At 38.4% G+C, this 62,172-nt stretch overlaps 6 protein-coding genes across 10 annotated transcripts; 3 read left to right on the plus strand and 3 right to left on the minus strand.

Moving 5' to 3' along the window:
* Positions 1 to 307: 307 nt before the first annotated feature.
* Positions 308 to 2,773, minus strand: nxnl2 (nucleoredoxin like 2). The gene is made up of 2 exons (XM_026355675.2): positions 2,220 to 2,773; positions 308 to 1,014 (listed from the first exon to the last, which is right to left on the minus strand). Exons 1-2 carry the CDS (start codon positions 2,519 to 2,521, stop codon positions 846 to 848), a joined length of 471 nt encoding a protein of 156 aa, XP_026211460.1. The 5' UTR covers positions 2,522 to 2,773; the 3' UTR covers positions 308 to 845.
* An 817-nt stretch (positions 2,774 to 3,590) lies between these two features.
* On the plus strand, positions 3,591 to 5,883 carry gng10 (guanine nucleotide binding protein (G protein), gamma 10). The gene is made up of 3 exons (XM_026353841.1): positions 3,591 to 3,789; positions 4,622 to 4,749; positions 4,831 to 5,883. The coding sequence occupies exons 1-2, from the start codon at positions 3,709 to 3,711 to the stop codon at positions 4,745 to 4,747; spliced, it is 207 nt and encodes a 68-aa protein (XP_026209626.1). The 5' UTR covers positions 3,591 to 3,708; the 3' UTR covers positions 4,748 to 4,749; positions 4,831 to 5,883.
* A 1,255-nt stretch (positions 5,884 to 7,138) lies between these two features.
* On the plus strand, positions 7,139 to 14,047 carry btc (betacellulin, epidermal growth factor family member). Its single transcript, XM_026356500.1, has 5 exons — positions 7,139 to 7,836; positions 8,599 to 8,706; positions 10,352 to 10,469; positions 10,721 to 10,867; positions 11,161 to 14,047. The coding sequence occupies exons 1-5, from the start codon at positions 7,797 to 7,799 to the stop codon at positions 11,306 to 11,308; spliced, it is 561 nt and encodes a 186-aa protein (XP_026212285.1). The 5' UTR covers positions 7,139 to 7,796; the 3' UTR covers positions 11,309 to 14,047.
* A 6,166-nt stretch (positions 14,048 to 20,213) lies between these two features.
* rxfp3 (relaxin family peptide receptor 3) lies at positions 20,214 to 21,475 on the plus strand. The gene has a single exon (XM_026356146.1). The coding sequence runs from the start codon at positions 20,214 to 20,216 to the stop codon at positions 21,450 to 21,452; it is 1,239 nt and encodes a 412-aa protein (XP_026211931.1). The 3' UTR covers positions 21,453 to 21,475.
* Positions 21,476 to 24,765: 3,290 nt separating this feature from the next.
* Positions 24,766 to 39,271, minus strand: slc45a2 (solute carrier family 45 member 2). The gene is made up of 7 exons (XM_026356110.1): positions 38,794 to 39,271; positions 37,011 to 37,187; positions 31,355 to 31,728; positions 29,744 to 29,887; positions 28,429 to 28,552; positions 27,212 to 27,417; positions 24,766 to 24,987 (listed from the first exon to the last, which is right to left on the minus strand). Exons 1-7 carry the CDS (start codon positions 39,269 to 39,271, stop codon positions 24,766 to 24,768), a joined length of 1,725 nt encoding a protein of 574 aa, XP_026211895.1.
* Positions 39,272 to 45,629: 6,358 nt separating this feature from the next.
* On the minus strand, positions 45,630 to 58,600 carry amacr (alpha-methylacyl-CoA racemase). 5 transcript variants are annotated; one of them, XM_026355477.1, is made up of 7 exons: positions 58,223 to 58,495; positions 57,800 to 57,839; positions 56,275 to 56,531; positions 56,014 to 56,157; positions 54,028 to 54,188; positions 49,143 to 49,329; positions 45,630 to 47,437 (listed from the first exon to the last, which is right to left on the minus strand). In XM_026355477.1, exons 3-7 carry the CDS (start codon positions 56,519 to 56,521, stop codon positions 47,028 to 47,030), a joined length of 1,149 nt encoding a protein of 382 aa, XP_026211262.1. In that variant the 5' UTR covers positions 56,522 to 56,531; positions 57,800 to 57,839; positions 58,223 to 58,495; the 3' UTR covers positions 45,630 to 47,027. The 5 variants fall into 5 exon arrangements, with proteins under 5 accessions (XP_026211262.1, XP_026211263.1, XP_026211265.1 ...); XM_026355478.1 differs by having other exon boundaries at positions 57,800 to 57,911; XM_026355480.1 differs by lacking the exons at positions 57,800 to 57,839; positions 58,223 to 58,495 and adding an exon at positions 58,502 to 58,600.
* Between the last annotated feature and the right edge of the window lie 3,572 nt (positions 58,601 to 62,172).

Genomic DNA, 62,172 nt, shown 5'->3' on the forward strand with positions numbered 1-62,172 from the left:
TATTCTAACAAAGCAGACACTCCTAGACTGGCCTGTGCAGACTCATCATTATGTCATCACGCCTGTTGGATGTTTTATGTACAAAGTGATAGCAGCGATGTGAACATAAGGGAAAAGGCAATTAGAGCCAAGGATGTGAAAGTGCTAGCATGCTGGAAACAATGTCCTGTGGGCTTTCTGCTTTTTAACAAGGCTAAAGGGAGTCATTTGTTTGTTCATAAGACATGGGACATACACTTGGGATCATGAATATTATAACAGAAATGTGATGTAAATGAAAAAAACAAAACAAATCACAGAATATATATATATATATATATATTTAATAGTATGTTAACCAATATAAAACAAAATATAAAAATATACAGCAAGCTTATGCTGATCTACAGATCAAAGGCAAGCTCTCTTAAAAAACTTTAACTGAGAAACTAACGTAGCTAGCTATAATAAGACCTAAACACAACCTGTGACACACCTGAGGTTTGTCTTCAATGCATAGGATCTCTGGTAAGAGTCAGCGTTTAAAGCACTACTTCCTAATCTTCAAATCTTCAATCACATCAAAAACATGAGCAGCTCAGTGATGGGTTACATTTTCCTTTGTCAGATTGTTTCAACTGATTAAGATGTTAAAGTGTGTCGTATGAGAATAAAAAGAATATAATATGAATAAATGAAGATCCTTTAGTGTAAAAGAAAAATGTGCCATATACATATACTTACTTATTAATATTTGCGTGTTTCTTTTAAACCAAGGTGAAAGTAGAAATATTATACTTCGATTTCGTCACTGCTCTCATGAAGCTACAGAAAAAACAGGTTGACATTCTCCTTGTTGTTGTTTTCTAACCGTTAAAGTTCTGAAAGATCTCTGCAGCGTCCAACCAGGACCTGAAGCAGGCCAGGCCTCGGTCTCTGATCTGTTTCCTGCCCTTGTCTGTGATCACGTCACCGTTCTCCTTCACGATCACCAGTTTGGGGACTGCTGTGATCTTGTAGCGCTGCCTCAACTCACTGAGAAAGAAAAGAGAGGCTCGTATTAAAGACAAAAAAGAAAACTGATACTGAGCTTCTGATTAACATGTTATATTTGTACAATGAGCATTTTGCTGCCATGCAGTACATTTGAATTGTTAACATTTTAATGTATCATGAACAGTAAAAAGGCTACTTGGTCTGCACAGTGGGTACTGATACTACTACTGTACTTCCCAGGGAGAAATATTGTCCTCCTTATATCTAGCTCCACTTCTTATATCTATAGCTAAACTCTTAACAGATTAACATCTATTATGCAAAACAAATCATCATCTTAAATACCTTATTAGAACTGCAACTTGTTTTATCTAATTAACAGTCAAAAACCAAACAGATTCAGTCGGCAGTCAAATATGAAAAAGAAAAGCAGCAAATCCTGAAATCTGAGAAGCTGAAACCAGTAAATATTTGTATTTATGCATGAAAATAATTCATTTTATGTTGCTTTACATTTAGATCAATTAGGTCTAATAGTCTAGGTCTAATCTGACATATATAACACGACAGGTTAAAGTATTTTATGCACTGCTATTCACTTATCTTGTACTGCTTGCAGACACCTGAATGCATCAGTAATAATAATCTAAGAAAATCCTGTAACAGTTATTTCATCACGTTTCAACATTTAAGCATAAATACCAAACATGTACTGGTTTCAACTTGCCTCTCTGTTTGTTTTATGGGAGGCTTTTCAGGATTTCTTTTCTTTTGTGCAACTTTTACTTGGGTAAAGGATGTGAGCACTTTGCTGTGTTGACATCAAGTTGACACACTTGTCCAAACATTTACAAAACAAAACCAAAAAAAAAACATACTTCAAACCTGGGAGCCAACACAAAAATATACAATAAAATAAAGCATTGCATTTAATTTTGAATCACTTTCACAGTGAATTTGTCTGCTCCTAATCCTAATCCCTGACAGGGTGACCCTCCTAAGCATTTAATATAAGCTGGAGCACAACCGGTAAGATGCACCAGGAATAGTGTAAATCCTAAGGAGATATAAGACAAATAAAGCACTAACTATTGAAGCTAATTATGTTTTCGACATGGTATATTGAGTTTTAAACGCTGCAGTAAAACGTTTTTAAAAAGTGACTGCTCTGAAGTGATTAATCATACTCTTTGCACAACACCTATGCAAAACTCCGTTCACTTTTTGTTCAATTTAACACTTACTGTTTGTAGTCATCCGTCCAGGGCAGAGCTAGCCAGTCTCCGTGCATATCATGATAATATTCAACCATATCATCGGGGGATTTGTCAGAGGAGACAAAAACTATTTCAAACTGAGCAGGAGGATCACTCTCTTCAACCAGGTCCGTGTAGAAATCACACAGGATGGGTGTGAAGTCTCGACAAGGGGGACACCATCCTGCAGAAAAGTAGATCCCCACCACTTTGTTCCTCAACGCCTCTTCGGGGTCCACGAAGTCCCCCTCTTTATTCAGGAGTGTCCGTCCGGAAAACACCTCCACCATGTCTGCTAAACTCAAGTTAAAGAGTGGAGTTTGACCTCATATTTCCCAACACCTCGACATTGTTCTTTGGAAGTGTTGCTTCTCTGAAGGTTCTCCTACTTCCCTGTAGTGTTTTCTGCAAAACGTCCTTACAGCCAGTCCAGATAATCACCTGCGGATCAACGAGGACACATGAAGACAGTGTTGACTGTGGCACCAGGAGAAAGCTGCATTCAAATGCTACTTGTATGTCAGTAATTTACAGTTCAGCAGCAGCACGACGTTTCTCAACACTTTCCGGCTGCACAGACTGGCGCATGCGCAGAGCAGTTTGGTGGTTTGAATTTATTTATCAATTAATAAACTAATAAACTATAAAAACTTAGAGGAAATGATTTACACAAGAAAGAAAAAAGTGGCAAAAAAAATGCATAAACAAACATATAAAACATGAAATAAAAATAATTGTGAGCTATGAAAAAAAACAAGTGTAGCTTGTAGCTTATAAATTATAACTTATAAATTAAATTATTACAGCATTTACATATAAAAGGGGGGCACTAGTCAGTAGTTAGTGCCAGATAGACACATGAGACATCAAAAAACAAACACAAAGAACCATTGCAAGACAAACAAAAAACTAATAAAAGGTAAAAAATAAAATAAAAAAGTTGAAAAAGGATAAAAATAAATTGTAAGTCTAATTTCGTAAAGTGTATTTTTTTTATGGATGAAGTTTTACTTTAGGCTTTATCATGCTTTCATGATAGTAATTTGGTGATTCCACATCTTTGTCAAGTTGTGTTTATTGTATTTATTTCGTACCAATATATTAACACATACACATACAGGAACATATTCAACATGCACAGTTTTAGTGATGCACTTCTAATTAATTACAGGAAATGAATATAAAAATCAGTATGTCTAAATAGAAGGTATGGTGCAATATAAAACATGTAAACCCAGTTTCACATTTCAAAGACAAACCCCAAATGATTTTAAAGTGTGTCTGACACCCGGAGGTCAGTGCGCTTGTGTCCCGCCTTGTTCCTTCAGTGAAGTGAGCTGAGGCCATTTGGAAAGAAACCCGGCCACTCTGCTCTTTCTTGTTGAGCAGTCGCTGCCCATTAGTGGAGTCGACTGCTGTGTTGAAAGACTGAAGGAACTTTTTTTGGAGGAATTCTTACAAAACAGTTTCCATCAACATGACCTCTAATTCCAATTTATCCACTATGCGACGGACTGTAGAGCAACTGAAGCTTGAGGCCAGCGTGGAAAGAATCAAGGTAAAGAAAAGAAATAAAGCTAACATATTAGGTGTCAGTGTTTAATAATTTCCTTAGTTGATTTGTTTAATTGTGTCACATTTACGGAATATAGCAATTGGAAAAACAACAGGTAAAGTGTTTTTATATAGTGTTTTGCATTTAATTTGTACATCATTTGTATCTACAGCACTTGTCTTCAACATTATTGCACCATAATGTGTCAGAAAATATACATACTGCATGTTTTAATGTTCTGTATCTTGCTTTTATTCAAATACAGATATAGAATATAAATATAGAATCCAATTTGAATTACATTGATACAGTTTCAGTGAATGCCTATTGATCAGCTGACTCAACTTTAAATGTTTTGTTGTTTGAGCAGTAAATTTAACATCTTAACAAATATAGATTGAATAGAAAACATTCACAGTGGCTGTTATACTAACATATTTGCAGTGCTGACAAATGTGCACTGCAACAAATAATGCAAAATAGTGCAAAAACAACTGTGATAAAGTCATCGTTTATGAAGGTTCTCTAGCAGATTCTGCAGCACTAAACCTTTGGCTTTTCAGCTCTTTAATTCACTAAGGAGACGCCTCCTTATTAATGTTGCTGATAACGGGTCAAGAGATCTTCATGTTTCAAATGTCAACAGTTATATATGTTACCACAGTAAGACAAAGTTTAATGGTGCAGGAGGATTTTTTCCACAATTTGGCAACCCAAAGCTTTTCATATTAATGACTTATAAGTGATATATTCAGCACTAGCTTATTAAACGTTAATTAATCCTCATCAGAAGGTGGTACCGCACAAAGAAATGTTTTCCTATTTGTGTTGTCAGGTGTCCCAGGCGGCTGCAGAGCTCCAGCAGTACTGTCTGCAGAATGCAGGCAAAGATGCTCTTCTGGTCGGAGTCCCCACAGGCAGCAACCCCTTCAGAGAACCACGCTCCTGTGCTATAGTGTGAAGGTCAGAGTCCACAGCGTCTGTGGCAAAGTTACACTTTGTTCAATCTCACATGGGGAATTAAAAGATGTGTACTTTTTGCAGAGGAAGAAGAAGCAGACAGGAGTCTCACTCGTGGATGAAAACAGAACACAGTCATTTTTATATTATTTTTTTATTTGAATTTATGGAGTTTTTCAACACAAAAACAGATTTTGCAAATATGTTTTTTAACTAAATGTCTTTCTATATTACTGCATAGCCTTTTGAATTAGTCTTTTGTTACCATATTAAAAGGGTAAAATGCGAACCTGCTTCATCATAGTCATTATTTAAATACTTTTTAACGCCAATGCTGGACAAGTGGCAGTGGCCATGTGATTATGTATGGATTATACAAAGCGGATGTTTACTGCAGGGCTCTAAATTACCCCTTGGAGTCTCATGGCGTCTGTGCTTCCTGATGTTCAGACTAAGTCAGGAGCTGCAGCCAGAGAGAGGAAACTGGGTCTTCCTGTTCAGAACTGCAAAGACACTCAACACAGTTTCACTCAGCCTTTGAGCTCTTTAAAGCTTATTGAGCTTATTTACAAGGCTATGCTATAGATTATGAAAAGATTATTAATCACCATAATGTATAAATATTATTATAATACATGATATTTCAAAGTGTCCATTTTATTTAAAAGTCATTTAAGTCAGTGTTTATTTTCTTCATTACCGCTTAAAGCGAATCTTCTGGTTTGGATTTGTTATGTAGAGGTCTAGCCTGCCATTAGATAACTCTCCGCTTTGTCATTTCCTTTTCCTCTCTGTGCACTTTTCATGGACGAGTCTCAATAGTGTTCCAGCACTGATGCCTTATGTTTTACCAACCTTCTTCTCCTGCTCGACACTTGAGGAATATTTGACTTAAAATAGCTTTATCTTTAACAACGTGATTAACATGTGAATGTTCATGAAGTTTGGCAAAATAGAGATTGACATTTCTAATGTAGGAAATGCACCTTGAATGTAATAGTAAAATAGTTTTTACTTAGTAATATACTTGTAAGTATATGTTTTACGTACTAATCTCAAGTATATTTATACAAATACCTAAAAACATGTATATTTAAACCTTGCTCATTACCAGTTAAAAGTATTTACTTTGTCTGATGTTTTGTTTTACTTGTTTCTTTTTCCTTTCTTCTTATTTGTTGCAATCTTTTTGTCATTTTGAGAAGGAAATTGCACATATTTAGCCAAAATTCATTACAACACATTTTACAACACTTAAACATCAGCCGCAAAACGATCCTAAACACACAGCTGAAGCAACCAAGCAGCTTTTCAAGATGGTTGAACATCCTCGAATGGCCAAGTTAGTCTCCTGATCTCAGTCCTGCTGAGCTGCATGCTGCTCGCTGGAGACCAGACTAAACACGGTGGCCAGAGATAAAACAGACTTAATATTTTAAAAGAGTTCAGTTTTCTGTCTTTGAGACCGACTGTTGCTCTTGTTACCATCAGAGTAAATATATTCACTATCACCAACATCACAGTAACCCCATCCTGTCTTCATTAGCACTGTCTGCATCACATGATACACCCTTTAATTTATCTCATTTATCTCATTCACTTATCTTTACCCTGAAGTTGTTTTGTCAGGCAACACACAACAACTTTGACTTAACAGCTATTAATTCTACATTTTCACATAAAAGAAGATATTAAAAGAGTACAGATGTGCACCTTAACTCATGCAAACTGCAACACATCCCATATACTGTATGTGTAAATTTTGGCGTCATACACAGGTGTGGTAAAGACCAAAAACAGAACATCCCTCACTCACAAACCATAGATAGAGCAGAGGGTTTGAAATAATTAATAAAGTGTTACCTTCTGCCATCTACTGGTCATGTTTAGAAACAAAATACTAAATATCACCATTAATTTAAAGCAACTCAACAAAAAGTTAAAGTCACACAGCAAAATTGCTCCGTTTAGGAAAAAAGGCCAACGTGAGTAACATTAAACATTTTATTGCAAGATATTTATCACTGATTTTTTAATGTGTCATCAGCAATGTTGTAAAACTGTCAGCAATATGGGAAACAAAAATGGAGAAAATAAAATATAGTGGAGTAGAATAATAGACGTCTAGTTTAATGTGATCCTTCACATTGATCCTTCTTCCTGTTCAATTCAATTCAGTTTTATTTGTTTATAGTGTTTAAGGTTTAAGACCTTACAAAATCTTACAAAAACTTCCTTTAAAGGATGAAACCTCCAGCAGAACCAGGCTCAGGGTGAACGGCAACAACAAGCAGAGAAAACACTGGACAGGTCAGTAGGATCAGTAACTGCACTCTGGAGATGTACAGCTCCAAGACCGAGGAGCCCTGCAGAGGAGAACAGAGAGAGGGAGACAGAGAGGAGGAAGCACAAATACAGGAGAGAGAGACAAGACTAAAAGACATGTTGCGTCATATGGAGCAGAAATCAGACTGGACCAACATGAAATCCTGCCACTGCAGCAGTTTATGTGACTGTCCTACATTTATTTACACTTTATTTCACTTCAGGGAACCTGCAACATTCAGCTCATCTATTACCACCACTTATATAATCCTTTAAAAGAAAGTACAGTGGAAACATTAAAGGGATTCTGACGTGCAGTGCTGGTTTTGTTGATGTCAATGATAAAAGGAATGTAGAAGAATAAAGGTGCAGTTGTTCTCGGACGGTGTAATAACCTGAATAGCCTGAAAGAAGTCGTCTTCTTTAAAGTGGGCGGGGAGCAGAGTAGAGTTTCAGTACCAGCCCCTTTTCTATTCTGATACACCACAGTGCAGCCACGGTCCGGGGAGGCACTTTGGACTGGCTGCTTTGGATGTAGCCTCGAGCTTTCCAGGCTGACGATGAGCTTAGCTGCCATCAATGAAGCACCACAACACGACACACCGCTGGGGAACGTGCACAGCTTGTCCACACCTTTTTAAAAGGTCATTGACCCAGTGTGACCTCTGTTGGCCAATGACACTGAACTTCCAAGTGTTGGAGGAGCACTTACATCAAGTGAGGACATGGCCAAGGTGTACAGACTCTGTGTGGGAATAGTAACAGGTAAGACCTGCTGTTGTTTTGACCTTTTTAAGTGAATCAGTGTTCACCTGGTTAATATTCCAACCATATTACAGGTTTGAACTCTTAGACAGACACATTATTGTAATGTTTATATATAATCCTTTTTTAATGCATGTTTTTAATGATATACAGTTTTAAAGTACTATTTTAGTAATTCAGCATTGTTTTGATTGTTGACGCCATGTGCAAAGTATTTTAGCCAACGTAGGTTTGAGACAGCACTTTCCCTACTGAGCTATATTTGTACACTAGGCTTCACTGGTGGTTAATGATTGAATGAGGAACCCATACACCAGGAATACACCCCCTGTGACTGCTAATCATGTGTAAATGTGGAATCCAATATGACATGATAATATGCTCATATGTAATTTGTTTAGTAGGTAATTACACTGCTTAGTGAGTGACCAGTAGAGTTTATATGTGTTGTGTTTACAGTATTAAAAGTGTGTGTGTGTGTCTGCTATTAGGAGAGTGTAACTGAGACAGAAGTGGGTGTGAATGGGCAAAATCTCACTCTCTCCTGCCCTACATGGCCGGCTGTCTTTATGACTCACCAGCTATTCTCCAATAACTTGGATTGTGATCGTGTTTTTCGTCTTTCTCTTTCGGAGGTGGAATGTGCACACAGATTGGTCACAGAGTCTTCACACTGTGCACGTGCAGATATTTGTTTGTTGTGAGTGTCTGTGTGTGTGTGTGTGTGTGTGACCTGCTCTCTGACTGTGTTTCTGTCTGCAGCTCTGGCCTTATGCAAATACTGCCTGGCAGAGTGGAATGCCACCGACGAGTCTGCCAACCAAACCGTATCCCGTTGCCATCACCATGGTCACAGAAACAATTGCACAGGTAGATATAGACAGGTGTTGAGGGGTGCATGAAAAAAGAATGATTGAGGAAGTTAACTGTGGAGAAGTCACATTGCAGGATGGGCACAGTAGGACCAGGTTTTAGCAGCTATTTATAGTTTCTCATCCACTAAGTCTGAAACTACTCATTTACTACCTCAGGTTGCAAATAATTTAGTTATAAGACATTAGTGCATCTGGCTCTGGAAGAGTAGCCTATTTAGGGGCCTGAAAGGGTAGTTAGCAATACACTAAAAACTGAAAACTGATGATCCGTAATTTAACTTTGCACTTTGATAAAAGTACAATAAACAGATTTTCAGTGTTTTAATTGACCAACCTAATAGATCTGGACTGCAGGCAGGACATGTGTAGGACGTGTGTAGAGTGAGGCCTGGTGTGTTTAAATATCCACTGACTTCCTCTGACAGCAACCTTTGTCTCAGTAAACTCCCAGTGTACGCCTCTGCATCAGCGGTACCTTCAAACAAATGCAAGTCAAACATGCTGTGAGTGCTGATAATGAATTGGTGTGTGTTCATCATCGACCTTAGATGCTAGTTTGTTTGTTTGTTTAGTTGTTTCCCTCTTGTTACAGTACGTACTCCTATGTGTACTTTACAGACCCAGGACTGGTAGCAATAAATCTTCTCATCTAACTCTTAACGAGAAATTTCCCCAAATGTCAACCAATCCCTTTAGACTTAGTAAGGGGATATTTTTCTTTTCAACACTGAGGTCGTGAGGAAGAATGCACCTTCTCATGTTTCAGCTAATGTGAGGTGCACATTGATATCACCTGCACAGCGGTATTGTTTTACAAGCCTGTCAGAGATAATGTCATGAAAATGGGTTGTAAAGATAGCGGCAGCCCTTTGTATGAGGAGCACTACGTGTGGTCAGAAGGTCAGCAGCCTGCTAGCAGCTGTCTTAGGGTGTGTTTTAGAGTTTGTTTTGTGAGCGAGTGACCTAGACGTGAAAACAGGCATAGACCAGTATCTCCCCGTAACTGTATGCATTAACATTCATACTAATTGGGATACATGGTTAATGACACTTTGATGACATCAGACCTTTAATGGCACTGAATCATCAGGCTTCCTCTCTGGATCATATTGCAAACAGTCTATTTTTACATCAGGCCATGTCAGAAGATAGGGACATAATTCAAAGCAGCAAACTAATCAAACGTAACACTGTTAAAGAAACAGATCAACATTTTAGGAAGTGGAGTAATTTGCTTTATTCTGTAAAGTTCAACACTAGTTCTGTTTTTGTATATTAAATGGAAAAAGACCCAGAAAAAATAATGGTGTAATTTGTTTTGGTGAAATTGCCAAAATAATTCTTTGGAATATAGGAGGAAATAAGAAATTTAATTAAGTGTTAGGCATAATCTAATGAGTGATAAGTCTGGTTAAGCATAAGGCAGGAATCAGAGGAAACAGCAAGCTTTGCCTCGTCCAAGGCAACAAAATCCACCCACCAGCTGGGACAGTGTCTTTCTTAAAAGTCATATATTCATATCAAAGGAAACGCAAGCCTTCCACTGTTTAGCTGAATATAGATGATGCAATGCTACTGGGATGAAATGTGTTTTAACACAACCCTGTAAGGAATATAGAACTTTGCCATTTTTCAATCAGAGCCGTTGGACACCGAGTCGTGGAACAGACACTTCTCAGACTGTCCAGAGGAGCTAAAGCACTACTGCGTCCACGGGGAGTGTCGTTATGTTGAAGATCAGAGGGCACCGTCCTGCAGGTGAGAGATGTCTGCTGCGGAAAGATGGAGATAATGGTGACTGAGTGATATAAAGAGACAGAGTGGGCCTGGAAAAAGTTTGAAATTTGGCAACAAACAGGGAGACAGATGGAGCCGATACGCAAGAACTGAAAGAGAAAAACTAAGACTGGCTCATTGTTCCAGCACATTGATGGGTTGTGAATGTGTCCTATTGTATTTGGAGAAACAGAAAAGGAAATGCCTGCTTCTATTTTCTGTCTTTATCTCAGATGCCAGAATGGTTTCATTGGCCCAAGGTGTGAATATGTGGACCTGGACTGGAGGATAGGAGAGAAACGACAAATTATCATTGCCTGCATCATTGCAGGGCTAGTTTTCCTCATTCTTCTCATTGTATTCATCTGCATTTGCTCACAGTAAGTCTTTACATGCATGTGCACACGTCTTTATGTAGTTGTGTGGACAAATTGACCACTAAATCATGTAGCAGTATCTAAGGGAGAAACAAATGCAGAATCCATAGACAGTGGTGGTAAATAGCTGAGCTAATGAGGTGTTCATTGATAGATTATGATATCTTTAGACAAAGACAGGCTACCTGTTTCACTCTGCTTCCATTCTTCATTTCCTGTTGAACAAGTTTGATTGATACTTCATATAAACAGCATGCCCTTCTTACATGCATCTTGTGTATTTGTTTGTTTGTCAGTCGTAGGCACAGATTGTGTGGGAGGAGGGGAAGACGGAGGGAAGAACCGAGGAATGGAACGGAGAAGCTCAGCATGATGAACACCAATGCAACACACACAACCCTAACACCAGAATCAACAGAGCTGCTGCACACCAATGCTGTTTGAGGACCATGTAGGAGTACCTCTGTGCCGCTCGAGTCTCGGAATTGTTTAGACACAAGGGATTCATCCTTCGTGCACCAGCTGCTGTCTTTTTGCAGGAGGTGGCTCTGTGCTGAACTGAGGCCTGCGGGAAGGCATTTCTGGATAAAGTGTGCTTGCGGCTGTGTTAGATAAAGCGTGAGTGCACACGTTTGTACCCTCTGTTTTAAGGGTAGGCCTGTCTGAAACTTTCTAGGAGCTTCGGAACAAAATGATGCCTTCCTAGAGTTATGATAAACACAAGTTGGAGTGTTCACTTGATCCTGGCCAGGACGCTGTGGAGCAACGGGCACTGAGTCGCTCAGTAAGGGCTGCTGCCTGCTAATTAATTTGTTGCTGCATTGGAAAAAGCTGTGACACCACCTGGCAGCTGCAGAGAACAGTTGATCATGTTTTTTGTCTGTGTGGGAGACATACAGACAGTGAAAATAGGAGAAAGGAACTGTGTTAGGATACTTCACTCCATGTTCTCTTTAGGGAACAACTGTCACGTAAATTAATAACTGAATGTATAGAAGTACAAATACCAGCAGCTGCAGTCTGGTTTTTGCTTTGTTTACCACTAGTTTTGCTTAAGTGTCATTTCCCAAATGCACAGTATCAATACTTTAAATCATCTGCACACAATCAACAGTTAAAGTATGATCACTTATTCCACTTTGCACAGATCTGTCTCCATGTGAAATCACACAGAATATTGTTACTCATCAACGTCAGCAATGCAAGAAGAGTCTCCTACTTTACCAAAGGGTGCAGCACTGGACCCCTGACTTGGAGGAGGACAAGGAGAACTTGTGCTGGAAGCTTTTTTTTGATCTCTATATTTGGAGCTGAGGAGCCTCCGAGCTGTAGCGGCAGAACAGCCGCGACTGTGTGTGAAGGCATAGCTGAAGTGAAAGTGCTCCGTTATATGAGACGGTTTCCAAACTGCCAGCTTTCCACTGGGTTTTCATGTCTATCTATATGTGTTAACTCTGCATCTAGATCTAGAATTAGAAGAGTTAATTTCAGTGAAGTCTACTCCTGCTGTTTATATCAATAAATGTGTCTACTGTGCATGAGGTGTCTGTTTAAATTTGTTTTTGGGAAAATGTCACAGCTAAAATCAACTGCATTCGGACGCTCATGCACACACGCATTATTTATAATAACTACACAACCAAGCGGGGCAAGAAATGTTCAGGTTAAGTAATGATTATGCTCCCTATAGGGGTACGTTTGTTGGTTAGTTGTATTGTGCTGTTGTGTTGCTATTGTACTTTATCACCAGATGGATCCAGCTGTGTGAGGCAACAAATTCCAGTGTGGTAGTGTAAACATGAAAATGTCATCATCTAACATGTTGTTGCAATCCTGTTGGTACAAGGCAATTAGATTGTTTATGAGTTAGGTCATGATAAAAGGAATTATTTAAAATATGCAGGTCAGTTTGCTAAAAATAAATGATGTGTCTGTCTAAGGAGCTCAGCCTTAACTGATTAAAATGTATGACAACAACAGTACTTCAATAGAAAGTGGTTGAGCGGGTGGCAAAAGTTTAAAGCACATGTACAAACAATACATTCTGTAATCTGTTTAATTTAGTTTAACCGTTCTGTTTATCTACATAAACCATGGCTTGAATCTGCCAGTCTACACAACATCTCTAAAGCTCTCATAAAATCCACATAAATACAACATTTGTCATTTTTGTGCACAGAGTAAGGCTGACTGTTTCATTCTGTTTCCAGTCTTTTAGCTAAGCTAATCATATTCGCCTAATTATTTTAATTTCTTTTAGAAATAAGCAATAAGTTTCCTAGACAACTGACGTTTCTGCACCTTCCCATTTGTTTCTGCAGCTCTTGCTTCCTTATTTTAGGGTTTCATTGTTGATTTGTGCCACCAGCTGTATTTGTCTTCAAATTATTTTTGAAAATCTCATCAGGAATTGTTTTGGCTCCTGTCTACAGCTCAATCACAGAAAAACAGCATGGTTGCATAGTGCATTATATCAAATATACCAAACTCACCAAGCTTTACTGAGGCAGAAACCTGACAGACTAGACTTCTGTCACATTTAAGTTGTTTGCCCAAATTGGTAGGGGAATTTTAAAATCTAAACAAAGGCAACAATGACATTAAGTTCGAAGAACTAAATATCCTCACTAACACTAACCTTATATAATATTCTTCTTTTCTCAGAGCTGTTTACAATTTATGGTATTTATAGTGGCTTCAGCCTCGTTTCTGGTGCCCTGTGTTCTCGGCCGTGTGACAGCTGTGGAATGCCAGTTTCTATATGAGGGGCGTGTCTGCAGGACTTAGAAATGAGCCTGATAAGACCAACAGATACCGGCCAAATAGTTGTAGATGTTTGAATTGGAACAGAGACACAGTAAAATCTTGGAACAGAGATGTAGTGTAATTGTGAAACAGGTTGAAATGTGCTGCAGTAGAAGTGTAGTGGTACTGGTAAGCACTGCACCACACAGGGGGTCACAGACATCAGCACGGGAAGCAGACGTGGGGAGTTGTTGTTCAGCTGTGTTTTTGTGCACAGTTTTTGTAGTTTGTATGAGCACCACTGGAGGTCACCACAACACCTTCACAACATCCTTCCTTCGTGCTGAACAAACCCATTTGGAAGTAGTCAGTGGTAAAATATAAGTTCATTTGTTGAAGTTATTTATTTGTAATTAAAATTGCATGTACTTGTTTCAATGTTTTCATTTTATGCTGCGTTATACTTAAACCATACAGCTGCACTTATTGCCTGAAAGCTAAAGTGGCTATAACTAAGCTAATTAAAGTTTTATGAACCTATAATGAGCATAGAAATTATGATGCAATCTATAAAATAGCTTCAGTACTTCCATCTCAACCAGATACAACATTAAAATGTTAGCAGGCCTGTAATAAAAAACCAAAAAGCACACACGCTTACATGAGCCTCTGCTTGTTTGGGTACTTTTATTCTTAAGATGTTAGTACATTTTATTGATATTAGTTTTATTAAATGCAGGACTTGTTACAGAGAACTTTAAGAGAAGTGCTTTTATAATAAGTATGTTGCAAAATCTGCTAATAATTAAATTTGATGCTAACAACACATCTCAAAAATGTTCAGGCAAGTGCACATTACCACGTCGTCATGTGTTCTCACTATGAGATTTTAGACACTCAGCAGTCTCCTTTCTTCTTTTTGCTTCACAATGCACGAAATGTTTTTAATGGGTTTCATCTGGACCTCAGAGAGGCCTGTTTGTTACTGAGCCATGTGTTGTGAATGTGTTTTATTTTGCTGAACTAAGCAAAACTTTCCCCGGCAAAATATGTTGCTCCAAAACCTGTACATGTTGTTCAGTCGGACAAGCAGACAAGTTTCTACTTCATCTAAGTCCATTTTTAAAATAAGCGTGGGTCCAGAGACGGCAGCAGTCTGTCTGGATGAACTGATGAATCATGTTCACTGGTTTTCAGAGGTGTTCCTGAGCCCAAGCAGATAATCTTTTTAATACAGTGTCACCTGAAGGTCACAAAGGTCACAACCAGACACTGGTTTTCAGTTTTGTTCTCATGTGTACAGAGATTTCTCTGGATTCTCTGAACCTTTGAACTATTTTATCATATGGAGCACTCTGGGAGGAAGCTGGAGAGAAAGCCCACGCAGCCCACGACACAGGGCGAACATGCACAGAGGAAGGGATCTGTTTTTGGAAGTGTAATGAATTTAATTTTAAAAACCTAGAGGGTGACCAGTTGTGTGATTGGAGCAGAAACCAGTCATAGCTGAGTCTTTTATTGTCAGACAGCTTTACACTTGTCTCCCTGAATGTGGCAGGGGTTCACACACTACCTGACATGTTGATTTCATGTTGCACAACAAACAAATGTTTGGCGATGGAACGTTACGCAGATGATTCTGTTTGTTGTTGTTTTCTTCTATCATTTTTATTCCCACATCAGTGTGAATTGAGTTCTTGCCCTGCCGACTTCCTGGATAATGAATAGAGATTTGGTTTCCTTTTCATTCATTTGTCATCAGCACTGATGTTACTTCATTTTGCCAGTATGCGCTGCCAGCCTCATGAAATGAAACTACACAGCATAATGAATATATCAGACCTGCTCCTAGAAAATTAACCTTCCGTGATCTCTCATTTCATGTATCACATAGAGGCCTAAATATATTTTCCATCTATTGATTTTCATCCTCACTAAATGTCAAATGATGTACAGATTTGCAACAAGATGCAAATATATTTTTCTTTGTGTTATGTAAGTTCTATTAAGTTGTGTTATAGTTCATATTGAATCACTGCCTGTAATGTTTGAATGTTGCGAGTCCTGCTGTTCAAACTGCATCCTGTGCAGCTTTGGTTCAGCAGCTGCTCAAACCGAGACAATTCCTGTTTATATAAATAATGTTGGCAACAGCTTTTATTCTACAAAATCACAAAGAAACTGTACAAAACTACCATCTGCCCACACAGAAACCCAGCAGTAGAAACCAAACTGCCAAGAGGATTCTCAGAACAAACCAAGACGCATCAGATAATCCTCATTAGTCAGTATCAGTCAATTGGTGGGATTTGTCAGGGGGTTTGTAAAAATGACAATATGTAAGCATGAGATTTGTCGTTCTGCCCCCTGGTGGTGAACAATTGCAGAACGTATCAGGAGAAAACAGCATAGTAAAAACAAGAAAGCTTCATGTTGAATAAATCTGAGACCAGATGATGAATCTTGAGACTCTTATGAAAGTTTATTTCTACTTAGTCCATTAGGGAAAATTGTAAAATTGAGTTTGGTTTATGATGACACGCAACAGTACCTAACGACTAGTCTTTTTAAAACAATCAATCTAAATGGAAGATCAGAAATCTTCATTAAATGATTCAGTCAATACAGACTATTCTACTGTTTTGTCTCAGATACACATTAAAGACATAAAACCTTATTTATGTGGACTCTAACAATGTGTGGTTTGATTCAGCTGCACTGATCTATAACTGATCGATAACACAACATCAACAATTAACAAACTGACTATGTGCGATGTGGGAGTTGTTATTTTTAGTGACAGCCCCTTAGGAGATTATGACCTCAGTTTGCAGTTCTCCTCTCCTCTCTTCTCGCTTTCATCTCACTGTTTTGGTTTTATGACCTGCTACTTTACTGCTCTAATCAACCTAACTGCTCTGATAAACCCACCCCAGCATAATCTGACGGCTTAAAAGCTTGCTCCTCTGCAGTTTATAGACAAATTAGTTGTTTTAATTTCAGCTTCATTTTAGTTTCTATTTAGTTTGATATGATTCTGATATGTTTTTCATAAAATTCACTTGAAGAAATAGGCGACACAGGCGTCACCTTCGAGACATAAAGGAGCCTCACAGGCCACTAATGGATATTTTGCAGAGCTATGTGTTACACTGGAAATCAAAATTAGAGAACAACCTACAATTTCCAAAATGTCAAGGTCACTGCTTAGTCCTCTTTGAAATGACCTCGACAGGAGCATATTTCAGTAGTTACATATATTTTAAAGCACAATATAAAAACATTATTATTATTTGAAAAAGAACACTGATCAAAATTAGAGATCACTTTCAGATACCTCCCAGTTATAATATAATTTAGTACCTTATGCTGATTTCCTTAATTATCTGACGAACCCTATTTAACTGGCCAACCTCTCCAGTTTTCACTGACTTTTTTTGACAAACAGATGACAATGAAGATCAGCCATAGCAAGAGAAGTTGGTTGATTGGTTGAAATCTGTGATTTTATAGAATATTGCATCTTTACAGTGTCAAAAACTCCTAAAAGTCCCCAAAGAAGGCTGACTGTCCATGAAGGACAAATGCAATTGAGGACAGAATGGCACGGAGAATGTCAATGGCCAATCGGTTCAACGCTGCACCTCTCTCTTTCTCCTCTCACCCCTTTAGTGATGAGCAGGGTAAGTATCTGTCTTGTCATACAGCGTCACAACATTTAGGAGCATTTGGACTGAAAGCCCACTCTGCAGTGACCAAACCATTAGCAGAAAGAATCAAAAGACAAAGTGTGTAAAGAAGTGGAGGAGGAAGTGTCATGGTTTGGGGAATGTTTTCTAGAGCAGGAGCTGGGCTCTTTATGCAGCTACATGACAGAGTGAATGCAAACGTTTATCAGAACCTTCTTCGACAAAAAGCAGTTCCTTCCCTGCATTCATCACCCAGTCAGCCAACGATTCATGCAGGACTGTGCCCCCTGTCACACAGCCAGAGGGGTAAAATGAAAACACTGAAATAATTAAATGTCCAGCCCAGAGTCCTGATTCAAACCCAATAGAAAACCTGAAAAATCCTTGGCGACAATGTTATGACTGAGAAGCCCACTACAGAACTGTGGACAAGACTGGAAGAGGAGTGAGAGACCAGTGATGTCCTGTAGCTGCAGCTGTGCTGAAGTCATTCACAGTAAGAGCCTGTACACTTCCTGCTAATTGTTCTTAGTGCTACAGTCAGTGCTGTTCTCTAATTTGATCATTGTGTATTTAGCAAAATAAAGTTATTGCTTTTTTTGTTGAAGTGCTTTGGTTATCTGAAATTAATGTACTAGTAGCATAGTATCACCCCAAAAAAACACTGTTGAACAATGAAAATACATTATTTATGAAAAAATCTATAATAATAACCAGCAGGCCCGAGTGTGGCTCAGCTGGTAGAGCAGTCATTCATGAATGGTCAGTGATTTAACCTCTGAGTCGAACCGGCCATATGTCAAGAACCCACGTGAGTTCAGCTCAAAACAAAGGCTAAAAGCAGGACTGACTTGAATCACGCTCAACATTTCTTCTGAACTTCTGGGAATTTTTCTTTTTTCCCCGGTTGAGGATGTCACTGTACGTGCAGGCTATAATTTTCAGTCATTGTTCCACATTGGGGCGAAACCCTTTAAAAATCAAAGAGCAATTACCGTCCTTACCAAAAGATCTGACCTGAATTGTGAATAGCTGATTCTCTAGCTCTATATTAGAGGCAAGAAATCTGATCTGCTGGTGCTGAGCCAACATTCTCGTAAGGATCCCGACTCATTCACATCCACTCCTCCTCCCTTACAAAGGATCATTTCTGCAAGTTTTCACGTTCTCAAGGCTGTTGCCACTCTGTACACCAACTATTGAAAGGACAGATTTCAACATGGTATTGACATCTAAGCAGTAAATGCAGTAAAAGTATTTTACTTTTGTCTTTCATTCATCAGTCATAGCCAGATTGAAAGTAGTGTACACCCTTGAAGATGATGTTTTCTAATTCTGATACCTCTACCTACTGTGGGACTGATTATAACCATGAATAATGTCACTGTGAAAGTCAGCATATAGTGCCAAAAATGATATATTGATACCTCTAGAAAACGTAGCTCTCCATATCATTAGAAAGTAATGACGCTAATAGATCCCACTTCTTTTTTCTAATTGACTCAGACTTAATTTATTCCCTGCTTTTCACCTCTTTGTACTCCAGAGGGTCCGAACTTGTCCCCATTCTACCTCTGCTCCTCAATTCACCTGTCATTCTTTAAATCACGCTCTCGATGCTGCACCGCTTTTCATCTGTGCTATCCAAATAGATTAATGCAGGAAAAACTGATCAAACAGGCTGTTGACCCCCAGCCAAGGTAAAGTGGAATCAATAGGAGGTTCATAAGTCAAGAAAGCTTTTAGCATTTGACAACATCGTCAACCTTCAGTACTGTCAATTATGGAGCACATAACACAGACAGAGAGGGAAAATAGCAGAGGCTTAGAAGCAAGTGGGAAAACACACACACACACACACACACACACACACACACCTTGAGGTAGGACGAAATGGAAGAAGCTAAAGTCAAATTCCCGGGAACAGAAGGTCAAACAGCCAGGATAACAATCTGGAAGAAAGACTGCGACTCTGTGCTTGGTGTGACACAAAACATCCATCTGGCAGCAAGTAGGTGGAACAGGCTGAGTTCAGTAGCTGACGGGATGATGAGGAAAGTGGGAAAAGTGTGTGAGTGGGCACAGAAGTGTCAGGTCACTGTCAGGTCAGCTGGTATCAGAGACGAAATGAGCAAAATAAACAGGACTGAGACATCATGACAACTACAGCCAGGCATCCTCTCTGTGCCTGTCTCTCTCTCAGTGGCTCATTTTGCATAAATTAAAATGCTCTTATTAGATTAGATCATAGATACTGATGCACGAATGTGTTCATCACTTTGCAGCTGGTATCATTGGAGCTCATTTTAATGTAGTGAAGTAACAGTATAATATTTGCTTCTGAAATGTAAAAGTATGATGTGGTATAAAATGGAAATACTCAAGTTAAGTAGAAAAACCTCAGAATTGTGTTTAAGCACAGTACTTTAAAAAGTACTTAGTCACTTTCCACCGCTGTGTGTATTTGTGTGTTTACGCCTTGCACAGTTTTTCACGTTGTACAGCTCGTTGACATGAACAAAACAACACGGTTAATCCCCAGAGTGATGCATTTTCTACGAATATCTCCACACGATATCGATAAGACGTTTATTTTTTTTTTTTTGCTTGGCGTCTAATCAGAACCAAGGACAGCGCCAGTTTGCGCCTGAGCGCTGCGTCAGGACGCTCTTCCTCGGTTGGAGAGCTGAGACGCACGAAGAAAATCTCAGAGCAACCTGAAGAAGGGCTCTGTCACCTGCACAGCCTCGTTTCTGTCTGTTTGTGTTTATTTTAAATCTGAGAAAAATCATCACAATCTGTGTTTTCGCCTGTGGAGGCACAAGAACAGAACATCCAACGATTTCCTTCCCAAAAGGTGAAGCGTTTGGATATGGAAGTGACTTTACTGAACATCCTCGGGGATACAAGTTAAAATGTCTGGGCAGTTCATTGACACTAATTACGACGGACCAGAGGGGATGGTTTATGCTCCGATCCTCAACTTCACCTGTATTTTCAACACGACCAACCGCTCAGACGGAGAAGGCTTCCACCTGCTAGACTCCTACAAAACTGATTCTGTGACAGATGGTGCCGCAGTTGTGAGGATTATCATCTCTGTCATTTACTCTCTGGTTTGCGCCCTGGGTCTGGTTGGAAACTTACTGGTCCTGTATCTCATGAAGTGGAAAAAGGTGTGGAAGAAATCCTCCATCAACCTTTTCGTAACTAGTTTGGCCGTGACTGACTTCCAGTTCGTCCTGACTCTGCCGTTCTGGGCGGTGGAAAACGCGCTGGACTTCACTTGGCTTTTCGGGAAAGCCATGTGTAAAATAGTGTCCTATGTGACAGCTATGAACATGTACGCCAGCGTGTTTTTCCTGACGGCCATGAGCGTGGCGAGGTACTGGTCGCTCGCCTCTGCGTTCAAGGGCAGGCGGCGGCGGACCCAGTGCTGCTCCGCGCGGTGCATCACTGCTTTCATCTGGTTTGCCGCTATCTCTGCCGCGCTGCCTCACGCCGTTTTCTCCACAACTGTCACAGTGTCCAATGAGGACCTGTGCCTTGTTAAATTCCCAGAAACGAACGGAACCGCGCAGCTTTGGCTGGGACTCTATCACTCTCAGAAAGTACTGCTGGGCTTTGTGGTGCCGCTGGGCATCATCTCAGCCTGCTATCTGCTCCTTTTGCGCTTCATCACCTCCAAAAACATCAACACCTCCTGCGCCAAACGACGCGCCAAGGTCACCAAGTCTGTTACGATTGTCGTCTTGTCCTTTTTCCTCTGCTGGCTGCCTAATCAGGCGCTGACAGCCTGGGGAATCCTCATTAAACTTAACGTGGTCCATTTTAGTTACGAGTACTACACCATGCAGGTGTACGTCTTCCCGGTGTCCGTGTGCCTGGCGCACTCCAACAGCTGCCTGAACCCCATCCTCTACTGCCTAATGAGGAGGGAGTTCAGGAAAGCCCTGAAAAAACTCTTCTGGCGGATGACTTCGCCGACCCTGACCACTATAAGGCCGATCACAGCCATTACAAAGCCGGAGATGGATGAGCAAGGACAAGCCCTGGTCCCGATCAGCGCGCCCGAGGAGCCCGCTGTGGTGTTTTATCCGCCGGGGGCTGTCGTGTACAATGACAGGCGAGACTTGCCTCAAAACAGCACTTAATCTGTGGTGCTGCACATTTTCTAATCCTCCGAGACTGTTATTTATCTGCATCTATGCTAATTTCCCCAATTTCTTGCCTCGCAGTAATGAACTTGGATCTGCTTTAGTGAGAAGGTGAGGAAAGCTCAGGCAGAAATCTACACGACCTCTACGTCATATGTATCACAGTTAACACGCTTGTCTGCTTTGGCCACTTCACATGCGTTTGTGATCATGTGCTCCAGCTGCTTTTTACACTAAAACAGCCGAGAACGGTGCGTAACAAAGACATATTTTAATGTGCTAATGCTGTCCAAACATGGCAAACAATATTTTAATGTGCAAGTAAAATACATCAACATGAGAGACACGTTCTTCTGGTCCTTCTTTTCTTTTTAATTCAAGAAGATAAGTTGAAAACACTCTGAACATCAGACACTCAGACACATCATTAATAAGTAAAACCTGGCATTTACTGTACATTTAATTCTCTCACAACCTTTGCAGAACTGTCCCAAAACTAATTAAAGGAATACATTAGTTATGAATATTTTAAAGTAACTGAAACAATCCATTAACTTTTAATTAGCGTATACTTTATCCAGTCAATCCTGTTAAAATGTCAGAGAAGAACGTGCCATCAAAACGACCTTAATCCCAGAATCTCAATACAGATATTTGCCAATAAAGTATAAAAAAAAAGCTTATCCATGGCTTTAAATGTCAAGGAGAGTGTAAAGGATGATTCATCAGCTGATTTTTGATGAGTTTAATTGTTCATATCACAACCAAGCACAAAAGGGATTGAAATAAATATCCATTAATTATGATTTAATCAACAATTTTCCACAACACTGTGGGTCAAGGTGCTGTTGGGCAAAGTTCAGCTGTGCAGTGATGTCGCCGTGGTTTGTTCAGTGTTTTCCTTCCTTCGTGGTGTCCTGGCGTGGACACTATGAGCTGTGTGTGGTAGATTCACGACCAGTTTACGACCTGCTTACTCTGAGTTTCTTTTCCACCTCACTGAGTAGTCTGTGTCGTTACTTTGGAGTCATCTTCTCCTGACGCCCACTTTCAAAGAGAGCAGCCACAGTTCTTCATCTTAATAGAATAGTCTGGCTTACTGATGAATATCTAAACTATTTGAAGTTTACTTTTTAACTCTTTCCAAGTTTATGCAAATAAACAGTTCTTGATCACAAGTCTTCTAAGACTTGCCTTGGCATGAGATGCATCCACAGTAAACTCAAAACCTTCTCTTCTAGTTTTTGTAACCTACTGGCGCCAATTAACTTTGGCTGATGTCATTAGCCAAGGGGTTCACACAGTTTTCCAAAACGAACTGTGAATGTTCAAATGATGCATTAAGTATGTGCAAGAACAACACAATAACTGTGTGTTATTGGTTAAAATAAATTGTATTCGTTCTTAATTGTAGCTTAGACTAAGATCTAACCATATTTTAAGACAGGATTTTAATCCTGTTATCCCACTGGCTTCACATACTTTTTTCTTGCAGTGAAAAATACAATTTAACAGCAAATGTTAGCATATTTAGGATGCAAATAGGTGGATCAGGGAACAGACAAATTCACAGATTTAATAGAAAGTTCCAGATTCAATTAGGCCCTGGATCCAACACAGTGACAGTGTCAAATAACAGCCCTACATTCATATCTGACTGACATGACAGTTTATGGGCTAACGACCAACATCCTGAGATAAACACCGGATTGAAGAAGAAGAACTGATTTTATGCACACAACAACAGGATAATCTAATTAGAAATAAATGGCTAATGGTCCTTGAGCCTGGGGATTAAATTGGTACAGGAGAGTGATTAGCTATTGGATGTTGATACACATACGTGGAGCATTTGTTATCTGATGGAAAAAAATCCCTTATGAGAGAAGAATGAGATCCCTTATTAGAAATTCGTTATGGTGTATTCCTCAGAGATGAGACAATATCTCCAGTAATATCCCAGGATGCTGGAGAACAACACTGGCTGATGTGTTATGAATGTGTAGAAAAGATCTTTTCCGTGATATTTTTTTATCACTTTTTTTCCCATTTACATATGAAACCATGTGTATGTGGCCTCTTCACATTGATAAACATTTGAAACCTGTTAAATACATCTGCGGATGTCAGTATATTACAAGTTGAAGGAGTGAAAGGAAGTTTTGAGCGCTCCTCTGATCTCGCTTCTTACAAAAGCCTGGAGGCAGAAACAGATATAATGAGGGGCAGATAAGGACAACTTATGTTTCAGGGGGAAATCTTATCATGGCTCACGAAGAATGGTGGAGCTGATTGTACACAACACATTTATCACAGTTTTCCTTATGCAAATCAATTCCTGCCAATTAGCTACAGTACATTAGCCCGACTGTGCTCGAAGGACTCAAGTTTTGTGTCTTTAAGACAGGTAAAGTTAAAAAAACAAAAGCCTGAGCACAGCGAAACTTTCTCCCTTAAACAGGAGATTGTGAAAACAGAGTGTTTTTGTTCTTATTATCCTGTTTTATTCGAAATATTCTAGTCAGATAAAACAAAAGTAAAAAGACTGAAGAACACTGAACAAAACTATTCTTTTTGAGGTAAGCCTTGCTAATGGCTAATGGGACCATTTTGAAGAAAGCCTAGTTCTACTGTAAATGCATTTACTCCACGTTGTTTAAACTGTTGTTATAAGCAGAAAAGTGGGAAAAACCATTCATCGAACCCACTTCTTCTTGTAATTCCCATTCACAGATCTCAGAAAGTTCTAACTGCTGCTTTATCTTATTTCTGCCAACCAGTTTAGAGTAGATAAAAAATGAATATGTTCAAAAATGTTAGATATATGTTGCGTCTTAACACTTTTAAACAACTAACCAGAAAGCTACACGGCAACATAGTGGTCGCCCGTCTTGGACGACTCCTAAGTCTATTGAAACTTCTCTAAGGCAAGAAGATTAATACAGTGTCTTAATAATAAAACTCCAGCCAGCAGCTGTACCATAAAGACTGGAAGCAGAGACAACGGCTAGCCTGGCTTTTTACAAAGATGATAAAAACTCACCGCCAGCACCTCTAAAACTCACAATTTAACACACTATTCCTAACAGAAGTTAATTAGTGAGCGTAAGAGGTTTTAGCTGCTGAGCTATCATTGTTATGTAGCTATTTAGCAATAATATCAATCCTTTTCTCCAAAACACTGATAAAAAGACATCAAATGGTCAGTTTAGTCGGTTTTAAAAGAACGACAAGACATTTTAAGGATATAAAGAATCTTTATGTATTAAAACAACAGCATTAAAATACTTTTATATAATAATTCAAATAATCATTCCACATTTCTGATAAAGAGGGCGATGAAGATGCAGCCTAGCAGGGACATGGTTGCGGCAGAGAGGACCACCACGATGACACTCCCGGCCAGGTTTACCAGGGCGCCGAGCCCCGCACCCACTAAAATCTGAGCCAGCTGGACCATGCAAGTGAGCGCAGCACAATCCACCCCAGAGCCTCGCGGACTTTCATTGCCTCCTCTTAGCTTCTGTTGTTCCTGGAATCACAGCAGGTAGTGTGGGCGCCATCAGAGAAGAGGAGGAGGAAAAAAAGAGAGAGACTGATGTCATCAATTGCTGTATAAACAGTATAATAGGTCCATGAAGAAACAGATTTGGCTCAGGAAAACATCAAAAAACCAACTAAAATGTATTTTCAATTTAATTTGTTTTGTGTTATTCACAGTTTTCAGATCTGGAGAATATAAAATCCAAGTTAGCATTTAAGCATTTCTAGTTCCCTCGTTCCTAAGTCAATTTGAAGAGGTTTTTTGAATGAGGTCAAGAGATTGGAGTTTGTTCTTAGCCTATTGATAGCTTTTTACTTCTGGTGATTGTATTTACTTCAACAACCATAAAAGTTGTTTTTATCCAAACGCCAGTGGAAAAATAAAAGCAGCTACACTTTATCTGCATGCATGAATCCCTTCTTAAACTGCTGCCAGGATGAAGGTTTACAGAGTTACAGAAAAATATTTTGATTTTAGCCATTGAGAGGTGAAGCTATTCTTCATCTTTAGAAACAAAGGAGGAGATATCATGTGAAAACTATGAATTGGAAAGACTTTAATGTTTATTTATGAATACATTTATATAAACTTACAAGGTACGAGGCAAAGGCAGGGTAAGCGTAGGAAGGTCTACTGGTTACAACTACACGATCCAGCTGCAAACTTGTTTGTATTATTCAGGTTGCAGGATTATTTTGACACAATGTTAACCTACCATTGACCATAAACTGAAATATAAAGTTTATTTTCTACACTTCCCTGATATTAAAACACAGTCTTATTAATGCCAGTGAGTTGGCAGTGAGTTTAAAATATGAGCCACGCAAATTATCTTAACAGGTGGGATCCACATATCCAGGACATTTCTGGTGCCAAAAAAGCTGCATTCAAAAACAGCCTCCAGTGTTGTGTTGCCAGTATTTGGAATCAATTACACACATCTACACAATACAAACTCTACAGCCTTTATAATGTAAACTAAAAACTAAGCTCAAGTTTATACACTTTATTCACAGACTGGGACTATTATCTTTAATATATGTACCAATAATTTCCTTTACAATAGTTCAGTAAGAGAATTATCCTCGTGAAATGAAGCTAATTAAATTAAAGAGGCACTAAACCAATTTTACACATGAAGCTTGTGTGTGTGTGTGTGTGTGTGATGTTAGTCATCACAAGGAGTAGTATTCATCCTGTAGTTTTCAGGGTTATCTTAATCGAGAGTTTGAATATATTGAACTGAAAGTTATAAAATGGAAGTATGGAGTTTACAAGGCCTCACGACTGATGTTACACAGGTATCCTTTGTGGGAAGTTTACAATGTAGGATGCAGGTTCTGGGCCATTTTGGCCCCATAAAGGTAAATGTACTGGTGGAAAACCTCTTTAATTTGAATGTATTATATTTTAAATCTCACAATTTCTTCATTACTTTACTTTTGGGATAATTTTACCAGCTAAATTTATCAAATACTCCAAACCCCGATAATCCAGCTGCACAGACCACAGTGTATGAATGTAGGTACTTAAAATTCCCATTCCTACTGGCAGAATTAACTTAGCTGAAGCTCAGTGCTTACCTGTGCAGAGGGAAATCTGCCGATAAGCTGTCTTCATCTTTTAGAGTTATTGCCAATATTTTTCAGTGTTTTTCGTCTCCTGTGATGAAGGTTTTTAGAAGCATGCTGAGGCTTTTTTATGTTGGGTAGAATCTCTGTTGATTCAGTTTGTTTGCATGCAGCACGCTGTGGCTGCCAATTTGTTTAAAGTCTGACAACTTGAAGTGTCAAAATGTTACCGGGCAAATGGACAGCAGGAGAGGGCACATGGGCTGAGACAGAATTAGAGCATCTGTGACAGAACAGAACTTAGCCTGTTTCTTTAACCTCTGATAAGGCACCATGGTCCTTTTATGATTTAGTATGGTAAATATATTACAGATGGGAAGGGGAAACACGTTAATATGCCAGCAGCAAAAGGCTAGAAAGAAGACTTGAAGCTAATAATCACTGAAATATTTGGTGTTGAACGTCTTTTATGAGAAAGAGAGTGTTTTCGGTATGTTTATGTTCAATATGTTGGACCTCAGAAAAATAAAGAACTGTTGCACACTGACGATGGCCTATTTAAAATAATACATTTACATAATAATAATACATTCTGAAGGCAGAGTAAATGTTTTTCTTGCCCAAATTCTACTGACAATTACCTCCTCTTCACGCTGATACTCTGCTACCAGGTTGAATGGGATGGTGTAGAGTGTGCTGGACATGACGCCAAACACGGTGCAGAGGACGAGTGTGGCAATGATGTTGGGGAAGAGGCCGATAAGGCTGGTGCCCAAGCCAAACACAAAGTAGCCCACAAAGTATAATCCCTTCAGGCCGATGTACGGGAGAAGGACACGCTGCACATCTGAAAACACAAGTTGTGGATATTTTATAACTTGAACATCACAGCAAACCAGATGACGACTACCTGGCCCTGTACCGGTGTTAATTCCATTAATAATATGACAGGACCACAAGGTTTGATGTCTGCTGTGTGGGTGTTGATTGGCAGGTGTGATTGACACCTGACAGCTTGCTGCTCTCTTCAGCTACTGGACTCCCACTGAGTTGGACTTTTGGAGCTTTAGGTTATATAATAAACTGTATTTTTTCCCCCCAGAAAGACGTATCCATAACATAGACATAGCCTAAAGTAGGATATTTGCGATATATGTTACGTAAGAGCTAGCCGGCTAAGTGGACATGCTGGTTCACAGGTGACATTTTCAGTGTTTTTATATATTAGAATAAGTTGACATAAATAGTAGACAATTGAAAGTTAGTTAGTTTATATGATGTCTATGCAACAAGCTAACATAGTGTGCTGATTTTGGGTAATATTAAAGTTTTCTTTTATGGCGCTGCACCAAATGGCCCATGGTACATCTGCTACAGCAGAATGAACATTTGATCGGATCTTTCGTTTCAAACAGCAATGAAAAAATATGTGCAATGACCAGGTCAGCATCCAGACTATAAATAGAGAGATGTTCTCACTCGGAGATGCAGAGATCACACTAAGCCTTTGCTATTTTCCTATTTGCCTGAATTTAGCTCTGAATGAAACACAATATTTCTCTCCCTTCCACAGTTGTGATTTTACATGGTTACTTCTTGGTACACTGTACACAGCTCAGCGAGCCTCAGGGAAAACATGTGATTCCCCGAACGAGCGCCACCTAATCAATGACTTCAGCCTGTAATCCTAATGCAAAAGAAGACAGCAATAACTTTCCACTGTGACCTGTGTCCCTGCAGATTTTTAATTCACAAAGGAGCTAACGATGCCTGTGCAGGACATGAGATGTTATTAGAAATAAATACATATATATATCCATGTTACTCATGTGGGCATATTGTAAACCCATTTACTTACAAGAGTAGAGAGCAGAGGACACAGCATTAATACACAGTCCCCAGCAGCCGACTTCGACTCCTCTCTCATATGTGGCATAGGCTGTGGAGTTATGGGCTGCATAAGGATTTCCCTTGTATACAATCTGCAAAAAAGAAAAAGAGAAATTTAGAAAAAGACTCTTCCCACAGTCTTGTTCTCTTCAACTGTACCTTCATTTAAGTTTACGGACCACTGTTGGTGAATCACACAAGGCAATTACAATGTAAAACCCACTGTGTGTAATAAATACAAAAACATTAAAGCTGTAAAGATGAGGAAATCCAGGATAAATCAATTAATTTCCACCCTCTTTAACACGCTTTTATCTTCTTTTACCTATAAAAAGAGACTAATTTGCTTTAGCTCAACAGGGAGCCACATTTCTTATCCCTGAAAACAATGGCTGCAATTTCAGATTACATATTGGTGCACTGCATCGACATGAACTGTGACAGCATCATGGTGTGAAGTTCATCCTTTGATCAGCATGCATGCCGTGGACCTGCAAAGCATGCATTATTATCACATGTCAACAGAATTACACACAACAACAGACTACTCCCCTGCCCTCTACCTGTCTCCAAACAAAGGGCCTGAATGCAGATACATATCGCAGTTTGCTGTTCACATCCTGTTCTACTTCTCACTTTGTCACTTTGCTCTTTTGATGTTTGGCGTTTATTTATTTTTATTAAACGTATACATGACATTTATATTAATCATAATAACCAGTGAAAAATATGACTGATTATTTCAGTTTCATTTCAGTTGGCGTTTTATTTCAGCTGTCTATGATGTGTGCAAAAAATAATATATATATATACTATGAAAAAGCTTATCACAGTTTCCCAGTGACATTTTAAAATGTCTTGTCTGAGAGAACCCCAGAACTCAAAATGATTCAACTTACAATAATATAAATAAAATAGAGAAAAGCAGCAAATCCCTGTGTTTGAGAAGTTGTGGGATGCAACGATATTTGTTTAAAAAAAAACATTCAAATTATTGATTGATTATCAAAATAGAAACCTGTAAGCAGATATAGTGTAGTGCACAGGGATGTCAGTGGCACCAATCATTGCAATTTAGTTCAAACATGAAACACAAACAGAAAGTAAACAAAGATTAGAAGCTGTACACAGTTCCAGGAAAGTCAGCGATGGGTGATGTCAATGTAAAAGACCTGCACATGGAGTAGGGTTTTAAATGCTACAGCACTGATTAGTGACTTTTTGAAATGCATGGCCTCAAGCCCACGTGTCCAGAATATACAGACATACACACAAATCACTACCTGTCCCATAAAGTCAGTGAAGAAGAGCATATTGCAGAGGAAAGCTGTCCATCCCAGCAGGTGACTGACACACAGGCAGCGGTAGTGGTTTGGCATGTTGATGATAGCTTTCATCAGAGACCTAAATGTCATCCTCTTCTGGGCCTGCAGGTACACACAAACATCACAGACATCAGTGCCAACAGCTACAATGACTGACAGGATTTAAAAAAATTAAATCTAACAGCTATTCCTCTTATTTATTACTTTCCTAGTGGTGCTTAAATGCACGACTGAAAACAGTTCAAAAGCTTCACAGATAAAAAAACATGTTTGCATTATAAAGATCTTAATTTGAATAAATACAGATTCAACATAAAGATCTCATTAAGGACTCTGGTATGGGTAAGAGGCGGAAGAGGATGACAGACAGTATATTAAAAATAAAAACATAATGATACGGTCTTTGAAACATTCATCCTAAAGTGGATGTGTTTTATTTTCAGGGAACACTTCATTTACTTCATTTCCTGACATAATTTTATCATGTTTTCAAACATACACCTTCATCACACTCAAAAACTGCAAAACGATAGTCATCAAAGCAAGAGCAAGGGGAGGGGGATTATATATATCTATATTCTGTATATATAGATATATATCCATGAAATCTTTGCAGACTGTTATGGTCCCCAGAGAATCAATCCTAATGACTTGACTTTGACAGGTCAATGGTAGCTTCTATGCTTAGAAATGTCGTAACATACAGTATCAGACAGATTGGCACCAAATGCTTGGAAAGACATTCATGGTGCCCAGAAGATATACTGCACATGTGGCTGCACAGGGAACTTTTGAGAACCATGTCTCTCAAGGTAAACCGTAATTACTAAAGTTGAAGGCTTGCATACAGTTTTTTCTAAGTGGTGGCAGTGTTAATGTTGACAGGAATTTAATTTTGGTCATTTCCTGAACTCTGTGTTATAATTTTATCCCTCTTTTAGTCATAGGTTACCCTTCATGATTCCTTTATTAACTTTATGAGGCTTTTATAGGGTCATGGGTAAAAAAAAAAAAAGACTACAGACGAGAAATAACAAATTATTGGCACAGTATTTTCCTTAACTAGTGCAATTTTGTCAATTGAGAATGCAGCTGACTGACATTAAGTGAATGGATGCTCAAAATCAGTTATCTTTGTGTCACTTTGGATTTCAGATGCAATTCAGCATCATCCATCCCACAAGTCATTCTGCAAGTCCTAACTACAGCATAGACACAGTCTGGTACTAGCAAAACCTGAGCAGAATCAGTCAGGAGGGATAAAGAGAGAACCACGTTCAAAAACATCCCTTTTTGGGGGATTTGTTTGCTACATTGCACCTGTTGGCACTTTAATTTGCACCAAAGCAAATGAATTTAATTCACTGTCACTTCACTTCATACCCCTGAAATTTAACTGACTTATGACATTTTACTAATGACAACATTTCACCACCATTACTATTGCTAGGAATCTTTCAATATGCTACATGACATTCTAACAGGAACCATGAGCAGGATATTAATTAAACAAATAAAAAACTGTCTGTCTGTGGTAAACATGCACTGTTTATCCTGCACACCACATACCTCTTTGTTTGGCTGCTTGACACTGGAGGTTATTGAGTTAGCCTCCCCAAGTGCAGAGAAAGACCGTGGCCTAAGGTCTGTAACAGATACTGGCACCACAGGAGAGATCGGCTCTTTGGTCAGTGCTCCATAACCATTGCTGTGGGATCCCAGTAGGTGCAGGGCACTGGTGGGTGCAGAGGCGGAGGCAGAGGCAGATCGCTCCTTGCCGAGAGGTTGCTCTGGAATACTGAAGAGGTGCACAATGAGGAAGATGCCCCAAGTAAGTGCAGAGAAGAAATAGATGACTTGGTACTCAGAGCCCAGCAGCCGACCCAACACAGAATGTCCCCAGTCCATAGCTCCCACCAGGTAGCCACACGCACCCCCCAGACCTGGAACACACAGCAGCAGACTTCAAACAATACATAAAAATAACAAAACAAAACAAAACATCAGAGTGATGGATGGAGGTGTGATCTTTTGACATACACATTTATACAAAGAGTTGCTGTGTGGCTCCAGCATGTGTATCATGAAACTGCTGAATTAAAATTAAAAATATAAAATAGACATAATGTCTATTAACATCATACGCTACCAAAAATATATGATTATGTGTACAATGAAAACTACTAACTACTATGAACTGTTGGACATATTTCTGTGTGTTTCCTGCTTTTAGGGTTGGCAACAGTTCACAGATGCATGTATATAAAAGAAATAATAACTGATATTTAACCAAATAGAATCAGCTATTATCTGCCCACTCGCACTTGTGTGAATAGTTTTCTCACTTTCAGCCTTTACTTTTGTTGCAGCTGCTATTGAAATGGCACTATGCATTCAAGAGGGTAAAACTGAGTATAGAACGAATCAACGTCAATGTCATCCTTCCACCATACTTTACTCTTTTTTTGCCAAATTTTTGTGCTGTGTGTTCTTCCCAAAAGACCTTCTAGCACACCTGTAAAAAGACCACTTTGACACTTCACAATGCTACTGGGATAAAAGTTATTCTCAGTAGCACGTATGGCATAACACGTTCCAGAGTGGACATTGTGCAGGTCTAATCCACAGCTACAGGAAGAGCTTGCTTGAGGTTATTGCTGCCAAAGGTGGTTCAACCAGTTATTAAAATACTGTTATTATTAGTTTTTCCACCATCACTCTGTATGTTTAATGGGTGTGTTCAATAAAGACATAAAAGATCAGGATTGTTTGTGTTTTATCAGCTCAGAAATATTGCACATGTTGATATTTGTGATTCTGGCAAAGATCAGATAACATTTCATGACCAATTTATGCAGGAAATCAGAAATTTGTTTTTTATTGCAACTATAGATGACATTAACATCAGGAAATTAGAATTTAGTCTGTTTGTCACTAATAAATCAACATACCATCATTGCACTCAGAGGGAAAACAACTCCTACCTGCACACAACATGTGCTTTGGTGCAGAGTTAAATGTCACTCTCTCTGCTCTCACTGATTTTCATTAGCGACACATCCTCCTCCCCATGCTTCACGTAAAAGGGAAGTTAAATGTTGACCACTTCATTTATGAGCAATTCAAGCAGCGGCACTGAAAGAACACAGCTTGTAGTCTTCTCAGGTCTTACATGTGACATACGGTAATGTTAGCGGATATCAGAAAGTTACACTAGCACTACAATATGTGAAGATTTCCTGTACAGAACATGCTGTATGTGAACAGCCAATTAAGGTGCAATACAGAAGATCTAAAAATAAACATATTTTTGTATTGGTTCAATATGTTTTCACTCTGTTATAAGAGAATCTCATGCAGAGTATAAAAATATTGCAGAAGGCACATTTTTTGCCTTATGATTCCTGTTAATGTTACATCATCATTACACACATGATTGTCTCAATAGACTACAGTAGTTAATGTGCAGTACTGAAACAAAAATTTAACTTTTTGATATTTAACAACTGACATTTTGCTGCACCAGCTGCTTAGAGGAGATATAAAATCTACTAGAGTTGTTCACCTACATAGGTGCTGTATTTCTGTCTTTTAGCACGCAGAAAAAGTAATAACCACTTCAGGAGTCTTCCCTCATTGCTCTTTAGATGCTACATCCATATATTTAAGATCCTTCTTCCTTTTCTTTCTGTGCAATTATTGTCCACTGTACATTTCTGCCTCTGTGATAAAAGAACAATTTACTGCAGTGCAACAGAGCAAAACAGAGTTATCACAATGTCTCACTGCGAGCAGACACAAAAATATACACACAGTTTGAAAATGAGAGAAGAAGAGATTTTAAAGCAGTAAAGAGAAATTTAAAGTAAAGAGGCAATAAGGTATCAATTAACTGAAGTAGTTTCACATTTGGCCAAAATTGTTTTTCTACATGGCTGAATGAGTTTAGAGTTCTTATGTGCATCAGGTAAAATGTTAACTGCCTCCAACTTAATAGTCTAACCTGAATCACCACTGTCTCCATCTAAGGGTGAAGACCCAAAGTCTCCCCAGTCCATTTTTAGTGTCAGTTATTATGCTTGATGATGAAAAGATGCAGCTTGCATCAATGAGAAAGACAATCAGCGATGACTTATGTGGTCAGCAGGAAACCAATCAAACCTTGTTGAAAACAATAAAAAGGGTTGACCACTCCCCACAGATGCTACAAAACACTACGTACTGATAATAAGCGCTTCACTCCCAAGGTTCAGAGAATGTTATTGGAAAATTATATAAAAAAAAAAGGTTCACAAATCACAGAAAAACACACAATTCTTACAATTTTTACTCCCTCCTCCGCAAACCTCACATACCAGCGGTGGCAGGGGCGTCTGAAGAGTCATGTGCTTGGCCTCTGTCTTAGCACATGACTAGCTCGGGGCTGGATTACTGCCTGACTAGCATGCTCATACCACCCGGTACCTGCTGACAGCTGAGCGCACTACTGACGCTCACACCAAGAATGTCATGTCACCCCCGAGTAGCAAATCAAACAAAAAAATGTTTGTTTGATCCTGTATATTTTTAGGCATAGACTCGTTTGGAACATGTTTTTAAGATTATGTTAATTTACAGGTGTGAAAGAAAAAACATATGAGGTGGTATGTATCACATCATGTGACTGAATGTTAACTCACATATAGGGAGAGGTAACATTAACTACACAAACATGCAAGGATGCTGGAAGGTGAGGGGAACAGATTTTTACACTGATGGTTTCATTAGTATTTAAAAGAAATCAAAACATGCTTCTTCAACTAGTTCTATCTATTAATGGAGAGTTCTCAATAAATTCTAGGTTGTTATGAGGAATAAAAATAAGGGTTCTCAAACAATTATCTTGAAATACACATCTCAGTGCATCTCACTGTAAGTGAATAATACACAAAACAATAGTTAGCTGTTTTATAGTCTTCAAGGCCTGACATGACCTACATTCAATCTAAGCTTTTGAGAAAAAGGTTACCTGTATCATTTAAAATGGAAATTCACACTACCTGAAAACCATTGCTGGTATTAAACTATCATGGATGTGCTGAAGGATTAGATATTACATGTGGAACTATACTGAAATATGGGAAAATTAAATGTCACAGATGTCCATCTTTCCCTCCTGCTCTTTCAGAAATGGATGGCGAAGGGACTGTAACAACAGTTCACCATGTGGAAAGCAGTGGCTTTGAATAGAGCATAAGGTTTGGCGGCTCTACAAAATGTGTCTGCTCAGGTGGAAAAGAAACCGACTCAGTGCTGAACACCTGCAGCTTGGTAAATGGAAATCTACAGCTCCACATGCTTAGGCTGAAATCAGTCTGCATCCAGAATTGACTGACGACCTCATTTCTTTTCACAATGTGACCCTGAACTTTGGAGACTTCAAAGTCTCTGCATCTGAACTTAGATAAGTTTCCATTATTTGCTCTGTGTCTGTAATACGTCCATAACCTGAAGGTGAAGTGCAGATGGATTAGTCCAACAGGAAAATTATCCAACATGTAAGCATGTCTCTGTATTAAAGTGGCCAAGGAAGGAAGGACAGGGGTGAATCAGCCACCAAAAGCAAAATAGAAATTTATTGTCAGACATCAGCAATTTGTCAGATGACACTGAAACTAATAAATTAATTAATGATAAATGAACAAAGCCCCGTCTGCTAACTTGTGTTAGACTAATATGTCGAACGATGAACCTAATTTTTAAAGATTTACCCAATACTTCTTTATGCATCCAGCAAAAATTCAACGTTGCATAAATGTAACAATCACCTGACACTTAATTTCACTGACGTCGTGATTTAATCAGAATTATTTAAAAATAACATTTCAACTAAACTACATTTGACTCAGAGGACTATATTCACAGGAACAAACTGTGCTGTATAACACAAAGTACACTAGATTCGAAATGGATGAGGTGCAGCAGGCTGCTTAAAACATCACTCAGCATAAGCATTTTTCCTTTTCTGTCCGTTCTTCGCTGCATCACTAGTTTTCTCTTTCTCACCATGTTCCATTTGATAGTAAATGCAACATACTGCAGGTTTCACCAGACCTGTCACTGCAGCCAAAATGACCTTTTGAATACCTATACAGGATATTCAGGGGGGTTTGGGGAGGAGACCAGCACTTGCAACTTGAGACAATTCCCAATCTTCCTGATGGCAAGTGTGCCTTATTGAAGGTTTAGGAGACTCCTCTGAGAGACCTGAAATGAATTGCTAAACTCCGAAAACTCAGAAATTCTAAACAATAAAATGAGTTTAACATGAACAACTGAGCTAAACTTACTCTGTAATTCCCAGAGAGACTTATCATGAAGAAAATTTTGCTTATACTAAGCTGATCACACCAAGAGAGGCACATTTTTCACATAGGAATATTTTAAATGTTTTTCTGTTGGTATAAAAGCTGCTCAGAAACCAAGGCAGGTAAACATGTTTCACAGGTAAATACGTTCTCACAGCAAGCAGTGGAAACAATCCCACTGACATATGATCACATTTGTTAGCTTCACCTACCAGTCGCTCACTGTATTTGTTTGGTTCTGAGTAAGTAATGAATGAGTGAGTTTGTCAGTGGAGTAGTAAACTAAAGTATTGCACTGTAAAACCAAAACAAAGAGCTAAAACAGTCATGAGAGTGGCAATAATCCGCTTATCTAAATCTTGCTAATAAAGTGAGGAAGCACATTTTCCAAAACACAGAATTCATGAAATAATCTTTATGTGGGCAGTTACCAAAAAACAGACTAACAGCTCATCCACAGTCTCACTGAACATGTATAAAACACACAAGAAGCCAGCACCAAATTAATGGAAATTTACACGTTCACGCTTTCACACGTTTTTCAGTAAATGCTGTTCCACCCACTAACAGACGCCAACACAACATCCAGACCTCAGAGAATCATTGCTGTACACCCTAATGTACATATCATATACACACACAACACAATTATGTAATGCAAAGGGAAAGCAGCTTCAGACAGGCAGCCACAGCTGGAATATAATGTAATATAATGTAATGTGGGTTCCTCAGTGCCCACAAGGCAGCTATTACTACTGACAACCAGCAAGGAAAGATTTATTACTGAAACAAGCAAAAAAATTAAGTGCGGAGGCAGCGAGCACTGAAGCTAGAACAACCAAAGTGTGTGTGTGTGTGTGTGTGTGTGTGTTACAAACCTGTGAGAAGAGCGTGGTAGTGCAGACCTCGCTCCTTGTCTTGATGTGAACATACATCAAACAGGTAGGCCTTGATGGGGCCGTCGATGAAGTCTGCAGAGAAGTCAAACAGCACGACTCCAAACATCACCACCACTATGGCCCATATCCTCTTCAATGAGCTGTCACTGACTAGCGCTGCAAAACAGAACAAAACATCCAATCATCTACTAAGGACAGAGGAGCATTTTGATAATAAGATGTTGTGAGCTCTGCATCAATAAATGCATTATAGTGAGCACTGAAAAAAAACACTATAAGGCACTTCACACATGTCAGAAATAAAGACAACAAGACACTTTGTTTCTTCAAGAAAACTAATCTTTGCAAATTAGATATTACAGGATGTCTCGTCTCTCCAAAAGTAGCGACGTGTGCTTAAAGACACATAATCAGTAACAGTGTTGTGGATTTTATGATTTCAGCAGGACAGTAAGTCCAGCAAATGGTGACTATAAAGGCTGTTTTAAGCTTTAAAATACAGCGTAGCATTACACAAAGTTCATGTGACCTGTTTTACATAAAGAAATAAGCTATAAATAGACATTAAACAGAGAGAAACCCCAGATTTAGGATTTAAAAGGGCGAATGTTTTGGTGGTGGATGTGCAGCCGCTCTCTTATTTGAAGTGACAGTGGCTGCAACAATGCAAACATTATGTCACATGATTCCTGAGAAACTTGGAAAGATGTAATCAGCTTATCCAGAGAGAGTCAGATGAAAAAAACGCTCCATAGTTAATATGATGACTTTTACAAAGCACTGATCTGTTCTAATAGGGACCCGAGCAACAATCGCAACATTCAAAAGAGAAAAAGTGCATTTCAAACAAGCTTGTTTTTCTGAATTTCCATGTTCATTAGTGATCATTCTAATAATATTCAAATAACAAGATGTGATTCAGGTATTTAGGAAGATGTATTTTAAGCCCTATGATGAAATTCTTACATGGTCAACAGCTTCTTTTGTGCGTAAGCCTTCTCGTGATGAAGCCTGGAGCCTGGCAGTTTGCCATTAAAAATCTCAACCTTTTAAATGTTATCAATCCCTACTTTAAACTAAATGTGCAATGAGATTTTCTTAGTCATGCCTTTTCCTCTGTCTGTGCCAGCGGGCATCAGTTCAGTACATTTAACTTCAGTCACAAGTTTTTCGTGTGAGCCTCTGAGGACCTTATGCCCACACATTTAACAGGCTTTGTCTTTTCTTTCCCGCTCCTAATGGATGCTTTACTTTTTTTTTCCCAAAAAATGTAAGTGAGCAGTGAAACAAACAGTTCAGATCCTGCAGCTCGAAGGCAAATGATAAAAGTGGCATCAGTGTGAAAGTAATCCAGTTACATCATAAGCTTAAATGGCAGGTAAAGGGTGATGTTTTATAAAAGACTACACTGAAAATGTACTGCTCATATCCTGACAGAAAGCATCCAGCTAACATCTTGACATGTTTGTCTTGTATTAGTTTTACAAGGTATGCCAGAATTCATCTTGTGTGCATTTCCAAGCATGAGCACACATAAAAATAAGATCAAGGTGTTGTCAGATTGCCACAGCGCGTTATGTTTTACAAAACTTTTGTGTCTCTGAGATAGAAAGAACTGATTATTCATTCTCTTTTATCTTCACTGAATCAAAGACACAGTTGGCCCCAAAACATAAGCTCACTGACAGTACTAAAAATATAACAGCACCACGCCCCGCTCGCTGTCTGGTTCTGGAGGTCTGTGTTTAAATTCCCATCTCACCTGAAACGATGGCATCCCCATTAAGGAACAGGGTGATTCCCACCAGCATGAGGATGCCCAAACCCAGGATGTAAGGCCTCCGCCTGCCCCATGCTGAGCGGCAGTGGTCACTGGCTAAGCCAATGATGGGCTGGAGCAGGAAGCCCAGGATGGGGCTGATCAACCACACCAGGCTGTACAGGCTGCGGGGGAGACCCACGCTCAGAAGCACCGGTGTGACGAACGCTGCCTCCACGGCGTAGCAGAATTCCCTACCAAACATGACCAGGCCGTGGAGGAGAAGGCGACCCCGAGAGCGCCTTGGGGGCTCCACAACCCCAAACACAGCACTCTCCCCACTGTCCATGTAGTCCTCTTTGGAGCCCCGGAGGTCTCCTAAGGGCTGGTGCAAAGATGTGCTGATGTCTTTGTCAGGCTTCGGGAGTCTGTATGGTTGGTGCCTCGCAGACTGAGACTGGTCTTCTGATAGAAGGGTCATGGTTGCGAGAGAGGGGGGGGAAAGAGGGGCAGGAGAGGAAGAAAAAAAAGGGAATGAAGAGGTTTAGTTATAAACCAAACAAAGGGAGCGTATGGTAGCCTCTCTCCCAGTCAGCCAGGGGATGGATGAAGGCAAAATGCCCAATTTCTACACTGGTGCTCAGCTTGGGCTAATCCTCTTCTCTACTGCATAGCTGAGTAATGAGTCCAAGATCCACGAGCTTTAGTTTAAATGTGAAGGTCTGCCTGCTGGTCTGATGAGAGCAGAATGGGACTCAATGAACAACAGAAAGAGAGGGAGGAGAGAAAGAAGTGGGTGTATTTAACAGATTACTAGAAGACGTTTTCAGTTTTCAAAGAGCGGTGGTACTTGCCTGGGGCAGTTCATGGGAGCGTGTGATGGGTGCCATGAAAAAGGTCACTTATGTTTTGGTGACTGGTTAATCTTCTATGTGTAGAGAGGCTGGAGGCACTACTCTGGATTGCAGTGTTGGTCAGACACTCCAATTCTTTGACGCTGAAAAATCAAATAAACTATTGGAAGAACTAAATTAAATAGAGTTTTCTAGGGCATGGGAATAGCCTGTAATAGTCAAATGAATGTTTGAAGCCTGTTTACTTACTTAAATTTGATAAACAAATTATCAAATGCCATGATTGTGTTTTTGCTTAACTAAATCTGATTCCTTCTTCACGTGCAGTTTGGAAAAGGAACCTCAGTCTTGCATAGAACAGAGAGGAGCTTCAGAGCTCCAGAGAAAACAACCAGTCCATTCAATGAAGCAAAACGAGTGTCTGAGCGAATTAATTTTTGTGTATTGCCTCCCCTTGCTTATTGCATGTGTCATCATATTATCAGTTGCTTTGCATTTATTTAACTTAAATGCAAGAAATCACAGCCTCACTTTTTCCTTCTCTGGCATCATTTTTCTTCTATAAATCGGTGTGCTGATGTGTGACTTGCAGCTTTTGAGCTGACTTAACGCCACATAGACAGCTTCTGTGGCCTTATATCTGCCTTTAGGAAGACATTTATAACTCGCCCTCCACTGAACTCCAAGAAAAGTCAAAATTGACTTATCAAAGAGTTTCCTTGAAAGGTCAGGTCAACGTCATACTCAAAATCAGCAGACTGGCCCGGTAAATCACAAGAATATCATAAGGACTAAATCACACTCGAACACATACACAGAGTGTACAAAGAGACATAACAATATTCTATGTTCTTCATTGTTTTCATTTTAATACGCATCACCATTAAAATCAACATCTTCTCATTGTGACCTTGCAGTGTTCTGGTCCCACTGTGCTGGGTGATCATTTTTCTGCTCATGTATTCTTACTGCCTGGAGGGACGAGCCGCTTCCCACTGGCTCAACTTACAAAAGTGTTGTACATTGTACGTTAACGACAGACACAATTCAAACAGATCACAGGGAGTCTGTTTGAGTTGTGTCTGTCGTAACATATCGCAGCTGCTCCTGATTTGTCCTGCAGTGGTGGAAAATAATTCATATGTCTACTTCACTATGTTCCTGGAGGGATATATTGTACTTTTCTACATTTACTTGACAGCTGAAGTTACAAGCTGCTTGCATTTTACTTACACATAACTTATTATCGTACTGATGATAAATCACACACATATAAACCACATTTGAAGCTACAATCTCCCCTAAAATCAATTATCTACACCAGTATTGTAGCCAAAAGCTGTATGAAACTGTTTATCCTTTTTTAAAAGTTGGATCTATATATTTGTTGTTGTATATTTTATATGTTTTAAGATTTACATGACACATAATGACGTATTTTCACTTTGGTACTACATTTCTTCCACCGCTGTCTTCATGCTTTACAGAATTCAACATATTTGTTTTGTCTTATCATTAGCACAAAAAAAACACATCTATTAATTCACAATAATAAAGGGAGAAAAGCAGCATCCTCAAATTTCCATACCAATTAACCGGCTGATGGTTTCAACAGCACAGATGAGATCTATTAAGTACTGCAGAACCCGATGAATATCAAGGGTGTTAATCACTGCTGTGCATCTCCTCCACCACATGTTCACATGTTCTGTGCTGCAACACGAACAGCCGAGGACAGCTTCGTTCCTGCAGACACAGAGGCTTGTAATGTGCAATCAGAGGTAACCGATGAGCCTGTGATTAGGGATCATTTTACCCTCAGTCCTGTCTGTGAAGCTGTATGATGCAACAACACAATATGCTAATTTTGCTGCATCTCCTCTCCACTGGGTTGGACTATGGGATCATTTATCCTGCCTTACTGAAGTGTTGACATTTGGAAAGCATCTTAAACAACTGCATGGTCATAGCATAAAACAGAAAATAAAAAATGTAACCACTGATTAAACAGTAAGGAAAATATTTATATAAGTTCTCTTGCATCTTGCCTTGAGTCGTCTATCTTGTAAATGCAAAGCTACAACCAGCAGCTATCTGGCTGTGTTAGCTTAGCATAAAGTTAGCAGGTGGTAACGCGCAGCATGTTTCACTGCCTACTCATATTCAGCAGCTATCACGTTTACCATGCATTGTCTTAGGTTGTGTGTTAGCATGCTAACATTTGCTAATTAGCACACAGCACAAGGAAATAATTTATAATTTTTAATTTGATTGTATAAGCTTTGTAATTCTGACAACAAATCATAAATGTTTTTCTTACCACATTCGAAACCTACTAATTAAAAAGTGGCAGTGTTTTTTACTTTACAAAGCATTTGATTGCTCTTTTTAATAACTTAATTATGTACATAACAATGATCATCCATCCATTATCTTAACTGCTTCACTTCGAAGCCAAACCCAGTCGTTATTGGGCGAAAGTCAGTGCACACCCCGGACAATCTATCTAATTATTCTATCATAGTCACCAGCCCTTCTTGCTGTGGGATACATAACAATAATTATGTTCATTTTGAGGAATTCCAGTGTGACTCTAGAGCTGACCTCATTATCAACAGTAAAATTCACTTTAGATGCCTGTATGGAGAAATAACAAACATAATATACAATATACTGCACAGGGCAGAAAAACAATGATAGCAGGTCACAAACAGTGTGCTAACTTAAGGCAAATTTAAAGTCTCAAGTGAATACAAGATTAAAATGATAATTTATCTTGTGCATCAATTTGATTGACAGTGGCCCTAAAGGTAAATGATACTAATTTTAACATTTCTAATACATTTAGGACGTCTCTGTTATCTACCTGAGGGTGAAAGCTTATGTTCTTCAGTGAGGACATGATTGATATTTAGAAGCTTTTTTGGGTATAATATAAACCTTCAGGCAGGTGGGCATGATGTGTGAAGCCACATCAACAGCAAGGCAGAGTGGCAGCACCATACCCAGCTATGTTAATACATCCATGTTGGCAGGACACTGGGTCATGTATGACTAAGCGTGGCACCAGTATGAGCAGATCCGCATGTTAGCATTTGGCACAAAGCACTGCTGTGCTTCAATACGGCCTCACAGACTCACTGTAGTCTTGTTCCCTCTCTTCAGTACATGAGAAGCAATTCGTTTTCCAGTGTGAGAGTGAACACGGCCTGAATATATTAAGACTTTCAATTATAAGGGAGGACCATTCATTCAAAATCCTTCTAAAAACTAAAAGACAGTGGAGTGGACAAAAAGGAGGATTCACAGAAGAGATCATCTTGTTGGAGAATAATGAATGAATCCTCCTCCACCAGACCTCTTGCATTATGAATGAGTTCTTCACCAAACCATGAAATCACAAGGGCTCTTTTGTGATCCACTACAGTAGCATTTTAGGCTAATCAAGTGATGTGCATGTGATCACCCGGGTGAGGGATACTGATCAGAGACTAAAGTTTGGGAGCAGTCAGGAAGGACGAGCAGAAAGAAAAGATCATGATTACTGTTATATAGCTTTGCTTATACAGCCCTACACCTTAAAATTAACATTGTGCAACCTCCTCCATCTCATTTCACATGGTTCCCTATGCAGTAACTGTCTTTCACCTAAAATGAGCAAATCAAATGACAAGTTATTTTGCTAGAATTCAAGTAATGCCAATTAGCACCTCCTATTCAAAAGTGCTATTGACTGCATATATGCATTTCCATTCACATTAAAAACACCACTTAAGTCTGTAATCCTGCTACATATTGAACAATATCTGCTGACACTGTGATATAATACTTACACAATACACATTTTCACACAGTGTGCATTAACCTATTCTGCACAATTAAGCCTAAATACAGTAGGTATATATAACAATGTTGGAGATCAGCACTAATCTTGCTGTATGCTTACAGACAGTTGTTGAGAGTCAGGTGTTCAGAGTCACACCACAGACATTCCTCACATACTGCATGTGCCTAAAGGTCTTATGCTGCTACGCAGTATCTAATAGTACATTCCTGAAGTGAAACATGGCTCGATGAACAAAGCTGCCAACTGTTAATTTCAGGTTGAGGGTACAGCTTGGGAGAGTACTAACATGAGAGAAAGATGCTGTAAAAAGGCTGTTGTGTATGATCGTGCTGTGAATTACAAAAATCCCATCTCCGTCACTGTACCGCCAAAAATAAATAAATAAATAATTAATTCAATTTGATAGCATAAAGCAGTTTGTTTACGTGTTTAGATAAGTAAATTATATTTGTGCAGCTTAGGGCACAGACAAATTACTAATTAATCATAGATATAAACAATACAGACAGGGCTTATTTCAATATCAGTTAATCATTTTTCTTCATAATAAATTGACTAATTGTTTCATTGTACTGTGAAAAACACTCACAAATTCCCAGAGCTCAAAGTTACATCCTTAAAGTGCTTGTTTATTCTGACCGGCATTCAAAACTCTTACAAACATCTTAATATTTGAGAAGCTGGTATAATTAATTGGGTATTAAAGTTGACAGATAATTTTCTTTCAATCAAATCCTTTCATTCATGGTCGAGCTCTGCAAATTCCCCCAATCCAAAGGGTAATCCAATCAAGCTCCCAACAGTTTCCATTGGGACTGTTTCTTCAGTGGTAGGTATTTCCAGTGAATCACGGTGAAGTCTGTGGATTATTCAGATTAACCAGCTTGTCCTTGAGAAGATCTTTTGTCAGAATGACTTTTTTTTTTTAAAGTGAATTCAGCATTACAAATTCCACTCCCCTCGTGTTTAAGACAGATGTAGCTACAACCTTGACTACAGGAAGTCTCAAACTATCTGACACTGTACCACCAAGGACACATGAGAAAAGTTTTCTTCCTTGCGTGTGGGCGTCTTGCACGAACTGACCTTTTAAACCTTTGCACATTTCAGCTTTCTGTTGAGTTAACGTTGAAACACATACAACATGCACAGCTTAGCTACTTAGCTCATGACAATATGGAATAAATCTGCCTGTATCCTATTACTTTGAATCCATAGGCTTAACATCAAAGCACAAAGTCATTCCAACATGTATTTTTTCTCATTTGCTGCCTGTTTCTGGTAATCTGTCATTCATGATCTGAATGATGAATGATGTGATGTGTTCATGGTGGAATAACATTTACTTCTTATTTACTGTTTATCACAAGAAGGATACAACACCCCATTAGTTCTGGTGTCTGGCATAAATTACTGTAAGTGTAGATTTATGATTTTCAATCCCCATTTAAAGCTCTTACACGTGACTAACTTCAACCTTTGTGTCTTTAACATGTACTGAAAACCCCAGGTGGTGCCAGGATCCAACGGCACCATGTTCTAACTTTACTGTGGCTGCAAAAAGCAACCCAATGAAACCATACCTGCTTTCCTTGTTTCAATAATTTGTGTAAAGATAAGTGTGCAATTACATACAGTAAAGAAAACAGAAGAGGGTGACATGCATGTTCCGTCTCCTGTGATCTGTGTTGACCTGTACTGTGTTGTAATACAGCTAAAGTGGTTCTCATTTAGCGTCCTGTTTCTGTTGTCACACAAAAGAACAATTGTGTGGCTCATAAAGACCACGTATTAATCAGGCTGTCATTCCCACCCTGCAGCGACGCAGATAAAAATCATTATTTCACAATCATCACAACCAAACAAAATCAACAGAAATACAATGGGTAATGACAGCAGTGGTGCTGTGATGGTTTATATCGACATGAGCTGTCTCCACTGACATTTAAAATGACAAGCGTGATGACAGAGCCATATTAAAGTAAACATGGGTTCACCAAGGCTTTGTAAAACTTGTTTAATAAATTCACTGAAATCAATGTATTCATAGTAAAGCTATGAAAGGAGGATGTAGTCTAAAATAAAATTTTACTACTATATTTTTCAGTACTCTTAAGCAGCATCTCAAAAATAATATGTACACTCACTGCCAACTTTATTAGGCCCAAAACATTAGAAACACCTGTTAACACAACGCACCTCAGGACAACTCCATAGTAGAATTATCACCTGCTGAGATTATAACCTGAGCTGCTGTATTGGATTACATTAGATTGCATTAGTGCAGGTGTACCTAATAAAAGGGCAGTTGAGTATACAATATTTAGTTATTACATTGACATGAACCAGATGAACAGAAATTAGATCATTAATTAATTATTCATTATTAAAATCATACTTTAAGGACATTTTTGCTGAAACTCACATTTGTACATTTTCAGAGCTTTGTGAAACCAGCAGTAGTGACACGCCTCCTACAGAACAGACAAACTTGGATGAAACTAAACAGATGCCTAATGCAGATGCAGCAATCCTTGATTTAGTTGACAGATGTGAAATATCTCTGAAATGTTGCCAGTGGGTATCACTGAGCCATACAGTACCATTCAAGAGTTTGCAGTCATTTAGAAACTTTCTGTTTTTTGAATAGAAAAGTTATTTCTTTTTGTCCATTAAAATAATGGAAAATTGATGAACTCATCAACTTTTTGATGTTGTAAATGACTAGATGGAAACCGTTTTTTAATAGAATTTCTACAAAGGTATGAAGAGACCCATAATCAACCAACATCAGCCAACATTAGTCCTGTGTTTAAATAGCATGTTGTGTTTGCTAGTGCAGGTTTATCGATTGAATCATAGGAAAAAACATTTGAACTTATGCTAGCATAGCTGAAAGCATGTTTGTTTTTGTGGAAAGAAAGAAGAATTTGTAAGTGGCCCCAAACTTTTGAACTGTGAAGCTGTAAATTCTTTTAGTGCAGCAGTGGCACTAAGAAAGAAAAGGCAGCTATTCAAATGTACTAGAATGTTAAAGTTTGTGAGCTCTTGAGAGTCTTCTCTATTTCTGCATAAATATAACCTAAAACTAGATGAGGGGAACCCAGGTGAAGAAAAAATTACACATTTTCATTCATTTATGGAGGAAAATCATCCAATGTTAAATATTTATGCACAAACAGAAAAGTCTAAAACATTCAAGCACCACTGTAAGTCGACTCTACTTGTTCTGAAACACATCCTGTACCTCGCGTCTGGGAGAACGAATGAGAGTGAGATGGAGAAATATTTCATGCTCTCTCACCAGTTTTTTCTTTACGCCGACGTTTGATTTCCCAGCTTATGAAAAGAAAGTGCATTTCCTTTTAGTTCTTTTCATTTTAATTTGATTTTAACCAGTTATCTGACGTGATTTGAGTGGCTGGTCTGAAATAGCTCTGCGTTCAGCTGGGCCTTTTTTATTTTGTTCTGCTAAAGGTTATTAATGTTAAAAATGGAGAGAATGTAGCCCAAACAGGCTTTTCACTTGTGCTCCTCTACAACTTTGCCTTAACAGCATTACACTCTACGACCCCTGCTGCTAGCATTTGGTTTATCTCTGCTGATGTAAAGCCGTACTCTTCTAGGACCTCAACTGTGTGTTCTCCAATAACAGGATCAGAGGCAAGACAAGGCTCTGCAGGAGTCCGAGAGAGAACTGGGGCTGGCCGGGGACTTTCTTCCCCACTGGAGTCCTTGATGAAAGAAGCTCTTTCCTGGTTATGTGGGTGTGAGCTCACCTGCTCAAAAGACAGCACAGGTGTAACACAGGCATCAGTCCCATCAAAAATCCTGGACCAATCTTCCTGGGTTTTTGAGGCAAAACACTTTGTGAAGATTCTTCTGAGCTCTGGCCAGTCACTGACACTCATCTGCTCTGGCAATTCCTTATCATCCAGCTCTAAGCCTATGGGGTAAACAAGAGTTTAACAGGAAAATGATACTAGTGATAATACTTAAACATTTTTTCTTTGTTTTTCACAAATCATGATTGTTCTCCTGTAATTAAATCTATTATTAATGACTCATTGAGCCGTACTCAGACCACATTTGTGGTGTTAAGTTAATGAAAGTTGCTTTTGTTTAAGTTTTTGTTGAGTTTCTTTTTCCTCTATGTCTTTACAGTCAACAAACAGTATGGACATAACACTTTGCACTAGTACTTTGACACTAAATGCTTTTAGTGACCACATCTTTCAAATTAAATTTTTTTTTTCACTCCATCTCAACCACCACTAAAAAAAACACTCTGTGTGTCCCCTGTATTACCAATCCTTGCTGTCTCGTAACATTTAAATGTACATTTAAAAACCTAAAGTAACACACAATTACCTCTTAAAAACAGTGATACATGTTATAATGCTATTGGTTGTCATTATATTGTGGGCCAGAGGTTTCTTGTTGAGTTTATTGGTTCCATTATTACATCCTGGATGTAAAACCTCCTGTGCTGAGGAGAAATGTGTAACCACATGTCAAAACACTAAGCTTTTTGTAGGCAAATCATATAGAGACCATCAATACCAGATAATCACTGGATCTGTTCTGATTTGTCTCATTTTCCTAGACAGGAAACTGTCAGGATTATTCCCCGTTTATTTATTTTGGATAGATTGTTGGTACATGTCACAAAGACACCCCTTGGGTCTCAACTAAATTTTTTAATTTTAAAATTAAACATTTTTAGAAGGAAAAGCAATAATGATTATTAAATGTGAGGTTTGACAGGTTTTGTTCACATGTCCTTAGAGTACTTGCTCTCACAGACAATGGTTCAGTACACCTAGAAGTCACAGAAATAGTTCATGCAGGTTGTCATGGAAATTATGTGGATACAATATTTTATTAGCGAATCAGCAGCAAATATCTCACAAAGGAACTTTGAAGGAATATTTAACCACAATGTGTTGGTTAGTGTAGATGAGCTATTGTCAATAAGGTCTTATACTATGTGAGTACCATCACAACATCAATGGTGAACAACTCACTCTCATGAGTTCTGTGTGCACATAAAAAAATCTAACAGTGCTTGCTTATGGCACAAGTCTCTAAGCTAATTTAAGCTCATTTCTTTACTGTCATGTAACTGAGACACTGCTTATCGTTAGCAAGGTAGCAGATTCAAGAAACCCGATTCCCTGAAAAACAATGATTTGTACCTATGTGCACGAAGAAAGAGTGCAAACAGGGAAAGTAGCTCAGTGGAGTGGGTGGATAAAAGAAGACAGTGCACTGTCAGTCTCCTCGAACAGACAAAAAGCCAGGAAGCAACATCATCAATAGCTACGAAGTTAAAACCTGTTAGCCATGCTTCCAGAATAACTCCAATGTAGTAGAGACATCCTATTACCAATGTGCTGCATTCATACTACATGTGAATTTACAGTAGCCAGGTTAAAACAGTGCATGTAAACATATTCTCTGATTAAACATGTGACTTCATTTCTGTGCTGTGACTTTCACAGGTTGGTTGTTTTTCATTTAACACTATGCCCTCAGTGTGCCACAGTTTTCCCTGGGGTTTGGGAGTTGAGACAACCGCACATATGTGACACGGCTGACCACTGTCTTAAAGGTTTATTTCTTCTTCAAAAATGTTGCTTAATACAAACCTTTTAGTAGTTGTCTGTAGAACTGTGGTTCTATGGCACCCACAGCCATGTACTTTCCATCTGAAGTCTGGTAAGTGTCATAGAAGGGCGCTCCACTGTCCAACATGTTCTCTCCTTTAGGATGGTCCCACAAACCAATACGACGTGATTTCCATATAAATGAACCCACATATGCTGCTCCTTCCACCTGAGGACAGGAAGTGAGAGGAAATTGAGAACATAAGCTCAGAGTTTATGTTATAAACCTTTTATATTATTCCAGCTTTATGTCAACTATAAAGGCAAAAATAAGATAAAGCAGAATGCTGACAAGATCTGTGGTACCTCTGTAAGTCACTTAGATTTTTATTTATTCATTCATGCAATGAGAGTGGATTAAACTATAGTATATTTGTTCAGTCTATAATATTATAGCATCTCATAGTTCAGCTGTAGGTCTCTAAGTATCAGTGTCAGCGTATCAGCCTAGTAAAACCTTACCTGCGTAGGAAACACACAGAGAGGGTGAAATGCCATTCCTGTTTACTGCAATGTCATAAAAAATAATTTCTTTTTGAATAGTACTTTTCATCTAAGCTTATAAAGCTCTACACAAAAGGGTACTTTCCTGGCATTTACTGTATAAAACATCAGCAGCCTGTATTGCTGATTTGTTTAGGATTCATATGTGTATGTGTGTTGCTACTGCTGAATAAAATATACCACTGAATTTCACTGGTCAGATGTAATCAGCCACCTTCATACTGTCATCCGCATCATGTACAGTGCATGAAAGAGGCTGCAGCAGGGATGCCCACTGTCACTTCTATTATTGCTGATTGCAATCAATTCAGTCAGTGTAACCTCTAATGAAGTCTGTGCTGCCTCTCAAATGTCATTTATATGAGCAAACAATAACAGAGGCTCAACAAAGGAAGTTAGAATATTTAAAGAAGTAACACAGTGTATTGTGTATTTTCTAACACTGTTCCACTACTTTGTACCATACCGCTGCTCTGTGAGTCATCATGGACAAATCAAAAAAGACGTAAGACAGTTCTGTCACTGGTCAGGGCTTCAGCACATTCACAATAATTCAATGCCAAAACCAAGACTTATGCATGAAATTTGGAGTCTGTGGTAAAGCAATCAGGCGATTCTCTGAATGTGTGTTCTCCTTTTGAAAGTCTCTGGTCATAAAATATGTATTTATGAATTACAAAGAAATACAAGACAATGAACAGAGAGCATGCATTAAAAAACTCATCCATACTCTGCTTTGTATCATCATTCTCTTTGCTGACTGGTGTCTCATGCCAAGATTCAAGTGGCAAACTACTCATTAAAAACAAAAGTCCTCTCTTAAAATTAAGACAGCACTTCATGCGGTCATTTCATAGAAATCTGACAGTAAATTGCTTCTAAATTGTCCACAGGTGTGAAATTTTGTGTAAATATGCGAGTGCCAGCCTTGTGTTAGACTACCCACTGCAGTGAATGCTGGTATAGGTTCCAGCCCACGCAAACCTTGGAAGGATAAGGAGTTATTGAAAATGGATGGTTGAATGGATTGCAATAATGTCACTGACAACATGATTTTGACTGAATGGGCACAGCCTGATGTGTCACGGTTGATAGTTTTAGATGGCATACTGCCTTGATTGTATCTGGCTTCTGCGTGGGCACTGAGGAATCATCACAATTATATGGTGTTCCACTGACACACAGCGCTAGCCAAACCAGGTGTTTCTGTAACATCACGATGAAGCATGTCCTTTCACTGAAATGCAGATTTAAGTTTCCATTTATTACAAATTGTTAAATTTTTTAAATGTTGAAGTATTTAATATTTTCCTCAATACCTGGAGTACATGTCACAAAATGAAAAGTGTAAGCAAAATCTGATTTTGAATGTTCAAACTTTGCATATTTGAAATATGTTTTTACTTTTAAAACAAATACATAAGACACTTTGTTGCAGCCCTTGTTGACTTGTATTTAATATGGCAATATGGCAAGACTCATTCTTCTGCTGCAGCTTTAATGGACAGGACTTTCTATCAAACTATCTTTTCATATAGCTTTAATTAAAAAAACAAAAACAATAAAAACTAGGAAAAGAACATCTCTGGTGGGTAATGTATGTATGTTTATGTGTGATTGCACACAAGTCTACTGTGACTGTGAGTGAAACACAGCATGAAAATATTAAACCAGCAGCAAAACACTGTGAGAGAAACACTCTAATCTCCTGAGCTTTCACCATAGTAAACACAGGCCAGGCAATGATGTAAAGTAGAATAAACACACAACACAACTGAAAATAATAATTGCTTGAGTCAAAATAGATATATGAATTATTTACATGGCTGTATGGAAATAGGCTGCATATACTATAGCTTACAAATACCACAGACATGAATAACAAGAAGTATTTGTGTGTTTATTACAGTAAACACTGTCCAGATTCAACAATTACTAATCTAATAAAATAAAAATTCAATTTAACAGTTAGCTTTAAAAAATAAATGAATAAAAAAATGGTCATGACCACCTATGATGCTTTAAAGGGAGACTTCTGCAGTTTTACATATAAAGGTAAGTTTAGTCGTCCTGAGGACTACTGAGCTGGAAGTCAGGGGGAGTCGGATAATTCTGATGGGCCCTAAACATAAATCGAATTATCCGTCAATTCATTGTTCTGTTTAAGCTGCATAAATGTACACAGAGTAAGATGACAGGCTGTAAACATTTTAAAACTGACTCAAAATTACCTGACTCAAAAAAACAACAAAACTATTAGTGATGAAAATAAATATGAGTGATGAAAATGGAGGGCGGTGCAAGGCGGAGCAGCGTGACTTAATTCTGTAATCTGTCCTGGTGTTGTATATTAGCAACAACTAATTATGTACCAGAGGCTGGTGCATCATCAATTGTGCCCAGTGTAACTGACTAAAAATGACAAAGATGATCTGTGGCCCATGGTTCCACAGATTTTTTAAATGAATTATGACCAGGATAGATACTTTTATCCATCTGTGTGACCATCTGATGTGTTTACATTACAGATGATCAACAAAGTCATCATAACATGACTCCTATAGCCTATAGGAGAGTTCAGAGTGGGACAGCCACTTCGCAGGTGAACTGTTTAACACTGTATCTGTGTAGAGGAGTGAACAACATATCTGATAATTGTAGGCAAAATGTATTAAATTATTAAAAACTGCACATTAATTATCTGCATTTAACACAACAAAATATCAATACATAAAAATACACAAACAATGCCGATTAGTGTACTGATTATGACGTCTTGAGGGTTTTCTTGAGTTAGCTTTTACAGTCAAGTGCTTTATACTCTGAGGACATCGAGTTTGAAGGATGAGGGCATTTAACAGGCATGAGTTCCATTATGCAAATTGTAGGATGTTTTTAAGAATCATATTGCAGATTCAATTTAAGCAGATTCTGTCCTCTGGTGTTTTCTTTTTGACTGTTCTTCTTAAAGTCTGTCACTTGCACATCATGATTTTCCCAAGCATCTCAACATCATCCTCTCTTCTTTCTTACTAATCCCATTAGAGAATTAGAGGTTGTCATTGTAAGTAGATAAATATCAGGACAGCTGGAAACTGGCTAAAGAAACTCTGACAGATTAAAATGTGAAAATCATCAACATTGTACTGAGCTGTATAAAATGACTAAAATAATATTAATAATAAAAAAGAATCTGTCGTAGCACAGTCTCTCAACTTTATGGTGACATACAGTACTAAATTGCTGCAGTATCTCTTCAATGTGGTAACACAGCTAATCAAAAACCACAGTTCCACAATCTAAAAACTAAATATTGCATTAATGCTGGTAGCATCAAGTCACACAGCTGAGTGTGTCCTATGACAAACATAAATAAATATACACTTTATTATAATTACATGCTTTTTTATTTGAGGATTTTTGGAGTTTCCCAAATTCAGCAGGAGTTCATTAGAGCAGTTCTGCTTTCTAACCTCCTGGCTCCATTACAGACTCTGTAAGTGAGGCACAGCACGGGTTGGAGACTTTGATGTGCTTTTCAAAAAACTTTGCTAAGGGCTATCCAACTGATCACTTATCCCACTAAAAGCAGATTCTAACTCAAGGTTTGCCACAGTGCAGTGCACCATCACACTCGCCTTATATATCTTCTCTGCAGAACTTGTGTCAATACACTCACAGCAATCCAAACATGCTGAATGTTTGTTGCAGGGCTGTCATCAGCCTGAATGTTGCCCAACACTGACTCAGAACAATCTCTGGCTGCATTTTTTTACAAAACATCTCATCATCATTTGCTTGTGTTGGCTGTGAAAGATGGTACAGTATAGAGACCCACAGTTGTTAAAAAGATTTGTCCCTTTGGCAGTTAAACCCGTTAATGAGCAGCTCCTCGTTGACAGACGGGAGGGTAGGGAGACACTGAGATAATTGTCCAGACGTTGATGCTGTGTCTGAGCATGTTAAGAGCGATGTCTTTGGATAATAGCGTCTGCCAACTGCCTAAATGTGTGATGTGTTTGTGGGATGCTCTTAGATGTGTGTTTGTGTGTATATGTGTTTGTGTCAGTGTGAGTGCTTGTGACTAATTTAAGCCAGGGTCTGTACATGTGTTTAACTAATTTAATGTGTTTTTATTGTGACGGTTTTATGTTAGTGCAGCAGTGTCCCTTAATCCCAGACAATTTCTCTTAAGGCAGACAATAAACGTAACCTTGAAAAAAGTTACCTTGGCACCAATGAAAAAATATTAAATGCAAATTTATGAAAATGACTTAATTTTTTTCCCTGTCTTCTTTCCAAACAGAAGGCTGAGTGGTTAGTGGCAAAGAACATGCTTAGAGGAGATTGGCAATATGCTTACCATGCTAGTATCAATGACCTGTCCTTTCCCTGACCTTGTCCTCTCCAGCAGTGCTAGAACTATCCCCAGGGCACAGGTAAGACCACCACCTGCAAAATCTGCTAACAGGTTTAATGGAGCGTAGGGTTTCTCTCCACTGCGACCCAGCCGGGATAAAAGCCCTGTGACAAAAATTAAGAAAAGACAAAGACTCAACACAGTTGGACAAACAATAGATAACCAGCCAGTCCGCAGCCAAGGAAAATGATCAAAGTCAAGGAATCTGGGACTCACACTAAAAATCAAACCAGAAATGTTATCAGCCCCCTGCCAACAGACACATTCTTAAATGTATTCATTGTTATAGCTATATGCACATAACACCTTCAAAGATTTCATTTTTGACGGAAAAAATTTTGCTTTCTCTGAACAACTAGAATCTAACATTTGCACATGGCTTCTTGATAGTTCTACTACTGTTATCATCATTGCAAAAAGCCTTGAAGAAAATACTGGACAGTTATATCAGCTTCCTCAGAAGTCATATTTCCACTTTTTCTTTTCTCTTGCCTTCTGTGAGTGCCAATTAAAGAGACATACCCACTGAAGCTAATGTTTCAAAAAAATGTTCTCTTCAGCCTCTCTACTTTGATCTGTGTGGGCAGTACAATCCATACAATACATTGCTATAAAAATAAAATAACCTATTTATTGTTAGTTATTCCCACCATACATTCACCCTGAATATTTAATATTCTTACTTAATTGCTGATGTTGGTGAGTGAGGGGGCATTTTTGCTTCAGCTCCTTTGAATTTCTTTTCAGGCATGGTTAGGTTCTTATTTTGTGCCATAAAACACAGATGTGCAGATTAATGAGCTGGGAGTGTTTTAATCAAGCATCGAAGTGTTTCTTAAAAGAATATTAGTGATATTATTATATTACATCTATCTGAATGACAGTAAAAGAGAATGATCTTTGAAAAAACTTAAATCTGTATTAATTAATTCATTTGTGAGAGCTATATTAAAGTAAGTGCAACTTAAAAAGACTTTCCAAGTTGTTGTTTTTTTTATGAATTTTAATAATGTACACCCCCATGTTACCACAATGTGTTTGGGATATCTGTATCACCACCCAGTGGTATCTATAAGTTGGTACATCAACTGTACACTGTATGTATCAGCCATTGTTTTGTCAAACACAGCAGGTGGCGTACTTCTCATTTTTAGCACTCGGACCTTGTTCCTGGCTTACATTAAAAAGTTTGGCATTTCACTAATTAACAGGCTCTCTGTAGCCATGACTGTTTTCAGCCATAGACTGTACAGGAGTGTAGAGACATGACTTTTTAATGCCACTGTGCAACCACAAGCAATGGGAACCAACAGTGTGGACATTAATCGTAATAATCAATCACCCAGTAAAACTTTGATTCATTCTGTCTCAAATTTTTATTATCTTAATACTATATATGTGCCACATACATTTAATCCATATTTCATATATTATGCTGCACATCAGGGAGTAGGTACAGGATGTGAACATTAATTAGGCTGTCACTTGAACTGAGTGTTTTGCCTCCTCAGCCAAGAAAAGTTGATTGGAAATCTCAGAGTCTAGATTATTTTAGTTTTTAGTTACGTGCAAATGTTAAAGGATGGATAAGTCGATTGTCAAGGTTTTATTATGTCTTATCTGAAGGTTGAATTCTGCACAAAGTAAGCACAGAGTTTATTATAAATTGAATCTCAACATTTGTCCCCAAGGTCACACTGTGCGTTATCTAATCCACGCCTGTCACAGGTGCACAAGAAAATGAAATCATGTGGAAGTCTAATCCTGAACAAAGTCAGCATGTGCTGATAACATGCAGAAATTCAACTATTTCTTTCAAAATCTCCCAAGACCATGAAAAAAAAAACATAGATGCACTTAGATGAACACAAAATGCAAGAACAGAGAAGAAAAACAAATTCTCCCCCCATAAACACTATATTTTATTACCTGAAATGGCGAGGTAGTTGATGTCATGCCCAGCTGCAGTGGCATAAGGTCCACTCTGTCCATACCCTGTCAACCGAGCATAGATCAAACAAGGATTTTCCTTTAACAGCTCCTTTGGACCAAGACCCAGCTTCTCCATCACACCTGGAAAAAAGTAAGTCATCAAACATTTATTTTCCACTCCACACTTACCTTACCTCTAAGTCGAATTTCAAATGCAGGACTTTTACTTTTTGCTTTATTTAGCGCCATTGGTCTGACCTTTACGATAGGGCTCAAGGACCACATCGGACTGGACACAGAGCTTCCTGAGCAAAGCTACACCCTCAGTGGACTTCAGGTTGATGGCCACAGATTGTTTGCCCCGGGCCTGTGTGTCTACAGCTGTGGCAAACTTGGTCCGATCCACTCGAATCACCTTGGCTCCGAAGTCTGCCAGGATCATGCCACAGAACGGTGCTGGAGCCAGACCTGCCAACTCAATCACTCTTACCCCAGCCAGTGCCATGATGAAAGGACTGTAAGGTAGAAAATAAGCAACACATTTAAGTATAATGCACCACCAGTAGCAGTGGTTAAAGGAGATTTACTGCAAATTATGTGTTACTGGATGATGGGCTAGTGGGTAATGTGGGATGTTACATATCTAATAACTCCATAATAATGCAGCTACAGGTTTTGACATGTCATATTATGGCTGCAAGTAATGATGATTTCAACAGTAGCAGCCTCCAATTCTACTTGAATTGCAAATTAAAATAGCTTAATAAACCCTACAATTGAGTAAAAAACAATTTACTTTGATTGCAATTAAATGTTCAGATATTAATATGAGTAGCAATGAGTGAACCACCATTTATGTTGCACTCGTAACTTGTTGATTAGTTGATTGGTTTGCAAATGATCAAATGATTAAACCATTATACTTCCCAGGAGCTCTGGGTTATATAATAAAAATGCTTAGTTTGTCTGACCAACAGTCCACAACCTATAGACACAAAAAATGTTACATTAATATCTAAAGAAGCTGGAGTCAGAAGTTAGATAGTAGGTACTATCTCCTCATCACACTTTTGTTTTGACAGCTGTTGGTAAAATGGTTATTGCACATATTTAGTTTGGTTTACACATTTTTAGTAAAAATTATCAATAGAAGGAAAGTGAGTGTTGTCCAACCTATAAAGGCTATTAAAACAGAATGTCCTGTGGACAGAGCTGTGACACCTCCCTTGTCTGTATTTTGTCAGCTCTTCAGTCTTTTATTAATCCATGACCCTGTAACCTCAAAGAAAATGATGCTTCACAGCAGATTATGGTTTTACACATCATCATTATGCTACTAGGCAATTAGAGCCTAATTCTAGTAACAGTGCATCAATTCCACTGTGTATTATAAGCAATAACTCACATTTGCCTAAGCCTATATGTCACAGCATATTTGGGCTGAAATGATTAAGCCAGCTCATTTTTAGACCATCTGAAAAAGAAAATCAGGTGTAACTATGCTAACAATTGATTGTTTAAGCCATTTTTCAAGCAAAACTAATCTAAAAACATATTTTAACTTATTTCATCATTACAGGTTATTGAGTGTATATTGCTGTGATTTACTTCTTTTTAGTTTTAAAGACAATTAATAAAAAATAATGAAAAACCATCATACAACACCATCTGAAAGCCATCAGACTGGTCTTAAATTCAATCTGCAATATGATAGTGATGGCAAACACACAGACAGTACTGTAAATAGCCATAATAAAAGAGAAGTAAACGAAGTGGGGCTTTCAATGAGTCCTGCACCAGATGTTGAGAGGTTTAATAAGGATCTACGTGGAAAACATTTGTTGAGAAGTGGTATTTTAAAGGAAAAAGTGATGACATTAAATTCTGTGGAGTGCCTATGAAGAACAACAATAGTTCTGTTAGTGGCGACTACCACTAGCTAGCTAATCCACCACGGTTTGTACAAAATGCAAATAGGAAAACAAGTATCTGGTACTTTGTACTTTGTACAAACCGCTGTCTGATGTTATCACTGTCACTGAAAAAGTGAAAAAAATAGCTAGCTAGTTGGCACATTAACGTACTGCTAACACTAACATTTACTTATTTAAGCTAATGCTACGCTAATATAAATAGATATATTTCGATATATTCATATATATTTATATTTGTGTATGAGAAAATAGTTTAACTTAACCTGAGTTACCTGTACACGCCTCGGGTGAAGGTTTAAGTTCCCGGTGTAATTGAGCTTTGAACTGAGGTGGAGTGAAGTTAGCCTTAACTAGCTGTTAGCCACTGAAGTTTTAGAGAAACCTGCCATACTAACGTTACCAACGTTACAAGGCATACAGAAAATCATAACGCATATTTAATACAGACACGTTCACATGGATGTCAGCAGCTTAATACCGTTACTTTTCTCTGTGAAGGTGACTAACACCACACATGTTTCTAATACACTTAGCTCGTCTGTCATCCTCACCTTCACGGCTCCGTGTTCACTTAGTAACAGCTGGAGGTGCGTTAGGTCAACGGGCGGCCTCACCGGCGAACCCCGTTTTAATATTCACCGCTCCCTCCGCCGAGCCGGGCGGGTGTCGGTGTACGCTGGTTGTTAATAAAAGCGTACCCTACTCACGTGTAGCATCTTGGTGACCTCAGCGCGACAGTCGCTGAGATCTCTGGGAAATGAAGTGTTTCAATACTTTTCTTTAAATATGTTGAAGTAATGAGATAAACTCAACAAAGAGAATTGATGAAACTAGTAATAATTATACAAAAATATAGCATATAATAACCATTCAAAATGTTTTCTATTTTATTCATAACAATATAAATAGTTAGCTTATTGATAACAGTAAGCAATAAGTGAACTGACACACATGCCTCAATGTACTTTGAAACATGTATTCTTTGTCCATACTGAAAGTAGGTTTTCATACCTGTCTCCAGGTACATTTAGTCCTATTTCTGTTTAAAATTAGCCTGCATAATATGACACTTGAGCAATCTGTATCAGAAATAACAAGATTGTAAGTAATTTTTTTACTCTATTAACGTAGCTACACAAGTGCACACTAATGTATCAAACAACTGCTATGTTAGCCTTTTTAGTAAAAAAAAAAAAATCCTTTATTGTTTTGCTATGTTGACTTCCAAAGCCAGAGCAAGGAAACAAAAAACATGAGAGATTTGTCTAAAAAGACACTCTTCTCAAACAAGTTTTGATTCAACACAAATCTATATTTAAGAAATCATATTCACTGATAAACTTTGAAGTAGTATATCAAATATGGTGTAAGACAACTTATGGGTTCTTGTGAGTTGTTATTTTACTGCTTAAATTAAACCGTTATGTGAACACCAAAATTCAGAAGCCATCACCCAGGCTGTAGTTGAGTAATAACCCAATGACACTGATATTTAAATTTACCCACATTTGCCATATGCATCTCTGTGTGCATGAATGGTAAACTTCTTAAAATTCATAGGTCTGTTCTCACTTTACAACTGCTGCTGCTTCAGTAACTGCCACCATCATTACAACTCAATAATTAAATCTCTATAACATCACAGCTCTTCTGCTTAGAGCAGGTGTTACCTCTTTCTTCTGCCACTGTGCGTCATCACAGCAGATCTGAAATGAAATTCAAAATCTATTTTAGTGTAAGTGTAGACTGTCAACTTTAATTTCAGGGTTTTGTCTAAAAAGAAAACTGTATAGGCTATGTAATTACAGCAGTTATATATGCAGCTCCTCAGATTTAGGGGCTAAGAGTCAAGATTCAGAATAAAAGGTACAAAAGGCATAATTGTGTATTTGTCAGCATGAACATTTTCAAAGCTACAGTATGGCTCAGTGATGTCTTTTATTTTTACTGGTTTACATTTTAGTACAGTGTGTTATCATCTCTTTATTAGCATAAAGTACAGCTCAGTTGAGGAAGTTTGTGTTTGTTAATTAAAGTGTAAATTTCAACTGAGAACAATGAAGTGGACCAACTAACTAAAAGACCAAAATCTCCACCCTTTATTTATGCAGATGATTTCATACAAAAGATGCACTATTGAGTGCTTCACAAGAGAAAAATAAACGATGTAAGGTGACATGAGTTTTAAAGCATTTATCAGAGGTTGAGGTTAAACTCAAAACACATGATCTGATGGTTGTTAGGAGCTTCTTATGCTCATAAATTAGAATAACCAACCTTTTGAATTGTGACAATGATAGAGAGAAAAGGAAAAAGTACCAATAACAATCTGTATAAGCTGCACTGCATGTAACAGTAGCTTTCTCCCACTAGCAGCTTCCTCCTGCTATGACCTACCTCCTGCGATGCAGGTATTAGTCATATAGCCCCAATACACTGAAGCAATTTTATGTGATCAGAAATAGTATGTGCTTGAATTAGAGCCTGTCACCACTTTCTCACTCTTGAGTTTGTCACTCAGCTTGTTAACTATTTACTTAAAAAACTAATCACACATTCCCACAAATCAAAAAGCAGCAAAAAACATTCAAATTTAATGCATTTCACCAGTTTCTGTAAGAGCAGTTCTAAAAATATACAAGTTAATTTGTAAGAAAATGAACAATTAATCAAAATCTGTTTAATGTTATTAAATTAAATTTTACGTTTTTCACATGCTGACATAGCCTTTCCATCAGGAAGCAGTAGAAGATAATGTTAGATAGTCCTGCTGATAAGGACTGCGGCCAGCTTTAATTATTTCCTTTTGGTGCATCAGCAGATCTAAGAGAAATGAGCTTTACAGGCCGAGGACAGTGGCCAGTAAAATGCTGTTAGTGCTCAAGAAATAAGAGACCATTCTGATCATCTTTTGGGGTTTTTCATTACATTACAATTCTCTGTGGTGCAATTAACTGCTATTACCAATAAAATGCCTTTGTACAAGTACAGTATATATTAAGCCAAGGCATTGTGATTGATTTTGCAGTTTCATCCTGATTCATTTTCATTTTGTGAAAAACAGCTGTGGAGTAATGATGCAGTAGAAAGTATTTTTATCCATTTTGACTATGCAAAAACAAATAACTCAATTTCTTTCATCAAAGGAAAGAACTGGTTGTAGTGTTATTGACATGGATAGCATTGACTTAACAAATGATTCCAGTTTGTTGCTGGAACCCTTGCATGCAGGCCTTTGGGTGTGAAGTGCAAGAAGTGCAATTTAGGGTGACAACATCCAGAGCAGATTCTTCTAAACACACTGTTGCTTCATTTTATGAGAGTGATAAAGATACCAAAGGCATCTTGCACTGTGTCAATTTCATATAGGGCCTTGGCAGCTCCAGTGTTGTGTGTTCTGACTTGGCACTGAGCAGAAGGATTATCCCTGTAGCAATCTCCTTCCTACTCAACTTATTACACTGGGTTGGGGACTTCATGTGAATCTGATCCATTCGACACAGTTACTATGGACCTTCTAGCCATATTCAGGATCTTTTTTGGAGACTTCTGTTGCTCAGTCAGTGTCTGATTTACTTCCTCATCTGTACTTTTCCTTTAGGCACCATGTCTTACTCATGCAAAAAACTGTGGCATGACGTATTTTAGTCAACTGGAAGAAGGTTTTATGTTCTGATGAGACAAAAAATGAACTTCAGCATTGGAAACTTGAAACTCCTTTATCATCTTCCTTCTGTTTCTTAAAAATGGAATTAACTCTACTTTAAGGGATATTAAATTTGTTGTATCTTTCTCCTAAATATTTCAGAAATATTTACAACCATAATAATTAAAAATAATTAAATTATTAATTATACAAACTTAGCTTAGCATTAAGACTAGTTAACTTGCCTCTGTCCAAAGGCAAATGCACCTTCAAACCTTTATTAAACAAAACCATCAACCATGTTAGCATTTGCCAATGTGGTATGGTCGTTTGTTTTTTGCAAGTATTTGGTAATAAATAAACTAAAAACTGTGACCTGATACGGACACAAGAGGTGAAGGTAAAATTCATTCCAAGGGGGAATTAATGTGTGTATCAAATGCTTATAGCAATTCATTGGATAGCTGTTGCAATACAGTATTTCAAAACCACAAATGCAACACTAGAGAAAAAGGCAGGGGCCCACCAAGGTTAGTAGAATCCATCTTCTATGAGCAATGGTGGTCTGTGAAAAAC

This window comes from Anabas testudineus, chromosome 12 (genome assembly GCF_900324465.2).
Source record: "Anabas testudineus chromosome 12, fAnaTes1.2, whole genome shotgun sequence".
NCBI classification, from domain to species: domain Eukaryota; kingdom Metazoa; phylum Chordata; class Actinopteri; order Anabantiformes; family Anabantidae; genus Anabas; species Anabas testudineus.

What these genes read in the sequence shown, in the direction of transcription:
- rxfp3 (XM_026356146.1), top strand. Translation starts at nt 20,214, where the DNA reads ATGTCTGGGCAGTTCATTGACACTAATTACGACGGACCAGAGGGGATG.
- slc45a2 (XM_026356110.1), bottom strand. Translation starts at nt 39,271, where the DNA reads ATGACCCTTCTATCAGAAGACCAGTCTCAGTCTGCGAGGCACCAACCA. An exon ending in GTCCTCTGCTCTCTACTCTT is followed by an intron (nt 27,418 to 28,428) that starts GTAAGTAAATGG and finishes TTGTGTTTTCAG; the next exon opens with ATGTGCAGCGTGTCCTTCTC. An exon ending in AGTATCAGCGTGAAGAGGAG is followed by an intron (nt 24,988 to 27,211) that starts GTAATTGTCAGT and finishes CTGTGATTCCAG; the next exon opens with GAACAACAGAAGCTAAGAGG.
- nxnl2 (XM_026355675.2), bottom strand. Translation starts at nt 2,521, where the DNA reads ATGGTGGAGGTGTTTTCCGGACGGACACTCCTGAATAAAGAGGGGGAC. An exon ending in TGGACGGATGACTACAAACA is followed by an intron (nt 1,015 to 2,219) that starts GTAAGTGTTAAA and finishes TTTCTTTCTCAG; the next exon opens with TGAGTTGAGGCAGCGCTACA.
- amacr (XM_026355480.1), bottom strand. Translation starts at nt 56,521, where the DNA reads ATGGCACTGGCTGGGGTAAGAGTGATTGAGTTGGCAGGTCTGGCTCCA. An exon ending in CCTTGAGCCCTATCGTAAAG is followed by an intron (nt 56,158 to 56,274) that starts GTCAGACCAATG and finishes ACTTTTTTCCAG; the next exon opens with GTGTGATGGAGAAGCTGGGT. An exon ending in CTACAGACAACTACTAAAAG is followed by an intron (nt 47,438 to 49,142) that starts GTTTGTATTAAG and finishes TTTACCCCATAG; the next exon opens with GCTTAGAGCTGGATGATAAG.
- gng10 (XM_026353841.1), top strand. Translation starts at nt 3,709, where the DNA reads ATGACCTCTAATTCCAATTTATCCACTATGCGACGGACTGTAGAGCAA. An exon ending in CCAGCGTGGAAAGAATCAAG is followed by an intron (nt 3,790 to 4,621) that starts GTAAAGAAAAGA and finishes TTGTGTTGTCAG; the next exon opens with GTGTCCCAGGCGGCTGCAGA.
- btc (XM_026356500.1), top strand. Translation starts at nt 7,797, where the DNA reads ATGGCCAAGGTGTACAGACTCTGTGTGGGAATAGTAACAG. An exon ending in CTGTGTGGGAATAGTAACAG is followed by an intron (nt 7,837 to 8,598) that starts GTAAGACCTGCT and finishes TTCTGTCTGCAG; the next exon opens with CTCTGGCCTTATGCAAATAC. An exon ending in TTCATCTGCATTTGCTCACA is followed by an intron (nt 10,868 to 11,160) that starts GTAAGTCTTTAC and finishes TTTGTTTGTCAG; the next exon opens with TCGTAGGCACAGATTGTGTG.